This window comes from Quercus lobata, chromosome 5 (genome assembly GCF_001633185.2).
Source record: "Quercus lobata isolate SW786 chromosome 5, ValleyOak3.0 Primary Assembly, whole genome shotgun sequence".
Taxonomy (NCBI): Eukaryota; Viridiplantae; Streptophyta; class Magnoliopsida; order Fagales; family Fagaceae; genus Quercus; species Quercus lobata.
The window spans coordinates 82,075,645-82,136,592 of record NC_044908.1 but is presented as its reverse complement, the minus strand read 5'-3'; the positions used below and the strand labels follow the sequence as shown (position 1 = coordinate 82,136,592).

The window sequence follows — 60,948 nt, the reverse complement described above, 5'->3', positions numbered from 1 at the left end:
AGAGATTAAGAGATATTGATGAGACCAAAAGAGATAAAGAGATAGTGATAAAATTATAGATGCGGGTGATAAAGTGATGAACTTAAAAAAAATGGAGACAAAAATGGAAGAATTTCTACACTAAAAGAGTCAAAATTTGTAATACTAAAATGTTAGAAAGCAATCCTATGGCCTACTCCAACATCTCACAAATGTACACTAAAAGGGTCAAAAATTTTCATACTAAAAAGTTAGAAAGTAATCTTACGGCCTACTCCAACATCTCACAAATGTGTAATCTCTAAGGATTAATGATTATACTAAAATTTTATTTTGAATTTCTATGAGATATGTTGTTTCAAGACTTTGGGATTATATAACTTAGTTATTGGAAGATTTATGTGAATGATGTGTTTTTTTCTTATTCTCTAATTTTATGTCATATGATGTAATTTTTTATTGCTATAATTTATTAATTTACCTAAATGGAGCATTTTTATTTTATTTTAGTTGATTTTTATAATTATAAAATATATAATTTAATTAATTAATAAACCTACAATTCAACCAATAAACCACTAGTTGAACCAATGAACCAATAAATTAATTCTTTAGCCAGGTCAACCTTCAGTATGGTTTTAATAATTATGGCGCAAACAATTTTAACTTAAGAAAGTCCATAAGTTGGCAATAATTTTGAACCTTTTGTCTTTGAAAAAAATTTGTGGATTCCCTAGTATTATTCTTAAGTATAACCTATTGGATGGACTTGTTTTTGGGTTCTTTTTCAATTATAGTTGATATGGAACCTTTTGAATGAATTTGTTTTTGTATTCTGTTTCCAAGAAGTGCTGCATTCACAATATTTTCACAATACTTTCATAGGTGATAAGTTATTATTAGTTATAATTTGAACTCATAACTCAGCCTAATCTAAATATATATATGTGTGAAACTCCCTCTTAGAGACTTGAACATCGGCCCTTGCCCCCCTTCCAAACCCCACAAGCATTTATACTTGTGGAGTTACCATCACACCAAGAGTGTGTGGTGGTAATAGTTTTTGTAACTCTTACAAAGTATTTCTTTGTTTTTCACAATTAATATTTTGTTGCCAATATAAAGAATGCTTGCAATGATTGCAATGTGAAAAAATGTATGTCTGTTATCAGAATTGGAAATGATTGTTATTCAAAACCTAAAACTAATTAATTATGTTCCACGAAGTGAGGTATTATCATGTTAATCTAAGTACCATAAATTACTCCAAAATTTCTCATTTGAGGTATTGTGATTACATGGAATCGAGGAGGTGGGAAACAACCAGAAGACTATTCCTTTTTAAATTTTTTTTGGTTGAAAATGTGGTGTGGACTCCACACCTATTTCAATGGACAAGGGGAACGATCAGTTTTTTTTTTTTTTTTTTTTTTTTTTTTTTTTTTTTTTTTGTAATTAATAATTTGCATGAAATATAAATAATAAATTACTCTCATATCTACATATTTAGTCTTACTTAAGTGCTATTTTGTGATTGATTATAAGTTATCCTTGTCTTATAGATATTAAGGGCGGCTATTTAGGTGGACATGCTACATGATGAGCCAATTTGAGAGATTCAGCTCAGGCATACGTGAAGCAATGTGAACTAGTGAAGCTTGAAGTGAAGTAAAGAAGAAGAAAAAAATCACAAAGGAAAATAATAAGAAGTGAGCTCCAGGATGCATACGAGAAAGCAAAGGAAAGAAAGAAAAAAATAAATAAAAGGAACTAAGGAAGTTTCGTGGGATAAGAAATCTACAGAGCTTGAAGGTCCTAATTTGATGGGCTATACACTCTTTTTTTTTTTTTTTTTTTTTTTTTTAGGAAACAGTAATATTTATTAGAACACATGAACACGAAAGTAGTTTATAGAGGTTTTTAAATAAACTTATAATATATTACAGGCTTTTAAGGTTAGTGTATTGTGTGAATATGAGGAGCAAACAAAGTAATAGTAAACAAGGCCAAAGCCGCCAAACTGACTTGAATTGGGTGTGCGTCTGTCACTGTCAAGCGGTTTGTGGTGATCATAAATAGAAGAGCAAAATAGAAAAGTAAGTGTAGTAGGGCTGGAGCGCAGGCAGCCGCATGTGGCTTCCTTTGTTGCTTTTTTGTAACGCTGTGACTTCTTTCTTTTATTCTAGTTTTATTTTATTTGCCTAGTTTAATGTTTAGTATTTTATTTTTGTGTTTTATTTCAATTACTATGAGTGGCTAAATTTTCAATTAAGGTTGAAGATAAAACCTTGCTAAGTAATATCAGTATTATTTATGTGATTTAATTTTTCCCACTGCCGTTGTTCTTTAATGATTTAATTTGTTCTTGCTTCATATCAGTTGACTAATATATGATTCTAGATATAAGTTCAATCATGTTTTTCTCATGATTTAGGATTTATTTTAATTAATTAAATACTTGGTTTATTGTTTCTTGATTTTAAAATTGGATATATTTTGTGATTTGTTTGTCAATGGATACAATTCGTTAGGGTCATATTTTTTATTAGCTAATCCTTTGTCAAAATGCACTTTACTTGTAACTGAGTAGATCTAAATTGGGTTTAATACATCAAGAAATATGTTGTTCAAATATATCAAGTGTTAGTATTAAAAATATGAAGATTGATTCAAAAAACAAGTGAAGAAAAGCTGTTTTATTAAAGCTCGATAGCTCGACAGATTGTTGCTATCGAGACTAAATGGGAAGCTAGACACACGCTCAATCTATCGAGAATTAGGATTTTAGAATTCCAAATTTGAAATTTGGTCTAGGTTGATGTATTTGTTTAGGGTTTCTTTTCTCACAGCCCTAAGCATATGTAAGGCTTATTTTAAGAGCCATCATACATGGATACAGAGACCAAGAGTTTAATTTTCTTTGTGAGAAGCTACTGTGTTTATATAGGGTTTTGTAACCAAATGCTTCCTGATATTCATTGTTGATGAAGTAAAGAACTTTACAGTCAACAACAATCATTCAAGTTGCTGGAGTTAGTCACATACTGGGATCCGTGCAAAGAAGTTAGTCACAGATTGGAGATTTGTGCATCAAAGGAAAGAAGGCTACTACAAGATCGAGTCCAATTGGGTATTAGAGCGAAAGTTCAACTGTAAGTTGGTATTTTGAAATAGGTCAGGGTAGTGATAAGATTCCTTATACTTGTAATCACTTGATTATTGATGAGTGAATTCTTAAGAGTAATGACCTTAAATTCACTTGGTGGGGTTTTTGCCTTGCGAATGGTTTCCCCCATTTGTCAACAAATCACCGTATCAATTTAATTTCTACTGCATTTAGTTTATTTGGTGATTTATTAGTATCTCCACGATTCGCATGTAATTTGACCTAATTAATCAACTTGGGTAATTGAATTAATTAAATAGGGTCAATCTATCTTAACCCAACACAATTGATGATTTGATTTTTAGAATTGAATATCTCTTGTGATTTGTTTGTCGATGGATATAAGTAATGATTTTAATTTATACCTAAGAAGTGAAGAAGAGCATACTTTAGATTTTTAAAATAGATGATTTAATGAGAATATTTTCCATGATAGCAAGACTGATTTCTAGATTATCATGTAGTCGTTTGGAAAAATTAATGATCATGAATATATATTGATATGAATTAACAATACAGATTCCAAAACCTTAATTCATTTCTCCTTATTGTTTAATCTTTTTACCACTTTATATCACATTTTTGCTTCATTTAATTATTTTCTTATCTTTTTTTAATCTCAAAACAATCAATTTTTATTAAACTAGATTAGGATTAATTTGGTTAAGGTTTAATTAATTCTCTTACGTTCATGCAAGTCCCTGTGGTTTTGACCTTGTTCTTGTCAAACTATATTTAAGTACGGTTCATACACTTACGGTTACTTTAAAATTTCACAACAATTAATGTTTTTCAATTTTTTTTAATTAAGAAATTTGAAATAAATTTTAAAAATCCAAAACGGCATCGTTTTGGTTGTAGACAGCAGCACTTAACAGAAACCAAACGGAGAACTAAATTGACTATATTTGAAACTTAGAGGATAAAAATAACAAAATTGAAACTTAGAGGACTTAAATGACAAAATGTGAAACTTAGTGGGTCAGTTTTACATTTTGGCCTAATTATTAATAACAATAGATTTAAAACATGTAATTAAATAAAAACTATTACAAATTAAATATTTGTGAATTCACTAAAAACTATTTTGAGAATGCTTACACCCAGTTCAGAAAGATTTTATAATGATTACACCCAGTTCCAATTAAAATCACCATTTTCATCATTAATTGTTCATTTAAATTCCGTTTCACTCTTTTTTGATAACTATAAGATATCTTTTTTGTGGGATGTAAGAGAAATTAAGGGCCCGTTTGGTACATGTGTTTAAAAACTGAAAATTGTTGTTTGAAAACATTTGTGGAAATATGTGTGGATGAAAAAGTGTGTGAAAATGCGTGAAATGCTGTTTAAAAACTAAAAATGGTTGTTTGGAAACACAAACAAAACACCCCCCTAATATTCCCCTGAGAACACTTTTTCCTAGAGTGCTCAAGGTCAGTAACAAAGCATATTCTAGCAACCAAGGATTCGTAACTTTGAAAACTAACAAACTGAAAAATTGCTGATATTTTTTATCTTAGCCATATCATTACAGCCTTTTGGTAACTCCTCGAAGACCCATATGCAAAACCGTGTTAACGTGATCACATTTTAATTTTTATTTATCATAAACTCAACCAAGGAAAAGAACAAACCTGCAAGAAGCTATGAAAATTCTCTCAGGTAGGCTTCCAAGTTCCAACTATATAAAGTTTTACTAGATATATACTTGCAAAAAATAAGTTAATTATCTTATGAACAAATTCAATAAAAACAAAAGAGTAGCCCATGAATAAGTTTGAGTTTATTCAACAAAAAAATAAACTAAGTTTGAATATGTAATTTAGTTTGTTGATGTGATCAATTTCGGTTTCTATTCAATAAATAAAAAAAATTAAACACAATCAGAGCATTAGCATTGGAAAATGCTAATGCTACTCTATTTTACCATTCTAAAAACTCACTTTATCATTATACCATCTTATTTTACAATACCTCCACATCCCAAAACTCTATTTTTATTAAAATATTATTTTTTAATCTTTCTATATTATTACTTTCCAACCGTCACTTTTTTCCAGATTCCAACGGCTCCACCATCACCAATCACCACACCACCACCACCACCACACCACACCTCCACCTCTACGGCTCCACCATCATCAATCACCACACCACCACCTCCACGGCTCCACCATCATCAATCACCACACCACCACCACCACACCACCACCAAAATGCTTCAACCTCTCATCATACACATTACACAATTAGAAAACCCAAACCTATTTCAACAGGCCCGCAACCATTGATGAACGCAGAGGAACTCATGAACCCAGACACTGCCAATCGACCCCAATCACAACAGGGAAAAAAAAAAAAAAAAAAAAAAAAAAAAAAAAAAAAAAAAAAAAACCAGATCAACCCCGATCAAAACCCAACACCGCCGCCGCTAGATCAATGTTTCCTCCATCGTTGATCAACCCAGATCAACCACCAAAATCCCACCGGAACAAAAACCTAGACACCGCCATCAACCCCGATCACAACAGGAAAAAAAAAAAAAAAAAAAAAAAAAAAAAAAAAAAAAAAAAAAACCCAGATCAACCCCAATCAAAACCCAGACACCGCCGCCGCTAGATCAATGTTTCCTCCATCGTTGATCAACCCAAATCAACCACCAAAATCCCACCGGAACAAAAACCCAGACACCGCCGATCAACCCCGATCACAACAGGGGAAAAAAAAAAAAAAAAATCCCTAGATCAACCCCGATCAAAACCCAAACACCGCCGCCGCTAGATCAATGTTTCCTCCATTGTTGATCAACCCAGATCAACCACCAAAATCCCACCGGAACAAAAACCCAGACACTGCCAATCAACCCCGATCACAACAGAAGAAGAAAAAAAAAAAAAAAAACCCATATCAAGCCCGATCAAAACCCAAACACCGCCTCCACTGCCGCCACTAGATCAACGTTTCCTCCATCGTTGATCAAACCAGATCAACATTTCCTCCACTGTGATGTGTTATGTTGATGTTGGGAGGAGAGGATGTTTGGGTCTGAAGAGAGGAGAGAGCAAATGAGAAAGAGAGAAGGAAGAGAGAGAAGATAACAAAAATAATGAGGGAGGAGAGAGAAAATGAGGTTAAAATATTATTATTATTTTTACAATAGTGCTACAGTGCAATTCTATTATTATTATTTTTATAATAGTGCTACAGTGCAATTCTAAAAATAGAATTGCACTGTAGCAGTATTGTAAAAAAATTTACAATACTTGCCTTTAGCATTCCGAGATGCAATATGTTTTGGAGAGTAAAATGCTAAATACACCTTTCATATAGCATTAGCATTCTCCAATGCTAATGCTCTCATGAACTTTTAATACTTCAGCTCAGTTCATGTCATTTACAGCCCTAAAGACAAATAGTACCATTACAAAGGAGTACCACGTGCCTTAAGGCTATTGGGGCATCCACCATGGAAGGTTGGTTTACATCCAAAACAAATGAAATATGCTAGGGACACAACTTTTGACACAACTCGCCATGATTGGTAGGAGTGTGTCCCCATGTGACGAGTTGTGGCACAAAGTTGTGTCCCTAGCATAATTCAAAACAAAAGTAGGAGCTTGCAATGCATCTAACTTGGCTAATATATCGGCGCATTTATTTGCTTTGTAATACACATAATCCACCCTGAACATAGTGAATCTCCTCAAGAGGTTAAAAAATATGAAGACTAACAAGAAGTTGAAGAATTGAAACTTAAGGATAATATTTCTCAAGAAATTGATGAAGACAGTGATTCTTTTGTGCATTAATTCTTCTTTATCAATCTAACCTAACAAAAAATTACACCCCTAAGTTTGAATAAATGTCTACATCTTGTAATTTTTTTCAGTCAGTAAACTCTACGTATGGTTGATTGGTTGTTGAATAAGTCAAGAAAGTACTTAGTTTGAAGTCCATTTCACATAAAAAAATAATTAATATCTTGACCTAATGGAAAGAAAATTCATAATGAAATAAACATAATAAATTAAAATCAAATCCTAACTAAAAAGAAAAACATTTTGCAAGCTTGACTTAGGTGGCTGCCATGACAAAATAAATTTTCAAGAGCAATCAATTGGGCCCAGTATAGAAAGGTGAGTTTTATTTTTGGCTAGGACTAGTTTGAACTGTTGAACTAGAAATATGCTCTACTCTGCAACTATTTTAAAGCTGAACAAAGAAATTATATTCTTATTGCATCAAACAAAAATTATTCTTACACAAGAAAAGGAAAAATAATAAAAAAATTCTCAACCAAGTGACAAAATTATTATAATCTTGAAAATTTTTTTGTTGCTGTATTCATGCCAAATTGCCAATTTTGCATGGTTTTGAAATTGCTTAGTGCTCATAAAAATAGGCAGAATAATAGCATGATCAATGAATATGAGAATTCTTTTATTTTATTTTATTTTTTCTATACTGCTATCTCCATTGTGATTTTATTGTGTGTGACTATATTATGAGTTGGGATGAATATTTTGCATGTAGCAAATTTGTTCAACATGCAAACATTGCAGCAACTTCATCCTAATGGCATGATTATTTTTAATAAAATTAAAGAACACAAATCATTATTCTCCACCATATTGCAAACACCAATCTCTCATTTTTCTCCTTGCTACGCAGTATGGACCCTCAGGGTAGCAGTGAGGACCCTCAGGATAGTAGTCCTCAGACTTCTGACTCTTCTGACGCTGATGTTTATCCTCCAGTGGTATTTTTCTACTTCATAACTTCCACGTTAATTGTGAAAATAATCCATGGCAGTTAATTTCCTCTCTTATTTATTTATTTTATTGTTATTATTACTTAGCTTTTTTCATGTTGTAAAGTGTACTTCCACAATCTTATTCTTCTAAATAAGATAATACATAAAATTGAATTGATTGGTGTTTGTCAGAACATGAATATCATCCTTCTCTATGCTGGTAAACCTTATGTCCAAAAAATTCCAACTGATGCAACAGTTGGTTTCGTAAGGGTACTCTTACATGAAAGGTTTGGCATCCCATTGGAGAGGGTGGAGCTGCACCTTAATCGTCTTCCACTACCACCATTGCCGTTACGGGATGAAACGAATATGCTAGATGTTTATCCTCATTTGGAGGGGAAGCATGAATTCCGTATGTACAAGAAAATTGAGATTTGGATTAAGATAATAAGCTCTGGTGAACGATATAGGTTACTTGTGAATGAGAATCTTGCGGTGAGCTTCTTGTATGCAATACTCGTTTCAAATAGGATTGATATTAAGAACAAGTTGCTTTACTTTCCAGAAAATCAACCTGTTGATAATAGTTTGCTTCTTTGGGGTTGCGGAATTCGTGAAGGGTCTGAGCTATATCTAAAATGAGTTCTATTAGGGGTTAACTATGATATTATAATATTATATTATCATAAATAAATGCATCCCTAATCCTTAATTATTAATATAGGAAATAATATTTACTAATATAAATAAATAAAAAATGCATCTGTGCATCGTTTAATTCATTGTAATAAAGACTTGTTTAAATTTACAAGTCCAAGCTTGGGAAATTGAATGTAGTAAAGCAATCCAATCCAATGAATTTTCCATGAATTTTATTTTATGTAGTAGTATATGGAAATCTTGAACAGTATGGTTTCAATCATTACCATATATAGCAACTTTAAGTTTTAAACTCATTTGGGCTCTTCTACTTCATTTTGATTTAATTATTTTTTTATTCTTTTTAGCAACATTGGGTTGGTACATATATATTCGACCCAAACTTATATCAAGTGTCAGCTCTAGAAGAACCAAGAGCTTCTGGTGCTGCTGTTGTTTGTGGAACTTTGCATATGGAATTTCATATGTTCAAAAAGCTTTTATAATGATTACCTCTAGTTCCAACTAAAATAATCACCTTCAACATTTATCAAAATGTGATTTGTTCATTTAAATTCCGTTTCCCTCTTTTTTGGTAAATTAGTGGATATATTTTCGTGGGATTCAAAGGGAAATATTCCCCTAAAGAACACTTTTTCCCAAGTTCTGAAGTCAGTAACAAAGCACATTCTAGAAACAAAGGATTTGTAATTTGAAAACTAACAACATGAAAATTTGCTGAATAGTTTCGATCCTAGCCATATCATGACAACCAGAGTAGTGACAAAGAAAGAAATTGGCCAAAAAAAAAGGAAATGGGTGAAAAACTCGTAGTTATTAATAAATTGATCTAATATGGTTCTAAAATTAAATAAAATAAAAGTTCTCTCCCAAGTAGGAGCTTTCTCTCACACATTCCGTGTGACTCTTCCTCCACCTTGTGTGGTCTTCTCCACCTCCAGTGGGTGGGTTTCTCCTCCACTATGTGAGTCTTCTCTACCCGTTCTCTTCGTGGCCAATCTGTTTTTTCCGAAAATCCCTAAATCTAAATCCCAAAATTCTCAGCTGCATATCAACCATCCACCATCCCATATCTCTCACATTGGTCGCTTATATTGTCATCGGATTCAGTAAGGAAGTGGGTCGGCATTTGCTTAAATAAAATCCGGTCATTTTGGAGCTTCTCTCTCGCCATAGGAGCAAGTTCTTCTGGAGAGTGGGTTTTCTTGTCTGAGTGGGTTTTGAGCTAGTGCTGGTGGCTTTCGGTGGCTTTTCTGCCTGATGCAACTGCTGCTGGACCATTTGTAGGGCAATTCACCGGCATTTAAGGGTAATTTCTGAATTTTTTATTTGTATTTCTCTATTGCTTCTAGGCTCTGAATTTGGGATTATCTCTTGGTTGGTTCTGTTTGGATGTTTTGTTTGTTTCAATGGGCTTTTTTACTCCTGGTTGGATTCGCTTTGTATAGACTAAGATATGAAAAATACAAAATGGCCACACCACTGAAAACAATGAATTCCCTTTGTTGGAATTGTCGGGGAATTGGGAACCCCCGGACAGTTTATGTGCTCCGCGATTATGTGTGGCGCTGGAACCCCAACTTAGTTTTCCTCTCGGAAACTAAATCAAAATGCAGACGTATGGAAAAAATAAAATTCAAACTTGGGTTTACAAATGGGTTATGTGTATCGAGTAGGGGCCGAAGTGGAGGGCTTGCTCTTTTTTGGTCCAGTGACACAAAGCTGGAGATTAAGAGCTATTCTAACCATCACATTGATGCGATAATTACAAAGACAGTCACAGGTCTTGTTTGGAGATTCACCGGGTTTTATGGATACCTGGAGACCCACCTCAGGGAAGAATCATGGAAACTCCTCTCGTATCTACATAGTCAATTTAATTTACCTTGGTTTTGTTGTGGTGATTTTAATGAAATCCTTTCAATGTCTGAAAAAGATGGTGGAGCTCAATGTTCCCAAAATCAAATGGATGGCTTTCGTAGAATTATAAATCACTGTGGTTTTAAGGACCTAGGATATTGTGGCCTAGATTTTACTTGGTGCAACATGAAGGAAGGGAGTAACACGATTTCGCTTCGCCTTGACAGAGCTTTTGCTACTAATGAATGGCTCGGACACTTCAAGGAACCTACTGTTCACCATTTGGCTGATTCCACATCCGACCACTGCATTCTTCCCATCTTTAACTCTCCTCCTCCATCCCGTAGAAATAAACGTCGTTTCCATTTCGAAGCTATGTGGGTCAAAAGGGAGGATTGTCATGATGTGATTGAGGATGCATGGCATTCCGGTACTCTCTTTGCCACTCCTGAAGGGATAGCTTCAAATCTCCAAAGATGTGCAAGCGCATTGGCTAGCTAGAATCAGAATGTAGTAGGCAATATCTCTAAGAAATTAGCCGAGAAAAGAAAAGCTCTTAACTCCATTACAAATGTCGATCGGCAAGGCAGCAAAGGAGCTGAAATTAATCAGCTTAGAAAGGAAATAAATGACCTTCTAGACAGTGAGGAAATCATTTGGAGACAACGTAGCAAAGTCCATTGGTATAAGGTGACAGAAATACGAAATTTTTTCAAGCCCGTGCTTCTGAGAGGAGGAAGAAGAATTCCATTTTGGGGCTTTGGAATGAGGAGGGTGTTTGATGTGAAAGTAAGGAAAGTATCACAGCCACTGCCATAGCTTATTTTGAGAAAATCTATACTACATCTTCTCCCATCGTAATCAATAAAGTCACTAATGCAATCCCTAGGCGTATCACAAATGAAATGAACTCTAAGCTCACCAAAACTTTCACAAGTGAGGAAGTCTTGAAGGCACTTTAGCAACTCCACCCCATCAAAGCACCTGGGCCTGACGGTATGTCCGCGATCTTCTTTCATAATTATTGGGACATTATTGGACCTAGCATTATAAACATGGTTTTAAATGTGCTGAATTCAAATCTTCCCATGACTGAAATAAACAAAACCAACATCTCCCTCATACCAAAAACCAACCAGCCAGCCAGAATGACAAAATTCCGTCCCATTAGTCTCTGTAACACCACCTATAAAATCATTTCAAAGGTCCTTGCCAATAGGTTTAAAGACATTCTCCCAAATATCATATCCGAAAACCAAAGTGCATTTGCCCCTAATCGCTTGATCACAGATAATGTTCTTATTGCCTTCGAGTTCATGCATAATCTAAACCATAAAAAAGAAGGAAAAGAAAATTACATGTCTATTAAATTGGACATGAGCAAAGCTTTTGATAGGGTTGAATGGAGCTTTATTAAAGGTGTGATGGAGAAATTGGGTTTTGCGGAAAAATGGATTGATACTATTATGAATTGTGTCTCTTCTGTTTCTTATTTAGTGCTTATAAATGGGGAAGCTTGTGGGAACATTTCTCCCTCAAGGGGCATTAGACAGAGGGATCCGCTCTCCCCTTGCCTCTTCCTCCTCTGCACCAAGGGCTTTTCAGCTCTTATTCATGAAGCTGCTATGAATCAACAAATTAATGGATTTTCCATTTGTAGAGGATGCCCCTTAATTACTCACATTTTCTTCGCCAATGATAGCCTCTTGTTTTGTAAAGCAAAGGAGCAAGAATGTCATACTCTTGTCAGTATCCTAAACAGATACGAAGAGGCTTCGGGGCAGAAAATTAACACTGACAAATCCTCAGTTTTCTTTAGCCCGAACACTTCCCAAGAATTAAGGGATGGCATCCTAAACATCCTCGGCCCAATGCAAGATTCCAGACATAACAAGTATTTGGGGCTGCCTTCCATAATTGGGAAATCCGAAGCTCAGGTGTTTGCTGAAGTTAAAGACAAAGTGGCAAAAAAGCTTGCCGGTTGGAAGGGTAAACTCCTTTCAATTGGTGGGAAGGAGATCCTAATCAAAGCGGTGGCTCAAGCAGTACCTACATACACTATGGGTTGCTTCCAACTCCCCAAGACTCTTTGCCAAGACTTGGAAAGTATGATGAGGAGCTTTTGGTGGGGGCAAAAGGACAAAGAGAACAAGATTGCGTGGGTTAGTTGGAGGAAGATGTGTCGTTCTAAACTCTATGGAGGTATGGGCTTCAGAAACATTCAAGCCTTTAACCTTGCCATGCTAGCTAAGCAAGGTTGGAGAATTCTCACAAACCCCAACTCTCTAGTGGCCTGGGTTTTCAAAGCAAAATAATTTCCTTTTGATGATGTCCTCAATTCGAAAAAAGGGAGTAACCCCTCATATGCTTGGCGGAGCATCCACAATAGTCTTGAGGTTATTAAAAGGGGCACAAGATGGAGGGTAGGCAATGGCCGGCGAATCCATATTTGGGATGATAGATGGTTGCCAACACCATCAACCCACAAGGTGATTTCCCCCCAAGATGGCTATGGAGACTTTCCTTGGGTGTCTTCCCTCATTGATATTAACACTAGATGGTGGAAGATTGATGTAATTAATGCTACTTTTCTGCCCCATGAAGCCAGCACCATCCTTAAAATCCCATTAAACTATAATTTGCCTGAAGATTGTCTTATTTGGATAGGCAACAAGAGGGGTGAGTTTACAGTTAAAAGTGCTTATCATATAGCTTCAAGTATTGTGGATTCAATGGAGGAAGGTGAAAGCACCTCAAGCAGCTCATGGACCCTTTTTTGGAAGCGGATATGGCAGCAAAAAGCCCCTCTGAAGATCAAAATTTTTGCTTGGAGGGCTTGTGTCAACAGTCTCCCATCTATGAAAAATCTAAACCACAGAGGTGTTCATTGCTCTAACTTCTGCCCCCTATGTGACAAAGCCATTGAGACCACAACCCATGCTCTTCTTCATTGCGATCATGCAAAAATGACTTAGGCTTTTTGGAACAATTATCCTGTGGACCTCTCTTCCTCTTATTGTGACTTGGTGGATATTGCCTTAGATTTTATTGCAAAAGGCTCCCCGAATGATTTAGAGCTTTTCTTTGCCGTTGCCTGGTCAATTTGGTGGAATCGCAATCAAGCAATCCATCATATCCATGAGGACTCGGGTTCCCCTCCAATTCATGCTTGGGAAATGGCAGGTGGAGTCTTGGCCGAATTCAAGGCAGCTTGCTCCTGTCCGAGTCTTTCTCAGTCCATCCCTCAATCCAAGTGGAAAGCTCCACCTACGGGCTTCATTAAAATCAACACTGATGCAACAGCCTTTGAAGATGGGAGGAATTCGTGCATTGGTATAGTCATCCATGATAATATGGGTGAAGTTCTAGCAGCATCAAACAAGATTCTTCCTGCATCATTCTCGGCTGAGGTCTCAGAAGCTCTGGCTTTGCAAGATGGTGTGCTTCTTGTAGCAGATTTGGAAGTCTCCCACGCTATCTTTGAGTCCGACGCCTTATCCATTATTCTAGCAATTAATGATGGAATTCATGGTTGTGAGCTTGGGCACATAATTAGAAACATCAGAGAAATGGCTACTGTGTTTTCCTGGTGTTCTTTTAAACATCTGAAAAGGGAAGGCAACAGAGTTGCCCATGAGCTTGCAAAGGTGGCTGGGATTTCTGGTGTATCACAGGTTTGGAAAAGGTCTTTTCCAAGTTTCCTTGAGCATCTTCTTGTTGAGGATCTCTGTTTGTAATGCTCAAGCTTCTTCTCTTCTTTGTAATTCAATTTCTGTTAAATGAAATTCTCTTATTTCCCATAAAAAAAAATAAAAATAAATAAATAATTGTAACCATTATTGGTTGGTTTTAGTGACGCAGCTCATAATAAACGCTAAGAAAAACCACCAAGAGAAACAGAGAGTGCATGTTTGCTTGTACCGAAACTCATTATCTAGGACCGTAGCATGGGGCTGATATCCCCTGTAGCAGGCCATGAGCCCAGCAGAATAGTTGCCATTGGCAACTCCTCGAAGACCCACATGCAAAACCATGTTTAAGTGATCACATTTTTATTTACATAAACTCATCCATTGAAAATAACAGATCTTGCTATGAAAGATTCCCTGGTAGGCTTCCAATTTCCAACAATGTGACCGTATATGTGAAAAGATTAAGTTAATCAAGTAGTTTAGTGAACAAATTCTCCACAAAAATAATAAAAAAATAACCCCAAATTTTTATCATATAATTTAGTTAATTTAGTCTAGTAATGAGTTCAAAGTCAACTCATGTATAAAATAAAATTAAATGAACAATCCAAACTTTTAATACTCTATTTGGGTCAGGTCATTTACAGCCCTCTAAAGACAAATAGTACAGTTACAAAGGAGCTTTGACAAGAAGGCTATCAGGCATCCACCGCAGAAAGTGGATCCATCAGTATAGAATTTCACCCCGCACAATCTCTAATTGCCCTTGAAAAATCCCTTGGTGTCTTAGAAAGAGCATCTGCCGTTGTTATCAATGAACGCATGAGCTACACACCCAAGTGGGCTTCATGTTAACCTGACATGCATCTCTAGACTCTTGGAGACCGTCCTTAGGTAAAAGGAGTACCTACTTTCTTGGTTTATTTCATTGTCTTCAATGCAGGTTACCACCAGCAGGTTCAATGAATAAACAGAAGGTTCACAGAAAATGTTGATAATTGACTTATGACATGATTTTTAAGTTGTGGAAAGGCAAGCCTGATCAAAATAATTACAAATCTAGAAAAAATTGTCCACCATAAACACTGTACAAATGTCAATTTAGTAAACATAACTAAGCAAAAACAATATCAATACCCTGTAACAGATAATTAGAAGAAGAAGAAGCTGAAGAGTAGTTGATATATTCTTTATAGTACAGCCGTACAGGTGTTTGCAGTTCTAAGGTCATAGCTGGGAGAACTTGTTAATTTCCGATTGGAAATTCATGACATCACTGTACAATATGTAATGTGTCCCTCTTGTGATGTATTGAAATGATTAACAATCAATTTTTTTTTTTTTTGATAAGTAACAAAATTTTATTGAAAGAGAAAATGATTGAAAATCATAGATTAGATTGAAAAAGAAGAATGCACAAAAGAATACAGCCTATGTATAAACATATGTGGATCATGGGCTCGGGCCTGATGGATTGTGAACTTCTATATCGACGTGCCGAATACCAAGAACAAGCTCCTGATCTCCTTTTCTAGCCTATCAACTTCACTTCCTAAAGCTGTGACCACCTCCTCACCTGCAATGAAAACTCAATATTTTAACAGGTGACAACTCAGACAAAAAAAGAAAAAAGAGGTGTTGTGACAACTTTTTAAAAAAGTACATTCCTCGCTACAATGCTTACCATAATTAGCCATGACCTTGAGCAATGCAGTATTATCCCCCTTCGCCGCTTCACGAAACTGTGTATCATCAAGTCCAGTCAGAAATTTTCAAAAAAAAAAAAAAAAGTCCAGTCAGAAATGTACCACACATGCACCAGGGATGGAAATTTCCTGGTGAATTTGTTTATACCCCGGAGAAGAAGAAAAAAAGGGAGGGGGGTGTCCTTGCTCAGAAGTTAGGTAGACAATTTCCACCATTAATGAACAACATATTACTCGTGTAAGGAGAATCTGTTAACATGCATTATTCTTCAAAGTAACTAAAATGAACCACTATGCAATTGATTAGTGCACATAAAAACAGACAGAATAATATTATGGTCCATGAAGACTTAGTTTTTAATTACCACAATTTAAAAAAAAAAATTCAATGGGAATTCTTTTATTTTATTTTATTTTTATATCCCTCTATCTCCATTGTGATTTTTTTGTGTGTGACAATATTATGAGTCATGGGATGAATATTTTGCATGTAACGACTTTGTTCAACATGCTAATGAAATTGCAGCAACTTCATCCTAATGGCACGATTATTTTTAATAAAATTAAAGAACACAAATCATTATTCTCCACCATATTGCAAACACCAATTAATCTCTCACTTTTCTCCTTACCCCACGCAGTATGGACCCTCAGGGTAGCAGTACGGACCCTCAGGGTAGCAGTATGGACTCTAGTAGTCCTGTGGATTCTAACTCTACTGACCCTAACGTTTATCCTCCAGCGGTATTTTTCTACTTCCACGTTACTTGTGAAAATATATATAATCTATGGAAGTTAATTTCCTTTCTTATTTATTTTTTTATTATTATTGTTACTTTGCTTTTTTTAATTTTCATGTTGTAAAGTGTACTTCCACAATCTTATTCTTCTAAATAAGATAATACATAATATTGAAATTATTGGTGTTTTGCAGAACATGAATATCACCCTTCTCCATGCTGGTAAACCTAATGTCCAAAAAATTCCAACTGATGCGACAGTTGGTTTCGTGAGGGAACTCTTACATGAAAGGTTTACCATCCCATTGGAGAGGGTGGAGCTGCACATTAATCTTCTTCCACTACCACTACAGCCATTACCGGATGAAATGAATATGCTAGATGTTTATCCTTTTTTGGAAGAGAAGCATGAATTCCGTTTGTACAGGAAAATTGAGATTTGGATTAAGATAGTAAGCTCTGGTGAACGATATGGGTTACTTGTGAATGAGAATCTTAAAGCGGCCTTCTTGTACGCAATACTCACTTCAAATGGAATTGATATTAAGCACAAGTTGCTTTACTATCCAGAAAATCAACCTGTTGATGATAGTTTGCTTCTTTGGGGTTGCGGAATTCGTGAAGGGTCTGAGCTATATCTAAAATGAGTTCCATTAGGGATTAACTATGATATTATAATACTATATTACCATAAATAAATACACCCTAGTGCATAATTATTAATATAGGAAATAATTTCAAGTTTACAAGTCCAAGTTTGGGAAATTGAATGTAGTGAAGCAAGCAAATCCAATGAATTTTCCATGAATTTTATGGAAATCTTGAACAAGTATGATTTCAATCGTTACCATATATAGAAACTCATTTAGCAATATTGAGTTGGCGCATATAAATTCGAACCAAATTTATATCAGGTGTCATCTCTAGAAGAACAAATATACTTGTCCTCAAAGCATAAAAGAAAGACTGAGATGCAAAATAACTAATAAAACGTATAGATCAAATTATCGGTCCAGTACTCATGTAGCTTTTCTCCTGGGAAAATGACTAACCTATTATTGCACACAATCAGAGTTAGTCTCAAGACTCACCAATCAAACAATGTAACTAAATCGAACAGATCCAAGCACCACATAAAATCTTACTTGATTCAAAAAATTTAGGATACAATGTGCTTTTGCCAAATTAAAAATTATTTAAACATAAATAAGGGATAGAGATAGAGTAATCTCTACTGTAGGTTAATGAAATATACATACATACACAAAAGATTAATACCACTACCATATATAGGTTCATTGAAAATGAAATTTTGTTCATAATTACGAACTTAAATCTCATAACTATGATATGTATACTGCTAATAAACAAGTTGCAATAAAGATTTGAACCTGGTTTTCATCATAAATGAATAGAAAAGTAATCTTACAATTATATATCAATCTCAAATTCTTTTGCCAAAATAGTAGAGAACATAATACACAGAATTGCAATATAAATAAGGTACATAATACAACACATTTACATTGTAAATAAGAGTACATCATATACTTATTCAACATACGAACATAGAGTGCCGTAATAAAATATCATTCTTATCAACTCAAATTTCAAATTAATCTCCTGTTAAATAAAGAGACTACCATGAAATCCATCACCAAATATATGGCAACAAATGTAAGTGCAATAACAACTCAAAACAATAGAAGAGAAAACCTCATTATCAGTGTCCTACATAGCCTTATTAAGTGCATCGCCTTTCAAATGATTTTGTAATAACTTAAGCTCTAGCTTTGTGGCATGCATCTCCTTCCTCCTCCTGATTCAGAGCCCCTCAAGAGAGAACACAAGAAAATGAGGTGATAGCTGCATAGTTTCTGTCCTTTGTTTGGGAACGATGAACACCACGCCTTCATCTGATGACTTGAATTTAGGACATACTTGGAACTGTTGGAGCTGATGCTGAAGACGATAAGATCAAGCTGCTCTAGTCTGAAGTCAAGGATAAAGATAAACTGAGCTTTTTGCATCTGGAAGAGAGAAATTGGCATATTTGCCTTCTTCTGGTGTTGCTGTTGTTTATGGAATTTCATATGTTCAAAAAGCTTTTATAATGACTACCTCTAGTTCTAATTAAAATCATCACCTTCAATATTAATCACAATGTAATTGTTCATTTAAATTTTGTTTTCCTATTTTTTAGTAAATTATTGGATATATTTTTGTGGTATTTAAAGGGAAATATTCTCCTAAAGGGAAATATTCTCCTAAATATATTTTTGTGGGATTTAAAGGGAAATATTTTTTTAATTTCCCAAGTTCTAGAAACCAAGGATTTGTAACTTAAGAAACTAACAAATTGAAAATTTGCTGAATTGCTTCGATCCTAGCCATATCATTACAGCCAGAGTAATGTCAAAGAAAGAAATTGGCAACAATATATATATATATATAAGGATTAATTATAAACAAAAATTTATAAATTCCAAGTCACCGTTATTTGTTAGTTTTAGTGACACAACTCATAATAAAAGCAAAGAAAAACCACCACGAGAGAGAGAGAGAGAGAGAGAGAGAGAGAGAGAGCATGTTTGCTTGTACTGAAACTCAATGATCTAGGACCGAAGCATGGGGCTGATATCCCCTGTAACAGGCCATGAGTCCACATGCAAAACCATGTTTACGTGATCACATTTTTACTTGAACTCAACCATGGAAAATAACAGGTCTTGCTATGAAAGATTCCCTAGTAGGCTTCCAATTTCCAACAATGTGACTTTACATAAAAAGAATAAGTTAATTAAGTAGTTTGCGAACAAATTCAAAAAAATAAAAAATAAAATAAAATAAAACTAACTGATGAACAAGCTTGAGTTTGTTTGACCAAAAAAAAAAAGACAAACAAACTTGAACAAGTAATTTAGTTTAGTAATGAGCTTCACTCAACTCCTATTCAAAATAAAATTAAATGAACAATCCAAGCTTTCACTCAATTCTGTTCAAGTCAGGTTGTTTACAGCCCTCTAAAGACAAATGGTACAGTTACAAAGAACATTTGGCAAGAAGGCTAGGTGGAATGGTGGATCCATCAGTACAGAAGTTTACCCTGCACAATCTCTAATTGCTCTTGAAATGCCCTATAGTGTCTTAGACACAGCATCTGCTGTTGTTATCAATGAACACATGAGCTACATAGCCAAGTGTTAACCTGGCATGCATCTCTAGACTCTTGGACACCGTCCTTCGGTAAATGGAGTGCCTACAGTCTCGGTTTATTTCAGAGTCTTCGATGCAGGTTACCGCAAGCAAGTTCAATGAACAAACAGGAGATTCACAGAAAATGTTGATAATTGACCTATGACTTGATTTTAAGTTGTGGAAAGGCAAGACTTATCAAAATAATTACAAATCTAGCAAAACTTTTCCACCATAAACACTGTACAAATGTCAATTTAGTAAACATAACTAAGCAAAAACAATATCAATACCCCATTATAGATAAAAATAAGAAGAAGACTGGTTGATATATTCTTTATAGTACAGCCGTACAAGTGTTTTGCAGTTCTAACTTCAAAGGTCACAGGCTGGGATAACTTGTTGATTTCCAATTAGAAATTCATGATATCACTGTACAACTTGCAATTTGTCCCTCTTGTGATGCATTAAAATGATAAGCAATCATTTTTTTATAAGTAACAAAATTTTATTGAATGAGAAAATGATTGACAATCATAGGTTAGATTGATAAAAAAGAATGCACAAAAGAATACAGCCTATGTATAAACATATGTGGATCATGGGCTCGGGCCTGATGGATTGTGAGCTTCTATATCGACATGCCGAATACCAGGAACAAGCTCCTGGATCTCCTTTTCTAGCCTATCAACTTCACTTCCTAAAGCTGTGACCACCTCCTCACCTGCAATGAAAACTCAATTTTTTAACAGGTGACAACTCAGGCAAAAAAAAAAAAAAAAGACGTTTAGACAAATTATTAAAATAGCACATTCCTCACTACAAAGCTTACCATAACTCGCCATGACCTTGAGCAGTGCAGTATTTTCCTCCTTTGCCGCTTCACGAAACTGTGTATCATCAAATCCAGTCAGAAATGCACCACACATGCACCAGGGATGGATATTTCCTGGTGAATATGATTATCCCTAGAGAGGGGGAAAAAAAAAAGGGAGGGTGGGGGGGGATCCTTGCTCAAAAGTTAGGTAGACAATTTCCACCATTAAGAACTATGGGATAACATAAGAAGAAGGAATGCTATCTATGATGTATGCCTTTCATGGTCTAGACTTGTGAAGTGGTGTACTCCATTTAGGTAGACATGAAAGACTCTATGAAAAGGAATGCTATCTATGATCTATGATGTACTGCATCAAGACCATGAAAGACTCTTGATGCACTCCATTTAGGTAGACAAAACCGAGACTGTAGGCACTCCATTTAAAGACTCTTGATGCAGCCAGCTTGTTAGGAATGAAAAGTTGAGAATGCAGACTACTTTGATGGAAAACTTATTTTATTTTTATCCACTGTTTTACAGCAAAAGTGCTATGTAAGCATTATTGTGATTTTTCAAAGATGTCACAGTATTCACAGTATGCATGAAGTATCTCCTATACATGCATGTCTAGATATTGCATGAGAACTTGTTCGTTTTGACAATGTTCTAAAGTATCTCCTTGGCAGTTGCAACTTGCAAGTAAGAATCTCTAAGCAACAAAGGTGACAATGGAAGACATCCCTCTACATTTTTTTCTTCTTTTTTGGTTTTGTGTGCACGCTATGGTAGTCCTAATTTCTATTTGATTTAAATGTTACCCTTGCCACTAAAACTCTTGACAGAATTTACTGATGTGCCAAATTGAAATCACCCTCATTATATTTTGATGACCCAAAACAAGTTCTCTCTCTCTCTCTCCTTCTCTCATGGCTATTTAATGCTCAACCCACTACCAATCATAATCATAGCAACCCTCCTCTTAACCACTTGGCACCCACAGCCAAAACCCAGAAAACACCATCAAACAGAAATAGTAAGAAACAAATCAAACCCAAATTTCCCAAAACCCATAAAGTCAAAATTCCCCAAACTTTATTTGTAGTGTAAGAAATCAAGAAAACCACACTACCCAACAAATCTATCAGGCATGGTGGCAATGGCCTTGAAGGCAGAAATGAGCGAGGGATTGGGGTTAGACCCATGGATCTACCACCAGCACAACAAAAAAGTAAAAGTCACGGAGGTCTCATTGGGCCTCAAAATGATGCCAGAGAACCCACCATCGGAAAGTAAGGGGTTGGAGTACCCACCAACAGGGACAGGGTTGTTGTTGCCAGACACGTAGGTGAAGGTACACCACTTCTAGGTCTCTTCAATGGAAGGGACCTCAAGGATGTGGCAACACGTCATCAAATAAAATTGGATTATACTCTCCAAGTCAGCAATTTTAATGTGAGCTGATTTCAGCTGGCCACACCAGCAAGTTTAGTTGCCATTTTAAAAACAAAGAAAACATCAGAATCAATTAAACATAAGGAAAAATAAAGTGACAAAAAAAAAATTTGTATTTATATATGGCATGACAAAATCAATTTATATGCATTTAGAAACATCTAAACATCAAGTAGCTAGCATAGGTTACTATCGCAATGAATTATGCAGTGGTGTCTTTTCTTACATAAAAATCAGTTCAAAGAGTGAACTGAAGATGAAAAAAATCACAGGTTAAGATGATATACCTGTCTGGCCCACTCTTCACGTCCGGTCCTTTTTAGATAATTTTGCACCACCATCAATCCATTGAAATCTTCACATACAGCAACCCACCATCAAATTACATTGTTGTCCCAACAATAATTTCATTTGACCAAATTTATACAAAAAGAATAACTCAAATTGATATGCCAATGTCCAGAAAAAATTTATGCTACAGTAAATTTCATTTTATTTTTGTTGATAAATAGAAGAGCCCCTTGGACTCACCCCTAGCCAGTAAAAACTTACTGGCAATTGACCCCACCCACAAAAACCAGATGCCAGGTAATTCAGGGGCATTAACCCCTTACAGGCTAAGCACTTTGTGCTCATGCCCAGGAGTAAACTGTAATTTTTTTATTTTTTTTTCATATAAATAACAAATTTTACTAAATTAAAAAGGTGTATAGCCCAAGTATACAGGATGTATACTGTAACATTTAATTCTTAGTAAATTTTTTCGCATCCAAAAATAGTGAAACAGAGTTCTGCTGCTGCAGATTAGGATATTGAGGCCTACATGTAAATCTCAAAAATAAAATTCTGCTACATATTTTGACATTCCTCGAGACAAAGTCTACTGCCACAGTTTTAATCCCATGAAATTTGTAATACAATACTCTTTTTGTTGCTAAATAAAAGCTACTTTAAGCAAATCCTTGGTGGAAATTCAGAAGATGCCAAATTTAATGCTCACAGATTTCATTTATAAAAAAAAAAAAAATGCTCACAGATCAACTTGTACTTTGTGCATGCACGTGCGCATGTGTGTAAACAGCCACACATGTGAGGCCTAGTAAATCACTTGCCGAAAAGAAAAGAGAGAGAGGTCTAATAAAATGAGAAATTAAACAACTAACTACCACACTTTTTTTTCTTAACTATGATATATAACACTAGCTTGCTCTGAAAATTTAACTTCCCTAATGCTAACATACGGGTTGTTGAAAAATAAAATTTTCAAGATAAAAATTGAAAATTAGTAATTTGAATTTTTGCCATAAGAAACCCCACCCACCCTGCACCCCAAAAAAAAAGGGTGACAGACCATATGAACAATAAATAAAACAACAATATTATGAATTCTCATTACAGCCATCTAAAATTAGTTAGCATCAATTTAGAGAAAAAGATTTAACAGAGAAACAAATTCTCAAAAAATTAAAAAAAGAATTAGAAAGAGCAAATAATTAACATTTAATATATGTGTTGCATTTGAACAACGAACATAGGGGGGAAAAGGAAAAAAATAAAAAATAATAAAAAAATTATTAACCACACAGAAGTCTAGAGAAGAAAATTATCACCCGCAGAGAGTATAGAGAGGGAAGAATGCCAATAAACTTATATTGACCCAATATACCAAATAAAATCCTTAATCAAATCAACATGCCACCATGTCCATAACATATATCAATTACATCACCGATGTGTTCTTTTTTTTTTTTTTTTTTTTTTTTTGGCTAAAACCTACTCTTAACAAGTTGCTGGATCAATTAAGTGGAGGGACATAGTCACAAAGCCCTGGATCAAATCCAAGCCCAGACATGCCAACAGGCCGTGAGGCTCTTGGCACATCATCAACGTGTTACCGATGATATTTGATAGACATTGACCTTTATATACAACAGTTGTGTTTAAACACTATGGATGCTGGAGATATTGATGAAGATTGATATTATGATCCTAATCACAATAAGAATCAAGAAAGAATAGTAAATGGCAGGAAATTCACCTATTTCAGCCTTAAACCTAAAGAATCCAGGTCCAATAACTTCACTTTTGCAATCATATAGAGCATCTACAACCTACAAGAAGAACTTCATTTTTCAAACTCATGAAATACAAACATAACCCAACTGGATAAAATAAATTCATCACCATGGTTATACCGGGTCATTTTTCAAGAAATGTAGAACCTTCTCCATATCATGATCATCCATTGCTCTACCAATTAAAGCATGACGATTCCTCTGGATGAGAAAGATAGCCACCTGCAAAGCAAATTCAGTTTAATTACACTTACCACAACCTAAAATTAAAATCACAATTGTAATATTTTATTAAATTACAAATCCTTTTCTCTTCTATGCTATATTTTTATCTCCCTAACGCACGCAAGTAGGCACGTATGTGTGTCAAGGCGAAAGGGGAGAGAGAGAGAGAGAGAGAGAGAGAGAGAGAGAGAGGTTGGGGGGGGGGGGGGGGGGACTAAAGCATCAACCATCCATTTTATTCCTAATATCAACCAATAAAATAAAAAAGACCATCTCCATTGTCAGAATAATGGTTAAACATGATTTTTTTTTTTAAATAATTGTATTTTTTTCTTTTTTTTGGGGATAAGTATAATTGTTAAATATTATTAAATTCACCATTCCTAAAGCTTAATCTTTTGGGACAAGTGATAGTTTTACAAAGTATTAGAGCGAGTCGTCTTGAATTAAAACCATATCTCTACTCTATTTCCCATTTAAAAGTTAAAAATCCCACACGTTGGGCCCGACTTATTAAGTGGGAGTTTGAACCTACATGCGAGGGGAAGTATTAGTCATATCTAGTGCACAAAGCTTCCACATCTGCAGGGTCTAAGAGATGTGATGGTAGGTAGCTTAACTCCAATTGTAAGGGGAAGGTCAAGTGTAATAATTGAATTATTAAATTCATCATTTCTAACAGCTTAAGCTTGTAAGACAAAGTGATAATTTATCATGTTAGAATATTGCTTAAATGATTATATTCACTATTTCTTAATAAGTCAAATTTTTGAGAAAATTGATATTTATCATAATATCATAGTAGAAGGTCCTCAGTTCAAATTATGTCTTCACTCTATCTCCCATTAAATATATATATATATATATATATTAATTATCAAAAAAAAAAATAATATATATATATATATATATTAAAAACTACACATGGTTTTGACAAAATTCCTCAGGCCAATGCTTGAATGCTAGGTACTACAATCATGCCACACTCCCAATAAAAGTTTGACAAAATTTAACAAAGAAGGTACTTGTACTGGAGATCAATTCAAGCCGGTAGGTATAGAAATAAGTTGGGGCTTCATGACAAAAACATAGCATTCTTAGAAAAATTATGCATAAAGATTGATGAGACAGAAGAATCATATACCATTCCAAGTAAGTGGCCGACTATTATTGAACCTACGGGATCATATATGGCATTGCCTGTTTTATTAACTGCCACCAACGATGCAGCAGCAATGGCAAGACCTGTAACTGCAGCACCATCCTGCATAATTAAGATCATTTAGTAAGGGACATAATATTGTATTTTTTTTTTAGCAATATTTATAATATAACATTTCTAAAGACCAAATATCAGACAGCCAGACTCCTCTATAGTAATCGCTGCAAGTCATATCAATTTCAAACAATGGTCTCCAAGGTCATGTGCATATCAGCACAAACAGTCAAGGGACAAAAAGAAGGTGGAAAATACAAGAGCGACGTCAGGTGTGGGTAAAATGTGGTTCATATACTTAACCTCCTTTTATTTTGACAGAAAACCCTTTTTTTGGCTCTTATGAAAAATCATTAATATTTTTGTAATTCTAAATAACTATACAAACACAAACTTCCATTTACACAATTAGATCCTAAAAAGGAAAACATTTTTTTGGCCACTTGAAAGTCTCAAACGTCAAAACATACCCCAAATTCGGAATCTATGTGAAAATTTTACTCTAAGGAAAGCGACTGGTTTGAACTAAAAAGTCATTTACAAGGGGAAAAAAAATCAACGGTCAATAGTCAGTCTATGGAGATGGAGGTGAAGAGAGATATGTTACCATTGTGGAGTTTATTTTTAGTGGTTTTTTCAGTATTAAGTTTTGGAAAACGATTTCTGCTTTTATTGTGCTTGTTTTCCACTAGCAATAGTAATTGTTTTCATTGACTTGGCTTTTTTGCCTTTTTTTTTTTTTTTTTTCTGTACCAAACATCAAAAATATGGAAAACATTTTACATAGAAACATAGTGTTAAAGTGGTTTTCTTATCATTTACTTATTGTGGGGAATTAAGAAACAAAAAATAAAATAAAATAAAATAAAACAGGAGACACGAAAACACTAGCATATTAAGATGTAAACTAAAGCTTTTTCCATCTGAATGTACATTACAGACATAAACATACCCTCCACTTCTTGAAAGCCACTCACAAGCTATGCATAACCTTGTCATTTATTTCAAATCTACATGACAAGAATATCCTGGTCTACTATTAGGAATGCTATAAGCATATGGATAATAATTGTTGTATTGAGATTGAGTTAGTTAGTTAGTTACAATTCCAAGCATGTTAATCACATTTAGCACGTGTTGGAATTATTAATGCACATGGGGAATAATAAAACTAATAAGATGAGGCCATGTGGGCCATTGAGATTAGAGCTAGTCTCCTATAAATACATGATTGTAATCCAATATGAGATATCAATTGAAGAATAAACCAACTTCTTAGTGCATTAGTGCATCTCTCTCTCTCTCTCTATGGAGGGTGACTACCTCGAATTAAGTCAATTTCCCTACAATCCCCATCAATTCCTCTATAATTCCCATCAATCTCCATTAGGAACCACCGGGTTCCTAACATCTACAAATCAATGAAGATAAAGTGCTTCAAAAGTTTGGGGTTGAAGCCTCGTCTAAAAACTAAGAGTAAAATAATTTATTAAAGTTTTGCATAGAACAACTCACCTATTAAGCTAACACAAGGTGTACTCACATCCTGTACAGCCATAGCTATGCCTCATGCATGACAACTTATATGAGGCTCCAAAGCCAAGGTCACTTATTCTTTTTCTTACACTTCTTTTCCTTTGGGCTGCAAGGGGAAGGGAGAGGCTATGTCTTGTTGGGGGTGGGGGGTGGTGGGGGGGGGACACTTTACTGATTTTAGTTGTTATGATCGATATTTTAAAGTTGTGAACAAAACTTATTTTTTTTATATCCATTTAATAATTTTCTTTTCCATTTTATGTACAAGTCAAAACACCGAAAAATGATTTCCAAAGCATTTTTAGGAATGCAACCAAATACAGGAAAACATGCAGTTTTCAGTTGAAAACATTTTTCTGTCAAAAAAACATTTTACATTGAAGCAAATGCAGCCTTACCCTCTGTTTGGTTTAGGTGATTTGGGGGAGGATGGAAAAGGGGAGGGGGAAAATAAGGAGAAAATGGGGAGAAAGGGTTGTTTAGTTGGGAGGGGAAAGGAGGGGGGTTAGTGGGGCTAGGTGTTTTCTCCGCTAACCCACAAAAATCCCATCTGCCCAATTGGGGGAGAATATGGGAGGAGGGGGTAGATGGGAAATGACCCATCAACCCCTTTCCATCCCTCCGCTGCTACACGTTTCTTTTTTCTTTTTCTTTTAGCCTAAATCGTAATTTTTTTTTTTTTATTTTATAAACAAATTTTGTTTTATGTAATAGGGAAGTGAGAGTAAATTTATACAAACTACAATTTCCATCTTCTCATTTTCTTCTCAACCAAACATAGGAGATTTCCATCTCTCCACTTTTTTCCATCCTTGCAATTGATTTTACTGATTTTAGTTGTTATGATCGATATTTTAAAGTTGTGAACAAAACTTATCATTTTTATATCCTTATAATAATTTTCTTTTCCATTTTATGTACAAGTCAAACACCGAAAAATGATTTCCAAAGCATTTTCAGGAATGCAACCAAATACAGGAAAACATGCAGTTTTCAGTTGAAAACATTTTTCTGTCAAAAAAACATTTTACATTGAAGCAAATGCAGCCTTACCCTCTGTTTGGTTTGGGTGATTTGGGGGAGGATGGAAAAGGGGAGGGGGAAAATAAGGAGAAAATGGGGAGAAAGGGTTGTTTAGTTGGGAGGGGAAAGGAGGGGGGTTAGTGGGGCCAAGTGTTTTCTCCGCTAGCCCACAAAAATCCCATCTGCCCAATTTGGGGAGAATATGGGAGGAGGGGGTAGATGGGAAATGACCCATCAACCCCTTTCCATCCCTCCGCTGCTACGCGTTTCTTTTTTCTTTTTCTTTTAGCCTAAATCGTAATTTTTTTTTTTTTTTAATTTTATAAACAAATTTTGTTTTATGTAATAGGGAAGTGAGAGTAAATTTATACAAACTACAATTTCCATCTTCTCATTTTCTTCTCAACCAAACATAGGAGATTTCCATCTCTCCACTTTTTTCCATCCTCCCAATCAAACACACATGAGGGAAAGCTATAATTTTTCTATTCCCCCACTTTTCCATCTTCCCACCATTTTCCATCTCTCTACTTTTTCAACCCCCAACCAGACAGAGCATTAGTGTAGCACTGCCGCTGCTAGCAGATAACTTTATGGCTAAATATTGTACATTTGTACTATAAACATGTGGCACTGCAAGAGATGTGTGATATACTCATGCTTTATGGCTCTTTTTTATTGGGGGGGAGGGGGGGAGTTTGGGGGGGTGTTCTCTTGGTAAAGGCCAAATCAATTAAGGTCACATCTTTAGGTTAAGAGTTTATTCTTTTGTTTGGTGAGTGTTTGATTTAGATCCTTGCCCTAAAATCAAATGGAGGGGCATAACCATCATATTTTGGGATGTGTAGGATCATGTAGGAACCCAACAAGTTCACAAAAATCAGCCAATTTTCAACAATAAAATAATTAAGGGAAAATAATTATTATAGTCCTTGAAAAATTCATATCATTTCAATCTGGTCATTAAATCTAGAAAACTGCAACCACATTCTTCAATAAGACATGATAGTTTTTTTTTTTTTTTTTTTTTTTTTTTTTTTTGACATAGGTATGCCACGTTGATAACAATCAAAGTGGCATATCCCATGTCCTCCAAAATTGCCTTGTTGATACTGTTCAAATCTGACTGATGGAAAGAGCAAAATGGCAACTTTCTAAACTTAAGGGACCAAATAGGAATTTCATGTAAATCTCTTATACTTTTTGCTAGTTTATCTTTAGTTGTTATGTTTTTCTCTTACTTCACATTTATTCTTTAAAAGGAAAAAATATGTAATTAGTTACAGGAACTGTTGGTGAACAAAGGCAGGATAAATAACCTCTGTCATGACTGCAACAGATGTAGGATCATGACCACGCCATACATAGTCTCGCACGGTCATTCCCTCAGCCGCTGCACCTTTCTTCACAGCTTGTATGGCAACAATCAGAGAAGCACCTAAAAAAAAAAATCTTTATTTTAAGGAAGGATAAGTTGAAGACAAAATTTAAACTGCACATATGCTTGGGTCAACCAATTAGCATAAAATCGTGAAGCAATGAGCTATACCTTCAATGATAAATGAACCACCGATCACAAGAGCTGCATACTTAATATTTTCAGGAGGCTGAAGAAAATTATACTTATTCATTATTAAATTGCAAATGCATTTACTAAAGCAACACCTAAAAATCAGGAATTAATTACAGCAAAGATATAGGATTTCAGGTAGTAAAATTTGCCAAGTAAAGGTTCTCTTGGACAAGTACCTGTGATGTCCACAAATTTTGAAACCCATGAACAATTGTAGCACCAGAACCAAGACAAAAGATACCAACAGCAGATATCAAAGACCAAACAAATCTTTCCTTGGAATAGCCATAACTGTAATACAATCAAATAAAATTTTCAGCACATACATTAAACAAAAAGAATTAGAATCCGAATTTGTGTTTTCACTCTACACATAAATGTGAATCTGTGTGCATATGAGTGTAACTTTGAAACAGAAAAACAAAAGTCACTGGCCACTCCATGCGATAATGTTTGAGGCTGTGTTAATAAACAAGCCATTGGAATTAATAACGTAAAAGATGTTCATTACTGTGTTCACTATTCTAGTCTCTACAGAATTCTATCCAATTTGATCAATTGTTGAACTCAAGTATTCTAGTTAAGTTTTTTTTTTTTTTTTTTTTTTTAAGTGATGACTAACCTAGATGGAGATCTAAAGAAATAAATGTAAAATTTTCATGTAACATCGCAAAACTTTCAGAAAATGACCCCAAATCAAATCAATCAGATGTCCAAGTTAAGCCTATATGACATGACAAAATGACCATTAATTTTATTCATATCAATGTAGTACTTCTAAAAAAAAGCATGCAAATATAAATCTAAGACTAAAAGACTATTTTATACGTGTTATTGAATGTTGAAAATGGTGAAAATTTAAGAAGTTGTTAATGGTGGGCAAAGCTCACTCATTTATGATATACTCACGGATGTAAAGCATCAGGTGCACGCCTTGAGCTACTCAGACCATAAGCAAGAAGTGCCTACAAAGTGAACACAAATTAGTTTCTCTGCATCTGATGATAAATAAAACTGAGTTAAATTCAATGTAACAAATCAGAAATGAGAATATTCTATAGAGCACAGTCAGGAACAATAACTTAGAAGAAAAACCTGATTTGCAAAATCTGCAATTGAGTGCACAGCTTCGGCAAACATAACATGGCTAGAGGTTGTAAACCATACTCCAAACTTGAGAGAGAAGACAAGGAAGTTGCACCACAATGCAGTCGTGACTGCTCTTTGACTAGAAAAAACACAAGACAGAAAATAAAAACAAAAGGATTAGATTGCAGAAGAAGGAGGCCAAACTTATTGGCACTCTCTGTGTCACAAGAAAGCATTCAAAAAAAAAAAAAGTATGTCAAGCATAGCAGTCGAGTCACTTATAACTCATAACTATGAGCCTGTCAAGAAGTACACTTCTGCTTTCAAATATTGAGATGGCACACAGAATTCTTTTTCTTTAAACATATGAGTAACAGTATAAATATTAAATTCATTTTCTAGCTGAAATCTCTCTATACCAATTCCAAAAATTACCTACCTTTTCACCCACTTATCTTGAAGCCCTAACACTCTTGGTAAAAGAACAATTTAACCTCATAAGGTCTGCTAGACTGCTACTACTGAATAAGCAAAGAGCCATATAGATGTCAAATACATACAGCATAAATCAGCAATGACTGCAATGAAGCATTATCCAGGCATCTAAAACACTTAAGGTCCTCCAATTTTAATCTCAGAGCAGAGGCTGCAGTTTGACTCAACATCCCAAGTAATATGATAATTTTTCCTTAATTCTTTTCAAGTGTAAAAATCTCAAATTTTCTTCCTTTGCTTTATTGGAACAGTTAAAATATATATATTAGAAAAGAAAGGAATAGGTATAAAGTGGGAGGTCACTAAATCCTCTTAACATGTGTCAAACACAAGTGTACAAAATAAAGAATTTTCTCTTAGCCTTCTTAGAGCATTAGCATATGCATAGCAAACTTTTTAGTTGAATATTAACTTAAGAAGCTGTATTTTTTATTTTACCTACTCATATTCAAAACACTCCACATCCAACTCTAGTTTTTTCTTCATTCTATTAAAATAATATTCTGTATTTTTTTTTTTTTTTAAATCTCTCCCTCTCGTTTCCTTTGTCTTCCCTACACCGCAAAACGAAGAGACCAAAACAGCACTGAGACCGAAATCCCCACCCTTGAAATTGTCATTCTCATCAAACAAGAGGTGGACAGAAATCCCTACGGTGGAGATCGGCCATTCAGGTTTAAGGTCGCAATGGAAGGTGCCACAGAATGGAGATCACACCACCCAAGCACCAACACCTCACTATAGATTCCCAACATACTAATCAAGAATGACCACATGTATTCTTCCATGTCATTCTATCCTAACCAACATCTATCTTTGTTGCCTTCTTAATTAACATGTCCTTTTTTATTACTTCTACTAGAGTTATTTTAAGTCTTCATCAACCTCATTTTTTATTGGTAAGTTGCACACACCCAATAGGTTTTGAATGCCCTTACCCTCCACCTAGACTTTATAAGGGGCCGACGTGCCACCTGAGCTATGTTTATCAACTTTTCCTCTACCTCTTTTTTTTTCCTTGAATCAAATCAAATCACTATTTCTCACGGGTGCATTGCAATAAAAATCCCCCCCTCCCCCCAAAAAAAGGGAGCTTTTGGACTAGAAGTAAAGCTGCCTACCATGTCCTCTCCCAGACTCCACAAAAGTGGGAGCTTTGTGCATTCTGGGAATGATCAAAATCATGCCTCGGTAACTTTCAACATTATCCTAAAAATTCCTATTGAAATTCACAAAAAATTCGAAAGTACATAACACAATTCCTTGCCACATTCATTTTCCATACAAAAACAACAAACCCCACCTTCACAAAATTAAAATTAAAATAAAAAATAAAAAATAAAAATCATTAACATTTCCAATCCTCACCTAATACTCAAGACCCAAATGCAAAGGTAAAAACAGAAACAAACAATACAAAAACAGATATCTTTACCTGTGTTCATCCCTGAAGTCAATCTTCTGCACTTGCTTTGCCCTCGTAAAAAAATCTGCCACCACCACCACCAAAAATCAACAAAATTTTCAAAAACAATAAAATTTTCAACAAACACACAGAAAAAGAGAGTAAAGAACTTTACTGCGATGAGAGGAATAGTGGTGACGGCGAAGCTTGTTGTTGTCGTCCAAGGAAACCAAGCCCAACAAAACGAACCGTTTCGATGATTGAAAATGAGGACCAAAGAATGAAGAAGAACCCAGTTTAGAGCTACCAGTGCTGTAACTTTGACATTGAGTGTGATGATCGGAGGAAGGGTTTAACAGTAAAAACTGTGAGAGCTTTACAAGAGGAAAGGAGTGAAAATATGAGTATTGTTGATCGGAGGAGCAACGGCGGAGATGAGAGAGGAGGAGATTAAAGCACGGCTGCGATTTTCTCCGCATACTATGTTTTGTATTTGAGACGACAACTGCTGCCTAGTATTATTGGCTAGAGACAGAGTCTACTGTGTTTTTATTTTACAAGTGTTTTTTTTCCAACTATTGTTTTTCATTTTTTTTTTTTTTTTTTTTGAAGGGTCAAAAATAAAATTGAAAAAGCTTGAGAATTTTGGGGTTTTGGAATAAAATGAGGTAATGAAGAGAGGTTTTGAGTTTGATTCTTTATTTGGCAAAGAGGAAAAGTGAAGAAGGAAGGAGGAGGAGGAAAAGAGCTCCTACAGAATGAAAGAGAGAGATTCCTGTTTCCCTCCTGGTATATCCCTACTCTTACCCACGCATTCTCTCTCCTTTTTTCTTTTTTTTTCTTTTTTTTTTAAGAATGAATAGGCTGATTTAACATTTTTATAAAATGAATTATAAGTAGAAGGAGAAATTGCACTATTCATTTTAAATTATGACTACAAATACAATTTAACTTTACCTACTAAATTATTAATTGACTCTCTAATTTCAATAATGCCTCATGTCCTCTGTTTTGATGTTAATTCTAACGGCATTTAACATTGGAAGATTAATTTACCCACAACTGTATGTTTTGTATAGAGTGATAAATTGGTATTTAAATGCAAAATTCTGTCACACTTAACATCAAAACAAACTGTAAGAGAAACATTGAAATAGAGTTATAATTTTGGGAAATTAATTGTGCATTTTAATAGTTTAAGGAGTTAAATGTAATCGAAGTGATAGTTTAGGATGAAAAAATATAATTTGCACTAAATATGTTCCAATTGTGTGTGTGTATAGCTTATGTGTGTTCTCTCTGCAGTGATTGCTCTTTAATCATGAGGTTAAGATAGGATTTAAACCTAAATTCCTTAGTCAATAATACACAACTTTACCAATTAACCTGTAGAAACTCAAAAAATAAAGGCCCAAGCCCATTTAGATCAATGGTACCTTATTCCTCAAATCAAGCACAAACAATATAATTTTTAAAAGAGTGGGTAACTGACTCAAATGCAATACAAGGTTAAGTCCAAGTCTAGGACAGAAGAATCCTAAGTAGCAGATAAGTGCAAATGGAATATCAATTAAGGATAATATTCTCCTCAGGCAAATCCAAGAATCAACTTCTTATGTATAAATTTAGTTCTGGTTCTTTACAAGGTAATCTTGAATTCTCCTTACTGTTCTCTTATTACATAGAAATTGTTCATCCCTATTTTATGGGGCATTCCCTTCCTTTTATAGCCCTTTACCATGTATCACAGCCCTCCACCTATATGTCTCAGGGCAAGTTTTAGAATATTTGTCCCATTAAGACCATTCTGAAGGTGGTAGAAGGGACTACTAGCAGTAAAGTTACTATTCATCATTTTCACATTAGTGCAACTGATAAGGTTGGTGTAGGGTATTGAATGCGAAGGTGGGAGGTATATCCTTCAAGAAACTTACTCCCACCATTCTTGCCCTCGTTGCTATCTCTTCTCCTTTCCTTAGGCCTTTAAGGGATATCAATTATCCTAATTCTTTTACTCTCCTCAAGTAGGCAGAGTCCTCATAGTTTGCTTACCCTTCGTGGCCTAGATTGAGCAAATTAATCCTCGGTTGGGACTCCTAGGTCCTCGGACCCCACACATAACCTAACTGAAATCTACAATAGAAAAATATTGTGAAGAGACTAATTAAGGATGTTTGAAAATATAAAACTGGGGTTGAAGTTGTTCGCTTAAGGTTAGGGATGGCTTGTGTTGAAAAACATAAAAGAGAGGTTAATATGGTTTACTATGTACAAAGGAAGTCATTGGTTTGGTAGATTTAGCTTGTATTTTTGAAAATATGAAAGAAATTTAAGATGGTTTAGTCATGTGCAATGGAAATTGATCAATGTACTAAAAAAAATGATTCAATTCAAGTTGGAGAATGAAAAGAAACATGACGAGAGGCCTAAAATAACGTGGGTAAAAGTGACAACAAATGATATGTTAATTGAGAAATTGATAAAGAGTGCATATGAGTCAACCAATTAAATAATGAGCTTTTATAATTCAGCACAATCAATCTTCAAGGAAGGAAGAATAAGAGATTCAATTGTTGATTGAGGAAATTAATAAATAATGCATAGAAGTGACTCAATTAGTTGGTGCTTACATGGAGGAAGAAGAAAAGTACCCAACTATCAGGATGATCTCCACTCAATTGTCCTACCCTTCGACCTAATTGACCATAATTTTAATTTAGATTAAGACTAATTAAGTTGAATAAATTAGTATAGCTAGCAAGCCAAGCATGTCTTTTTTTTGCTACTATGCCTAATATATTACTAATCAAGTTCAATAAGTGTATTTGATGACTCCAGCCTATTAATTAAAAACATTTATTTGTTTTGACCAATCCAACGTTAACTAGAATATTCATTAATATTTTTTTCCAATAATAAAATAATATTCATTAATTTTAAATGTCTATACTTTACTTTTTATGTGAAATATATTCAATCCCCATTTAAATTTCAAGTATGATCTCATACATCCATAAATCACAAACCTTTTTATTAAAAGAAATTCATTAAACCACAATATCATTGGTCGAACCAAGTTGATATCATTACAAATAGAGATAAAGTATACCAATTTCCATGTAAAAATTTTCTTAGTTCTTTTTTATTCTAATTATACAAATTGATATTCTTATCCTTTTTGATATATTAATTGTAAGAACCAAGTATAAGACTTCTGGGCCTCAGATCATTTGGGCTCACAATTTATTTGTAGTGGGTTTAAGAATTTCCTACTATGGGTCGTTCTCGGCAGAGAGACTCAAAGCAACGCCCAGTTGATGTTCACCCACTTGACTGTTTTCTCTTAATTTTTCTGAACCCCTTCTTCTCCCAACTTTCTTCTATTTATAGCCAAGGTTAGTGGGGAGATTATGATTACAGCCACCGTTAGTGCTACTGAAGGTCCAATATTATCTGATTAAAGTGGATGTTTAGGTGAGAGGGCGGTGCAGCATTTATGATCTTGGAACTTGGTTCCATCTTGACCGATTATGTTCGGCAACTCAGTTTCCTGTGCATATCATATTTTCCTGGGAACAGTTCATATACTTGACCGGGAACGTTTGACCGATCACCTCTTGGAATTCAATACCCTACACTTGTCTGTACATTAAGGAAGCTTCAAGAAGAGCGCAGGATAACTGGACCTTTCTGCTGGGCCTGTGCCCAAAGTCGGTTATGGGATTGGACCCAGGGCCTGTATGGGCCTGCGCCCAAGGCCGGTATGGAACTAGGCCCAGGGCCTGTATGGGCCTGGGATCTCGGTGCCGTACAATAGCCCCCCCTTGATTCATATTCGGTCGCCGAGAGGAATCAAGGAGCTGTCTGGGCCTTTTGACCTCGGGGATCTTCTAGCCTAGGACTTATGACTGTCACGTCTTATTAATATCCATCTCAAAAGACGCGCCGTTTCGCGATGCCAGGCGCAGTCGTCATTATTGCCTGACGGTTCGCGAACCGAAGCGGCGCGCGAATCGGTTACGTTTGGCATTCGCTGGATCGCTTGTAAACTGTGCCCATTTATTGCTTGATTAAGCGTTTCTTCTTCCCTCATTTCTTTTTGGCTCTATAAATAGTCCCCCTCTGAACACCATTCCATTTTTCCTTCGCCTCTGATCTTTAGTGCTTACTCTCTGCCGACCACATTTCTGTGCGCTTGCTTGCTCAGTGTTCTTTTCCTCCTTAGAACCCAAAGTAAGTTTTTCTTCCCCTTCCTGTTCCTTCAGCTTTATTTCTTTGAGTTCACTTTTGTAGTTTTAGGCGTTATAGATGGGTTACTCTTACCTTCTAGAATCCCCGGCTGCTTTGGCCACCTTTAGGAGTAAATTTAATATTCCCGATGACGTGGATGTGGCTTACTGCCATGAGAGTGATATTGAACTCCACCGAGGGCGGGGTACAACCTTCTTTCCTTTGATATCCATTTTAGAAGGTGGGGTCAGGTTCCCCGTAGATCCCCTCTTGATAAACACACTCACTTACTATGGGTTGTGCCCTGACCAGCTTCCCCCCAATTTTTACTGGGTAGTTAGTTGTGTCAGTAAGTTGAACCACACCTTTAACTTACAGTTAGACCACCATGACATTAACCAAATGTATAGCTTCTGTGGGAGCAAAGTCACCAATTATTACCTAAAGACAAGAGATGCTCGGGTACGGCTGATATCATGCCTACCTGATTCGAACAGGAACTCCGCCGGGAGTTCGTTAGGGTGCGCGGCAATTGGTTTGCTAGGAAGATCCATTGCCCCCTTACACGGCGTGAAGTGGGTTCGTACCATCCCCTTCATATAATTGCTTCCCTCCACCTCTTCTTTTCTTCTTATTGAAGTACAATTTTTTATTGTTAGAGACTAATGCGTCACTTGTTCTTTTGCAGACGGCAAAGTGTTTGTTCAGGACCTCAGAGCCGTCCACGCCAAGGATTTAAACTTCGTCCTCCGTTCCGAGATATACGTGCATTGGGACGGACAACTCTGGGCCTCGCACTTAATCCTTGGAGTGGAGCGGGTTTATTCTACCTGGCAGCCTTTCAAGCAGGCACTGATAGTTGACAGCCCCCTGCTATCATATATAGACGTCTGGTACGTAAACTTTTTGCCGCCGAAGCTTACAACCAGGGAAGCGAGGGAATTTGGTCGGCGGTTTACTTGCTCGGACGAGCTAGCCCCTTTGCGAGACGAGTCCGCGGAACGGGTATCTCGGCGCCTCAGGGAGAGAGCCCACAAAGCCATACAGCAAGAAGACCAAGTCCCAGAGCAACCCGACCCCGAGAATCCGGCCGCCGAGCCTCCACAACAAGCGATAGAAGTGGCTGCCCTGCTAGCTAAAGCAATCCAACCTGGTGGAAGGATTGTATCCAGGAAGGTCATGACAATAGATCGGTTCGTGCCTAGTGCCCGGCAACCCAATCAGCCCCCACCTTCTCAGGGTCGGGGTCAAGCGCCTCAGCCTCCACCCTCTTCGCAGGCCGGACGGGCCCGTAAGAAACAGAAAGTCACCGATCAACCTTCCACGGGCCCAGGAGATGCCGCTGTCCAGACTACTCCCCGACCAACAGGGGGAATCGTCATCCGTGAGCCGCCAACCGAAGCTGGCACGGGAGGTGCGTCCTCCTCTCAGGTGGCTCTAGCGTGGAAGCCAAAGTTCCTGTTGGACGGCAAGCCATTGCCCTCAACTGCCTGTGTTCGTATGTGGGAGAAGGGCGAGGGCGGCCGTATTGCCCAAACTTTGGCTGAAGCTCTTCTTCTTCCCGAGGACGTGCACGCCTTTGAGGAGGGGTCCGAGGAGTCTGTGGGGCGCCAGTTAGAGTGGCACGCCATAGCGGTAATTCTTTCGTCTATCTATTCCTTCATACAGATTCCCTTTTGCTTCTTTTCTAACCTTTGTGCTTGCTAGGCCGCTCAAATGGCTCACATTGTGGCTGCCCGGGCACGGGATCTTGCCGAGGAAAACGAGCGCGAGAAGGAGGCGCGGGAGTCAGCGGTGAAAACGGCTAAGGAAAAGCTGAAGGCTGCTGAGTCTGCTGAGAAAAAGGCTGCTGCTGCGGAGAAGAACCGGGCATTGGCCGAAAAGAGGTATGCGGAGCTCCTGACCAAGCAGAATGAGACGGAGGTCAAGCTAGCCGAAGCCATCAGCCTTAACACTTTCAACGCCGAGGAGATAGCCGACCTCAGGGCAGGCTTGGCGGCCGCGGAGCAAAAATGGTACGACGTCGGCTTCGCTGATGCCGAAAATTCCGCAGAGCCGGTGGTGGCTCGGGCTCGGAATATGGGTTTTGAGGCCGGGTGGTTTGCCGCTCTCTAAGTAATGGGAGTTCCCGAAGATTCGCATCTGAGAGACCACGGCCAAATTCCATTTCCGAGCCCTGCACCTGCCGCCCAGAATGCCCCAGTTGCTATTGACGAGGAGGAGACGGCCAGTATGAGGGAGCTGGTTGAACAAATCGATGCTCATGCCGAGCCCGGGGAAATGGAAGCCACCAGTATCCCGACTGTGCAGGAGCTTCTCGGTGAGGACCCGCCTTTCCCCCTGACCGTCCAGCAGGAAGTGACCCCGCCGACCCAACCTCCCAGCTGATTTCACTTTTATTTTCTATCTTACTTTTAATTTGTTGGTTTTTATTTGCCTATGTCACCGGGATGTGGTGACCGAACAATTGCCTTTATCTATTTAATTGGTAGAGTTTTCTTTTTCCGTTTCAATCTGTTGAATGTGTTTATATCTATTGCTGTGTTTTGCTTGAATCATGCCAGTGCTATGGCCGCTTGATGGAATGGTACCCCCAAAACCTGTTGTGCGGTGCCTTGGGTAATTTGAGAGCGCTAATGGACTTAGTATTTGTAAAAGGGTTAGGTTTTCATCATGCTTTAGTTCAACCGAGAATCATGCTTTCGTCCTTAGAGTATTCACTTGTAAGGTTTCCACCCGTTCGGCGATTTTAGTTTAGTCGAGAATCAAGTTTTCGTCCTTAGAGCATTATTTGTAAGGTTTCAACCTGCTCGGCGATTTTAGTTTAGCCGAGAATCAGGTTTTCGTCCTTAGATCATTATTTGTAAGGTTTCCACCTGCTCGGCGATTTTGATCAAGCCGAGGGTCAAGTTTCTGTCCTTAGAGATTTATTTGTAAGGTTTCCACCTGCTTGGCGATTTTGATCGAGCCGAGGGTCAGGTTTCTGTCCTTAGAGATTTATTTGTAAGGTTTCCACCTGCTCGGCGATTTTGATCGAGCCGAGGGTCAGGTTTCTGTCCTTAGAGATTTATTTGTAAGGTTTTCACCTGCTCGGCGATTGTGATCGAGCTGAGGGTCAGGTTTCTGTCCTTAGAGATTTGTTTGTAATTCTCTTGGTGTGCGGTTACGGAGCCAAAAACAGCATATACAAAAAAAAGTTCATCATGCTCTTAATTTCAATTGAATACAAGCTCTGGCTTACACGGGTGATCATGCGTAGAATTTCTTCAAGTTGTTGGCGTTCCATGGTCGGGGGAGCGGCCTCTCGTCAAGGTCTTCCAAGTAGTAGGCCCCTGCACCCGCGATGGCTGTGACTCTGTATGGCCCCTCCCAGGTTTGAGCAAGCTTCCCTGCAACCATGTCTCGCATGTTCCCCACTACCTTCCTTAACACTAGTTCCCCGGCATTGAATTCCCTCCCCTTTACATTTCAGTCGTATCTTTGGGCCAGCTTCTGTTGATACTCGGCAAGCCGTACGGTCGCGGCCTCCCTGCATTCTTCTAGCCAATCCAAATGCTCCATCATCAGGTCGGCGTTCTGGACGGGGTCAAACCCGGCGACTCGTGCGCTGCATAAGCTCACCTCGGTTGGTATCACTGCTTCTGCTCCGTATGTCAGAGAAAACGGGGTTTCCCCCGTGGATCTCCTGGGGGTCGTGCGGTAGGCCCACAATACACTGGGTAGCTCTTCCGCCCATCTTCCTTTCGCTCCATCCAACCTTCTCTTGAGCCCGTTCAAAATAGTCTTGTTTACTACTTCAGCTTGGCCGTTGCTTTGTGGGTATGCCGGGGTTGAATACTTGTTCCTAATGCCGAGCTCGCTGCAGAAGGTCCAAAAAGCGTTGCTGTCGAACTGTAGCCTATTGTCTGTTACTAGCGAATTCGACACCCCAAACCTTGTAACTATGTTTTTCCATACAAATTTTTTCACGTCAGTATCCCGGATATTAGCCAAGGCTTCAGCTTCAGCCCACTTCGTGAAGTAATCTACAGCCACTAATACAAAACGGCGGTTCCCCGTTGCTCGGGGGAATGGCCCGAGGATGTCAAGCCCCCATTGTGCAAATGGCCACGGGCTGCTGACAGGATTTAGACGTCCTGCAAGCTGATGGATCATTAGGGCGTGCTTTTGACACTGTTCGCAACTCCGAACGTATTCGGCGGCATCCTTCTGCATCTGTGGCCACCAAAACCCCTGTGTCATCGCTCTGTGTGCTAAAGATCGTCCCCCAGCATGCCCGCCACACACTCCCTCATGCAGCTCGGTCAGAAGCTCTTTGACTTTTTCGGGATGTAGGCACAAGAGGTAAGGGCCTGCGAAGGACCTTCGGTACAACTTTCGGTCCGAAGACAGCCAGTACCTGGAAGCCATCCGTCGAATCTTGTTGGCCTCGGCCTCATCCTCTGGAACTTTATCTTCGGCAAGGAAGTCTATGATCGGGTTCATCCAACATGGACCAGTCACTGCCACCTGCGCAACCTCTACTCCGGCCTGGTCAGTAACACTCTTCACACAGATGCTTGGCTCCCTTATAAGTTCTATCGTGATAAGCCTCGGCGTGTCCTCGGTGGCCGATGAGGCTAACGTGGCAAGAGAGTCAGCGTGCTTGTTTTGTGACCGGGCTACCTGGGATATCTTTACCGTTCCAAACTGACCGATAATCTGCTTTGCCGTACTTAGATAAGCTTTCATTCGAGGGTCCCGAGCCTCGAAGTCCCCAGTGATCTGATAAACAACCAGCCGAGAGTCCGAGTAGATCTCTACATCCTTTGCGCCCAGATGCAATACTGCCCTCAACCCGGCCAGTAGGGCTTCATACTCGGCTTCGTTGTTCGAGGCTTTGAACCCCAATCTGAAGGAGTGTTCCAGTCGTATACCCTCAGGGGTGATTATGACAATACCAGCCCCGGCCCCCATAGCATTTGATGCGCCGTCCACAAATACCCTCCACGGGCGAATCTCCACACTACAGATTACCTTGCCTTCATTCTTGGGTGTGAATTCTGCGATGAAATCAGCGAGAACCTGTCCCTTTACCGAGCTTCTAGGTCGGGATCTTATGTCAAACGATCCCAACCGAGTCCCCCATTTGGCAATCCGCCCTGTGATTAGAAATTGAGAGATTTAAACCTTAGATATCTTTATTGAAAACTTGAGGAAATGCACTAATATCCCAAACATGACAAACATGACGGTCAAAACAACAAAACAAAAACAAATACTTTGAGCCCAAAGGCCAGGTGGCTAAAGACTTCTGAGATATTGATGGACCGAGGTACTCACTAGGTTACTGATGTAGCTGATTGGGCCTCCTAAAAAACCTCGTACTCCAATTTTTCATATGCTTTTCAATAAGCCTAGACCCATTAGCTTATTCTCAAAATATATATTAATCATATCCCACCCATCCTGATGGGTCCAACCCAAATCAAAACCCATACAGAGGGTCCAAATTTGAATCCATTTATTACAAAATTCTTCAATCTAGATCTTTTTGAATTGATACTTCCAAATCCAGGTTGAGTGGAGTTCCAATTCCATGATATCGTCTATCGTATTTGCAATTTTGCATGGCTTATGAGGTATTTCTTATAATTATGTTCAATTATGAATCTATTTGGTATCAGTTTCAATTTTTTAACTTTTAGTTTTTAGTTTTTTAACTTCACTTTTTCCCGCCTTTTTTTTTTTTTTTTTTTTTACTTTTTCAATGTACAAGTATATTTTAAAACACTTTCAACAGAAATTTTTTAGTAGAAAATTAGATAAGTTGTTCCCAAATGAACATTACATATACTTCTTAGGGCCAGAGTTGGGTCTATTGCTCCTGTGCATTGAACCCGTTGAGATATGGACACGTGACAGTTATTTAACATGTATCAAAATCCTAACAGGTTCAATGCACAAGAGTACTAGACCCAACCCGATTCTTATTTCTTAACTTATGCACAATTTTTTTCATTTTCTTTCTCTTTCTTTGCTTTAAGTTTATGTACATAAATACTTGAGCCAAATATATATATATATATATATATATATGTATATTATATCATAACAAATTGTTTAAGGCTTTCCATTTCTTTAAATACAAGCACAACTAGGGTTTGTTTCAATTATTTCACTTTTTTCCCCCTAGATACAACTTTTCAAACGACTCATTTTTAATTGTTCTTGGGAAAGATAATATTGTCCTTATGTCTAATTAGAGAATATAAAATGTAGCACTAAAGGAACTATGCCTAAATTTTAATTTTACCAAATGTGTGTGTGTGTGTGTGTGTGTGTTTTTTCAAAGCTATACCAGCCAAGCACAATAACTAAACCAATTCTTGTTGACAAGATTTGCAAAGCAAAGTAATACACAAAGCTTTGTAAATCAATCCACATCTCTTGCTGTTTACAATAGAGACATTCATTGATCAAATTCCTTTCCCCAATTATTGAATTATAAAAAAAAAATAAAAAAAAAATTACACAAAACTGCTCAGATAAGGGCAAATATCCAGCAACTCCAAAGCTCAAGTGCAGTGTCTTGTGAAGCAAAACAATACAGCAAAAGCACTAAGATAAGGCCATAAGGGCGCACACATCCAGCAACTCCAAAGCTTAAGTGCAGTGTCAATGCAAGTAAATTGATTATAGAGAGGGCATCAACACTCCAAAGCTAAAATTCAATGTTAGCTTAAGTAAATTGATTATAGAAAGGGCATTGTGGTCTTGAAGGTTGAAATGTGATCAAATGGGTCACGCATTCCATCATACGAATCCAACGAAGGCATCTTAAACTTGGAAGGCCGGGGATGACTATTGATGGAAGTTATGAAAAGGGAATCGGTTCAATGAACTAAATCATCTACGTGATTTGTCCTTCTCATATTTTCCCTCATCTCATCCATGGCCTTCCTCATTTGATCCATCTCCTTTTCCAAGTGTGTCACCCCACGCAAAGCTATGCCCCTTGAATGATTCTTGCGCTCAAAATTTTCTCATTCTTTAACTTCTTGACTTTGAGCTTGCCTTTCCACACACCATTCATGACATTGCCTTCTTTGGTTGATCTCCCGAGTCAACTCTTGATTCTGATGAGCTAGCTCTGCCAAGGCGGTTGCCATGGATTGTATCTGTTGGATGAAAGGTGGTTGCATAACAGGTGCTGACTGGTGAGCACAGTTGGGATGGCTGGAAGCATTTCCACTCTCCTGGTGGCCTGGACTAGTGGCCATTGACCTTGTCCGGATCATACAGCCTTTTGTCAAAGAAAGATAAATTGCAAAACAGAAATTTAATCTTCCCCACAGATGGCGCCAACTGATGATGCATAGAAAATCAGTAGGTTGAATGCTCCGGACTTTAATAGGCTAGCAGTTGCTTGGAAGGCCTGAAAGAAAGAAACACAAGATCAAAAATGACCAGAGTGGACCGGCCTGATAGGCCAAGAATGTATTGACCCCTTGTGATAAATTAACCAATTAATTAGCCAAGTGAATTAATTGAGTTAATTAACATGCAATACGCGTAGTAGCACAAACAAATCACCAACTAAGTTAATATGCAGCAGAAAATAAATTGACATGGTGATTTGTTTACGAATAGGGAAAACTTACATGGCAAAAACCCTACCGGGTGATTTTAAGGTCACCACTCCCAAGAATTCACTATTATAACAACAAGCAATGACAATCTCTTCTTTCAATGCACGGCTCCCAGTATGTGACTAATCAATTCAATGCGCGGATCCCAGTATGCAACTTACACACCAACTTGAGAAGGATGTTGGCTGCAAAGTTCTTCAGTTCATCAACATGATAAAGATCACAAAGCTCTTTGGTTACAAAACCCTACGATGTACAAACACAGCAGCTTCTTGAAGAGAAAGATGAACTAGGGCATATGTCTCCGGTTCACAATATGCTTGTGAAAAACATTTGCATCAAGTTGCACTCATTTGCATCATCTGTGACAGCCCTTAAAAAAATCCTTATATATGTTTAGGATTGTGAGAAAAGAAAACCCAAACATCTATATACGGATTTGATGAAAATCAGAACTGAAAATATGATTTTCTTAAATCTCGATAGATACCATATCTATCGAGCGGCTATCGAGCATCAAGCTTAAACAACCTTTTAAACCTCGATAGATACTAGCTGTCGAGCTAACTGTTGAATTTTAAAATCCAGCACTTCTTCACTTGATTCTTGGACAGACTTGCATGGCTTTAACACTTGAACTTGAAACCTTGTTCCTTGAAGCATTATACACATCCTAGATCTACCCAATTACAAGTAAAGTGCGTTTTATCAAAGGATTAGCCAATTCTATATTAACATATGTCCCTAACATGATTCACATATATCCTAACAATCTCCCCCTTTGGAAATCCATGACAAAATCACAACAAACAAATGAACATATAAGAGAAGTTATAAATCACTCAACTCATACTTACTTGTTGAATACAATTAAATCTATCCTAACACAAACTCTTGAAAAACTTTGCAAGAAGAGAGTTTATGACAAGAAGACTTTGACAACCTGTATTTCTAAAACACTTTAAACAAAACTCATCGAGGCATCTTAGTGTGAAACAAAAATAAATGATTGCATACAATAAATAAGAAGCATGTGCATAAAGAAAGAAAAGAAATAACACATGTAGAGATAGGTGAAAGAACTGTAATAACAACTTCATCATATATAGATAATATCATAAGTACAAGGTTTGCTATCACAAAGTAAGAACAATGTATCTATAAAAGAAGAAAAGAAAAAAATACATAAGTCCTCACTACATCCCCCAAAATAAAAAAATAAAAAACACACTCCCTCTAACAAAAATCTCATATACTAACTCTCCCCCTATGTATATGATTACTCTCATATCCAAAACCACTCCTCATTTTTGTCACGAATGACAAAGGGTAAGTAACTCAAGTAGTCATCTCATCGTCACTAGGCAAGCTAGCATCATCATCGTCGTTGGAGTCACCATCATCATCCTTGTCCTTGAATGCCTCTGGAGAAGGAGAGGAAGACTCTACAAAGCCACCAAGGTGAGCCTGCCGTCGAGCAATACGGCCGACATGGGTCTTCACTTGACACAACTCATCACTGAGTGTGTCAAGGCGAGCATTCATGCACTGCAGCTACGCCATGACCGCCTCAAGGGTCACACAACCCACCGATGAAGAAGGTGCGAATGTTGAAGAAGTGAAAGAAGCTGGAAGAGTCACTGTCGCTATCCATGGCCACTTTGGTCGAAGCTGGTCCTCACTCTGTTTGACGGTAGCAACGTCTATGGCACACATAACTGCAAAATGAGGAGACTCAGGATAGGAGACAAAAAAATGGTGAAGAAGCCTTGTGATAGATGAAGGAAAAATAAGTTTATCACAAATCGTCGTATCCTTATAGACATCTATGAGGGAAAGAATGAAGTGAGAGGGAAAATCTATGGTAAGCCTCTCAAGGAGGGATAACAAAAATCGAGCACGAGGCTCTGTAATAGAGTTATAGTGTGACAAAGGATAAAGAACGAATGTCATCACCATGTTAAGGAACCTCGGACCTTTGGCAAAGCCTGAGCAGGGGGTGTTTTGACGATCACCCCAAGAAGAAGGTGTTTCATAGAAAAGAGACAAGAGTTCGTCTTTGGACACAGTCCTCAGACAATCGCAACTAGTATAGTCAAGATGCACTATCCTAGGAACATGTAGCACCTCGGATACAATATCCAAAGTGACTACGATGTGCATACCTTGAACGTGAGTGGCAAAATGAGGTACTGAATAATCGAATCCGTGCATATTGGAGTAAAACTCCTATATGATCACAAAGGAACAAGCGACCGGGATGCCACATAGTGACTGCCAACCCCTACTGTAGATGAAAGTGGGAATGTCAGTATTTGAAATATCTGATAGAATGACTTGGCATTTCAAATGAATGCCTCATCATGAAAAGTTCTCCAAAAAGTCATTACTGGCTTTATCATCACAGAACTAGACGTGGGAAGGAGTAGAATCAGAAGGGGAAGCAAAAGAAGATGCCCCGGAATGAAGAGGTTTCAGGGATGGAGTAGATTTTCATTTAGGTGCTATAGAGCAACTAATGAAAGAAAGAGAGAGAGACACGCAAAAAAGCACCAAAAGTTTAGTATCAAATGATAGAAACAAAAATTGGTACGTATGCATGGAAAAATGCATGAACATGTGACATGCAACATTAAAAGCATCATAAGAATAGAGAGAATAAGATCATACCAAATGAAGAAATGATTTTGAGGCCGAAAAACTTATGGGTTTGAGATTTGGAGTGAGAGAGAAAAGTTTGGGGAGGTGAAGAGACAAAAACTGTCGAGAGACATCGGGGAGAAATGAAGAAAAAATCACACTGTCACTATATATAGACATATTCACAGCACGATGGATCGGTAGGTGTCGAGAGGTGTCGAGAATTAAAATTTGCTAGAAGGAGCTATCAAGAAGCTATCGAGAGGTTCCATAACAAAAGGGATCGATGGATCGAGAAGCTATCGAGTATACAGAAACTTCCTCGATGGATCAAGAAGTTGTCGAGAAGCTATTGAGATTGAATCTCAAGAATCTCAATGGATTGAGATTACGATAACAACTATCAAGAAAAGAAGCTCAAGAGGCTCGATAGTTAGCCAGCTGTCGAGAGGTATCGAGAAGCTGTTGAGATTGCTTAAAAACAGTTTTTCAAGGAAAAAAAAAACACAAACATGAATACAATCAAACATGCTACTCAACCAAAGATCCAAACAACATTTTGAGCTCCTAAAATCATCTCTCAACAAAAAAAATGTCAAGCATTTAGATCCAAAACACACACACACACACACACACAACAAGTCTAACCAATTTTATATTTCAAAAACAAGTTAAGACAGTTTAGTGAGCATACATTAACATATATATTCCTTGTGATGACCAAATCATATTATATCTGCACATGTATTAAGAGTAGTAAAGAATATTGTGTGTTGTGTGTGAAGAACATCGTGAGATTGCATAAGTGTCTACATGTTATAACGATTTGAGATATGAGAAAATCACTTTAACTCACACACACAATTATAACTATTTAATGGAGACTATCACCTTCGAGGTACATCCTATAACTCCCACATCTCCTAGAAGACATGGTTGTAATCATATATAAAACATTTTGATTTTTTTTGCTTTTATTTATTTATTTTTTTGGGCATATTTTCTTTTAAGCAAACCATGCATTGGCATATAAGAGAGAAAAAAGAAATACCCAATGATGTTAAGCTTTTGACATTGCACTTTTGCTATGCCGAAGCATACATATGTCATTTCATGATTGCCAGGCAACAGTGGTGAGATGGTTATTTATGCATTTTTTCTTAAGATTTTCTAGTCCTTCCTATAAAAAAAAAAGTGATATGAGTGTTGAGTACAAGAGATTACTTAATCTTACTCATCACAAATACAAGTCACAAAACTCACTTGCTTAGTTGTGCATAGAAATGCTCATCTAAACTACAAAAGATACAAAGTTTAGAAAACTCTGTTTCAATGATCATCCAAGGTACACAAATACCAATGTACACAAATACACACTGTTTTTGAATTTTTCTGATTTTTCAATTTTATTTAATTTTTATGTAAAAAAAAAAAAAAAAAAAAAAAAAACCAAACAAACAAACAAAAACATGGTAAACAAAGCAATGCACAAAACTAGACTAACTCAAAACAAGAAAGCAAAATACACAAGTAATGCAAAAACAAAAACAAGAAGGGGAGAGAGAGAAAAAGTGACTAAATCACTTGGAGCCTTTTTCCTTCCACACCTTGGAAGAAATGCTGAGAGAGAAGAATTGAAACCATTTAAGTTCGAAAGGAACATGAAGGCTTTGAGTAGATCTCCAATAGGAGCAAAAAAGGATGGAAACTGATTCTGGTTTTCCGATGAAATCATACTGTTACTCTATCGAGTGGCTAACCACTTATAGCAATTAAGTCGAGTATGTCCAGCTACTCCATAGTGATGACAGAGATACTGCTTCTTCTACTTAGGCTTTTGAGTGTTTCCGTTCTTAGCCTTAGGGTTTTTAGTCTATTTCTTATCCAGCTTAGGGCGTGCTTCTAAGATAGATTTACCCTTATCTATATTCTCACTAGCTTACACATTTTTCACATCATTGTTTTCAAATTCAACATTATTAGTAGGAGAAACAAAAACAGTAATACTAATAGAAGCAATACTAGGAGAAGAGAAACCATACCCTAAACCGGTTTGATCAGAAGCAGATTTTTAAATGCTGGGCATCTCATCAAGTTTTGCACTTGAAGTCCTTTCCAACTAAGCTCTGACTTGGAACAACTTTGCCTTAAGCTTTTTGGTTTTTCCAGCTAAGAAATTATTCTCAAATCACAGTACTCTAATGGTCTAATTGGCTTCATCAAATTTTGTGGAAAGCTCTTCTCGATCAGGTTCCAAAGCACTCAGCTTCTTGGTGGCCAGCCTATATAGTTTTTCATGCTTTTCAGACACCTTATACAATTTTTCATAGGCTATATGGATATCATCTTGATCATCCATTTTCTTGAACTTAGAATTCACCAAGTCCTCTTTATCATCCACATCTTCAACAATCCACTAAGAAGGATTTACAATGGCAGTGAAGGCATTTAAGATTCCATCATCCTCATTATCAGAATCATCCTCAGGCTCAGTGTTGCTCAAAGTAGCAGCAAGTGCCTTGCTCTTCCCAATGGTCTTGAGATATGTAGGGCACTCTTGTTTCATGTGACCAAAACCTTGACACCCAAAGCATTTTGGTCTTGAGGGAATAGTGTACTGACCGCCATCCCTAACATCCTTCTTTCCTTTGTCTTGGTTCTTGAACTGAAACGAGCTGGACTGCTTGCGGTCTTTGTCAAATCCTTTAGCATTGACATTCTTTATAAAATTTTTAAATTGCCAAGTGATATAGGATTTCATTTTAGAATCTTCATCATTTGAAGACTCATCAATGTCACTGCTCTTAGCCTTCAATGTCATGCTCTTGCCCTTACTAGATTTCTCAATCCTTGTCAAACCTAACTTAAAGGTCTGCAGATTGCCAACCAGCTCTGTCAAAGGAATTTTGTCAATAAACTTCGATTCCTTAATCGCGGTGATCTTAGCATGAAATCTCTCAAGCAGAGATCGAAGCACATTTCTAACAATCTTGGGTTCGGGAATGGTTTCCTTAAGATTAAAGGCTGAGTTCATTATGTCCTTGAGCTTGGCATAGAACTCATCAAATGACCCATCCTCCTCCATCTTAATCTCTTCAAAGCTCGTGGTAAGTCTCTGAAGCTTTGAATCCTTGACAACCTTGGTTCCTTCATAGGTAGTTTGGAGGATAGTCCATGCTTCCTTTGCAGTTTCAATAGAGGATATCTTATTGAACTCCTCATTCGTGACCGCACTAAATAAAGCATTCAATGCTCTGCTGTTGATGTTTGCCACCTTGATCTTAGTATCATCCCAATCGACTGGCGCTTTCTTTGGCTTGGTCCAGCCTATCTCCACAGCTTGCCACACTTTTTCATCTAAAGATTACAAGAAAGCTTTCATGCATACTTTCTAGTAAGCATAGTTAGTGTCATCAAATAAAGGAGGTATAATAAGAGACTATCCTCTATCCATGACAAACAGGGGTCAATGGATCACAGAACAAAGATTAACCCTAATTAGAGTGTGCCTACTCTGATAACACTTGATAGGCCAAAAATGTATTGACCCATTATGATAAATTATCAATTAATTAGCCAAGTGAATTAATTGAGTTAATTAACATGCAATATGCATGGTAGTACAAATAAATCACCAACTAAGTTAATATCTAGCGAAAAATAAATTGAAATGGTGATTTGTTTACAAATGGGGAAAACCTACACGGTAAAAACCCTATTGGGTGATTTTAAGGTCACCACTCCCGAGAATTCACTATTATCATAACAAGCGGTTACAGATAAAGGAATCCCAATACCTTATATCAACCTACAGTTGAATCTTTACCCCAATACCTAATTAGACTTGTTCTGTAGTGACAATATCTCATTTCAATAAACGGCTCCCAATACGTGACTAACCAATGTGATGTACGAATCCCAATACACGACTTACACACCAACTTAAGAAGGATGTTGGCTGCAAAGTTCTTTACTTCATTAACACGATGAAGATCACAAAACTCATTTGTTACAAAACACTACTGTGTACAAACACAATAGCTTCTTGAAGAGAAAGATGAACTAGGGCATATATCTTTGGTTCATAATATGCTTGTGAAAAAAATTTGTATCAAGTTGCACTCACTTGCATCATCTATGATGACCCTTAAAACAATCCTTATATATGTTTAAGGTTGTGAGAAAAGAAAGCCCAAACATCTATACACAGATTGAATGAAAATCAGAACTAAAAATTTGATTTTCTTAAATCTCGATAGATACCCTATCTATCGAGTAGCTGTTGAGCATCGGGCTTAAACAACCTTTTAAATCTTGATAGATACTAGCTATTGAGCTAGTTGTCAAATCCAGCACTTCTTCACTTGATTCTTGGACAGACTTGTATGGTTTTAACACTTGAATTTGAAACCTTGTTCCTTGAAGCATTAAATACATCCTAAATCTACCAAATTACAAGTAAGTGCGTTTTGTTTTTGTCAAAGGATTAGCCAATTCTATATTGACATATGTTCCTAACATGATTCACCTATGTCCTAACTCGGCCAAGAACCCTCCGATGCTTAAGTTAGTTTTCTCTTTAGAACTCAAGAATTCCAACTTTAGGAGTGATGGAAACTTACCTTCATTTGATATGGTTGAGTCCTTTTATAGAGAACTTTGGAGTGGTTACTTGTTTAGTAACTTCCACAACGTGGATGGAAGTTAGAAGGTTTAGACTTAACTTCCACAACTGCTATCAAAAGTTAAGAAACTAGTGGGAAGTTATAGCAATGAACAAGGATTTTGCTCATACTTCAAAATAGTAGAACGTGGTCTGAATTGTAAGCTCTTGAACACAAATTTACTTTGATAATTTCTAAGTATTACTTGGACAACACTATGGACAAACTAGAGATAGTCCAAGTTTTGGTTCACCATCAAATTCTATTTTGTTTTAAAATGAGGGAAATTTAAGAAAATTATATTTAATTTTTTGACAAGAAATACTCATATTCCTTATATTGAATGAGCATATTTATCGAAGAAATAGAGAGGAGTAATTAGACTACTTATGTTATTTAAAGTAAATACTAACACATGTCAACATGTCACTGGCTTTATGGTATTCATCATCATTTTTATTTAATGACACTTGAAATATTTTCATTAATTTCTAAATAATGATAGTGAGATCTGCTGAGTAGTACATGGAAACTTGTGATTGGTTGAAAATTTTCCACTTCTACAATCACCAACCACACTTTAGAAAATCCAATGACTAGAGTCAACCCCTAATCAATCAATCAATATATATTATATATAAAAGCAGTGACCTCATGTGAGAGTACATGAGACCTTGCCATGTGGCACTTTGCCTTTCAAGCTATAGATACACTCTTCAGCTTCTTTAAAAAGAAAGGTTTGCAGTCTAGATTTATTGATCACGTGAAGAAGTAAATGTAGAAGACTAAGAGACTTATGTTTGGTTTTTTGGGCTCACTTTCCCATATTATTTCAACCATTTATACAATGAACTTAACACTAGGTAACTGCCACATCATTGTTCCTCTCCTTTTTCAAACTTCTTGGACTCTTGCATTTGTAATTTTTGTTAATTCTAAAATTGAAGAGTTAGTTCATTAAATTTTTGCTTTGCATATTGTAAAACATGTTCTTTTATATATACCCGTTTCTTGTGGCCTTAAAAATTAAAACTTCCATAAATTTTCTCATATACTTGTGCCAAAACCATGTGGTCCTCTAACCGTTTGAGATCATGCACAAGAAAAGGATGGTGAAGATGTGTTCTATACACATGGAATTGTCAAAGAAATTTAAAGGTGGAAGTCATAGGAGTGAAAAAGCCTAGTGAAATGGCAATGATCCATGATATGGATAGTTGTAAGAGACCAAGACTTAACAGGTGAATGGTACTTAACCGATCTTGGGAAAGTAGTTCAATTGATCAGTGTTTACAGTGAGCAACCCCTCCATTTATAAATTTTTTCCTCACTCAGTTGTTGGGGTTAATGGTGATGTTGCTACTACAACTACCTTGCAAGAAGTTGGGGGTCATCTGCCTATAAATGTTAATGACTTGGATTGAGCTTGCAGGTACTAATTTAATAATTGTACTAATTCAATAATTAGCTTTAGTATTTGTATGGCTGTGCCCTACCTAAAAGTGTATTGAATCTTAGCTTAGGCTTTTCCTTTGGGTCTTATCGTTTTGTGTCTTAGTGGCAAATTATCGAGTGATTTTCTAGGGTCCTTCTAATCATACATATTTGCCTTCTAATGTACGGCTCCAAAAATCAAATGCTAGCATTGCCATTGTGCTTAAACTGGACCAGTGTTATAGGTTCCACCATAATGGTCATTCATAACGGTCATTCTATCATTTCTTATTCTAAAACTCAAAGCACTATCCACGCATTGTGCGGATTACTTACAAGTTATAACGAATCACCAAGATAGGGTTTTAGGGTTTAGGGTTTAGTGTTAAGGGTTTGGGTTTTCGGGTTTGGGTTAGGGTTAAGGGTTTAGGGTTTAAAGTTTAGAGTTTAGGGTTTTAAGGCTTCAAGGTTTAAGGTTTTAGGGTTTAGGGTTCTATGACCCTTTATCTTTCGAGGCACCCTTAGTGTGCGTAGGGCCAGGCCGACACAAACTTAGGGTGCGCAAGGCCTATAGCTAGGCTGATGTCATCAGTCTTGTCATTTCCTTTAGCTTTTCGATTCTAACTTTGGTCACTCATTTAAAGGCATTTCCTGAAATTTGATTGAGTTGGACTTGGTACCAATGGGAAGGTATGGGTGTCTAGTTTTCAAAACACTTGACATTTAGAAAATCCAACGATCGGACCAAAAGTTATGGCCTAGGGAAGTTAGCCGACACACCAAGCATGGTTTTCAAGATATCTCAATCATTTAAACTCCAATTTCAACCCATGAACAATCGTTGGAAAGGAAATTCAAGAATCTTCATAATGACATTGGTTCCAACCTCTTTTGATGGTCAGATCAAAATTATGTTTTCGATTGCGCTCAAGGTTGATAAGAATCTCTGATAACCTCAGGTTTGATGCAAAAACTTGAAAAATGTTGTTTTGGGGTAGTGTTGACCAATTTTGAAATTTGGTCAACCTTGGGTTGACTAATGGCAGTTTGGTCAATTTGACCTAAAAAGGCATTTTGAGTGCTCTAATGCCTGAACGGGTTATATCATGTTAATTTAGATGTTCCCACAATCCCCTGGTGAAAAATTGATATCTGTAGAATTTTCGAGGTCCGGCACATAAATTTAGGACATACAAAATATGGTATTTGCAATAACTTTATTATTTTTAATTTTTTTGGTTTTTAATTTTATAAAAAATTTATTTTATATTTATTCACTAATATTTTTAAGCTATATTGGTTAAAATTTAGGAGGCTTAGGTGATTACCTAAGTTGTCTAGTGGTTGGGTTGAGCTTTATGTTTATGTTGAAATAAGATAAGCATGCAAAAATTGTCGAGGACTTTTTTACAGGTTGTAAAAAATAGCTATGCATGGTGGACCTTTGTAAGCAACAAATGCCAGTACGTGTAAACATATAAGAAAGTTGTATAGAAAATTCAAAAAGGAGCCAGATAGTCCATTATCGTACAATTACGAAGTCCATTATTTATGAGCAAACTCTCTTAATCAGATATGGACTATTCACGACTTGGGCATATTTTGCAAGAAATAAAGACGTTGGTGGCTGGTCTTTGTAAAGGCTCACTCTAACCTGGCCCAAACAAAATTTTTATATATAATTTTTGTTTTTTTTTTCATTTTGACCCAAAAATAAAAATTTGAATACCCTAGTCCTAAATTTTGTTTGAACCCAATTGAAATAAGCTTGAAACTTGAATATGATCATCTTAATTTTAATTTCACAATATTTTTACAATAATATGAGGCAAATTGTAATTGCTTTTTATTTGGACTCACAACAAACAATATTTTTTTTTTATCTACCTTTAACAATTGGCCACCTAGATTTTGTTGTGGAATTTTTTTGAAAGTATTGGGTCAGTTCCAAAAATTTTGCTTATTCATTAAAATATATATATATATATATATATATGAATATTCTTTCCATGATTCTGGCTTACTTTGCAGTTGACAATAAAGTGAAATTGTTTTTCCTTACACTTTTCTTCTTCATTAATAAAAAAAAATTATATCACTGTTACAACCAACACATCTGTACAAATTTGTATCTATATCTGTAATTTTTTCCTCATTCTCAGTATCTCATTTTCTCCCTTCTATTTTTTTTTTTAGTTTTTCTTTTTATCTCCAATTCAAAGAGAGTGACTATGTCTATGTGTATGTTTAAGAAGTCATCCACTTCAAACACAAAAACTTATATCAATTACTATTTTATTTTCTTAGTTTCACATTTACTCCTAGTCCTACTCCTAAGTGTGTTACTAGTCTTCTCCTTCTTTATCATATATTTTTATATAATTGATATTACATATAAATATAATAAGTTATTATTAACTTGACAAAAATGTATGATTAGTAATTTAATTATATTAGTTTATGCATTCAATAGTTGTTGTCTTACCTATTTTATAACAGTTTTAGACTATTGTATAATATAGTTATATTGTATACTAAATTATATTTAGAATATTATTTTAAATTATTGTATATAATATGGAAGTTTATCTATACAAAAAAAGATTAATCATTTAATTTTTTACTCACTCCTCATGACAAATGACAAATTCCTAACTTTGCCATTGCTGACCCCCCTAGAAAAAAATCCTGGAGCCGCCACTGCTCATGTGTTAGAAGATCTGGCAACTCAGTGACGCATTCCTTAGCTAAGTTTACAAACTCTATCTCCAATATTGTAATTTGGATTGAAGATCCTCCTCCTGCCTTAGAAGCTTTGTTCTTTGATGTAAATACTTTCTCTTCTATGAATGAAAGTTTGTTTCCTGAGGGAAAAAAAAAAAAAAGGTTTGTAATTGTGGTAGATATCTAGTTAGTCTATTATTACTAACTTTCACCTTCCACCAACTTTTATATAGCGATTAATTTATAATTAATTAAAAGGACGCAAATGGTCCCCTAATAGAAGTTTGCTAATCTTGTCTTATTGCATCTCTATTCAACCCCCTCTATCGTGGATGGCGGTGAGTTTTACCGCATGTCATGCTATGGCAACTGTACGGCACCGAGATCCCAGGCCCATACAGGCCCTGGGCCCAGTTCCATACCGGCCTTGGGCGCAGGCCCATACAGGCCCTGGGTCCAATCCCATACCGACTTTGGGCACAGGCCCAGCAGAAAGGTCCAGTTATCCTGCGCCCTTCTTGAAGCTTCCTTAATGTACAGACAAGTGTAGGGTATTGAATTCCAAGAGGTGATCGGTCAAACGTTCCTGGTCAAGTATATGAACCGTTCCCGGGAAAATGTGATATGCACAGGAAACTGAGTTGCCGAACATAATCGGTCAAGATGGAACCAAGTTCCAAGATCATAAATGCTGCACCGCCCTCTCACCTAAACATCCACTTTAATCAGATAATATTGGACCTTCAGTAGCACTAACGGTGGCTGTAATCATAATCTCCCCACTAACATTGGCTATAAATAGAAGAAAGTTGGGAGAAGAAGGGGTTCAGAAAAATTGAGAGAAAACAGTCAAGTGGGTGAACATCAACTGGGCGTTGCTTTGAGTCTCTCTGCCGAGAATGACCCATAGTAGGAAATCCTTAAACCCACTACAAATAAATTGTGAGCCCAAGTGATCTGAGGCCCAGAAGTCTTATACTTGGTTCTTACAATTGGCGCCCACCGTGGGGCCCTCCTACAAAGCTGTGGTTCGACTGAGACTCAAACGACAGGAATGTCTGAGGAGCGTTCAGGAGAGCGTGCACCGAGCGGCTCCATAGGATCTTCTCGGGGGTCAACGTGGAGGGAGAGAAGGCAGAAACGGCGGGAAGATAGGGAGCACCCAAGAGGGGAGGAAAGGTCCGGATTGGGAGAAGGGTCGGCTCAGACACACTGGACAGTTTCAGACGTCTCGGCGCATCGGCAGTATGATGATAGAGACCGAGAGCTGGAGCGGTTACGCAGACTGGTAATGGATTTAGAGCTGGAAGCAAGGGGTCGGCGACATGAAAGGAATCGTAACCCCCAGCAACGGAGAAACCAGGGCGAGGGCTCCAGCCGATCTAGTACGCAACGATCCCGAGACCGATCGCGTTCCCAAGAGTCACACTGGCAACCACGGGAACCACATCATCGGCGGAACTGTTCACGGTCGCATGGATACGATCATCAAGGATCAGAATCGCCGGAGGAACGACTGCACCACAATGCCGCCATGGACGCCATGAGCCGAGCCTTACGAATGGCGGCCCGGTCACCATTCTCCGATGAAATTGAACGGGCCCCAATGCCGAGCAGATTCACACGACCGCCATTCAATTCGTATGAGGGGAGGACAGACCCCGTGGAGCATGTTAGCCATTACATCCACATGATGTCTTTGCATGCGCACAACGATGCATTGATGTGTAAAGTATTCCCCTCTAGTCTCGAATCTACTGCACTGAGATGGTTCAATGGGTTGCGGAAAGGTTCTATACACAGCTTCGTCGAGTTGATTCAAGAATTCGACAGCAGGTTTGTGACATGCAGCCGAGTGCAACAGTCGGTTGACGCACTACTTTCCATGAAAATGAGGGCCGGGGAAACCCTTCGAAGTTATGCCAGCCGATACTGGGAACTCTACAACGAGATTGGTGGAGGAAACGAGAAAATTGCAGCAAGCACCTTCAGGATGGGGCTCCCTGAAGATTCTGAATTACGGGAGTCACTGACGAGAAGACCCCCCGAGGATATGAGGCAACTGATGAGACGCATAGAGGAGTACAAACGCCTGGAGGATGACCGGCTGCAAAGCAGGGGGAAAGCTCCTTTAGTGGGGAGATCTCGGCAAAGCATTTTGCCGACGAAACCGAAAAGAGACTTCAGAATGCAGGAACCAGAGGTGCAAATCGAAGGGGTTAATGTGGTGTTTAAAGAGCCCGTGCACAAAATCTTGGAACGGATCAAAAACGAGCCATTCTTCAGGTGGCCGAACAAAATGGGGGGCGACCCATCTTGGAGGAACCAAAACCTATACTGCACCTATCACAGAGACAAGGGGCACACCACCGAGCAGTGTCGGGTATTAAAAGATCATCTCGAACAGCTAGTGAGGGCAGGGTACCTGAAGGAGTTTGTAGCAGATTCCATTGACCGAGAAACCGGGCAGGGCGCCCAACAGAAAAGGAACCCCCTTTCGCCACCCCTGGGGGTAATCGAAGTCATCCATGCCGCACCAAGAAGGGCAGCCGCGGCAAAAAGGGTATTGACAGTGGCTTGCGCGGAGGGAGAATTATCCAAGAAGAAAAAGAAAGTTGGACGGCTGTCCATCTCGTTCGGAGAAGACGATTTGGAAGGAACGGTCCAACCCCACGACGATGCTTTGGTGGTGACAGCCCGGATAGGCGGATTCCTGGTGAAGAGGGTGATGATTGATCAGGGTAGCGGGGCTGACGTCATGTACCCGGACCTCTTTGAAGGGCTCGGGTTAAAGACCCAGGATTTGACAAAGTATGACACGCTGTTGGTCTCGTTTGACGGGAGAATTGTAATTCCCGAGGGGCAAATCTCTCTCCCAGTGGACATGGAAGGCAAGGGAGTTATAGTTACATTCATAGTAGTCCGATCATTCGCACCGTACACTGCAATCCTGGGAAGACCGTGGATTCACGCCATGGGGGCTGTTCCGTCCACCCTTCATGTGAAAGTAAAATTTCCTACTGAGAATGGAGTTGCCGAGGTAAGGGGGAACCAACAGGTGGCGAGGCAGTGCCTTGTCGCCGCGGTCAGATGGGAGAAGGAACAGCTCGGTCAAACTGAGGATACCGAGAAAGAGACTTCATAGCAATTACAGAAACCCCAGGGGGAAACTGAGGCGGACGTTGCCGAGGAGGTGCTGAAGGTAAGAATTCTTCCAGATACTGACAGATATTTCCAGATAGGTACAAGCATGGATGACCGGGAAAGGGTAGAGATGTTGTTGTTCCTATTGCAGAACATAGATGTTTTTGCATGGAGCCCGTATGAAGTGCCCGGCGTAGATCCCGAGTTCATTGTCCACAGACTCAACGTGGATCCATTATTCCCCTCGAAGAAGCAGAAACCGAGAAGGGCGTCGAAAGAACACGTCGATGCAGTAAACCTGGAGGTTCAGCGGCTGAAGGAGTCCGGAGTCATAAAGGAGATATTCTTCCCGAAGTGGTTGGCAAACACTGTCGTGGTGAAGAAGAAGAACGGGAAATGGAGAGTTTGTGTGGATTTCACAGACTTGAACAAGGCATGTCCCAAGGACCCATTCCCGATGCCCAAGATTGACCAGCTAGTAGATGCAATATACGGGCACCCGAGGATGAGCTTCCTAGATGCCTTCCAGGGCTACCACCAGATTGCCTTGGCGCCCGAAGACTGAGAAAAGACAGCATTTATCTCCCCGAATGCAAACTATCACTACGAGGTCATGCCGTTTGGATTGAAGAACGCCGGGGCTACGTATCAGCGAATGATGACGAGAATGTTCCGAGAAAAAATTGGATGCACGGTTGAAGTTTATATCGACGATATGGTGGTAAAAAGCAAAATTGAGTCACAGCATACCGAAGACCTCCGGGGAGTATTCGAGATATTACGTCGGCACAAATTGCGCCTGAATGCCGAGAAGTGCACTTTCGGAGTGGGGGCTGGTAAGTTCCTGGGATATCTGATCTCTACTCGGGGAATAGAAGCTAACCCCGACCAAATAGAGGCCGTGAACCGCCTCAAGCCACCAAGCAATCCCAAAGAGGTGCAAGTGCTCACTGGAATGTTAACCGCCCTGAACCGATTTATCTCTAAGTTTGCCGATCGCTGCCGGCCGTTTTATCAACTTCTGAAAAAGTGGAAGGGGTTTCAATGGGACGAGAGCTGTGATGAAGCTTTTCGAGAACTAAAGGAATATTTGGCAAAGGCGCTGAGGTTGACGGCCCCGGAGCCCGGGGAGGATCTGTTTATGTACCTTACAGTCACCGATCATGCTGTAAGTGCTGTGTTGCTAAGGGACCGGGGAGTGCAAATGCCAGTGTATTACGTGAGCAAAACCTTGGTCGATGCCGAGACAAGGTACCTGCCCCTTGAGAAGTTAGTTTTGGCCCTGGTGCACGCCACGAGGAAGTTACCACATTACTTCCAGGCACACACGGTGTTCGTCCTCACCGAGTATCCATTGCAGTCACTGTTAAAGAGATCTGACTTTACAGGGCAGATTGCCAAATGGGGGACTCGGTTGGGATCGTTTGACATAAGGTCCCGACCTAGAAGCTCGGTAAAGGGACAGGTTCTCGCTGATTTCATCGCAGAATTCACACCCAAGAATGAAGGCAAGGTAATCTGTAGTGTGGAGATTCGCCCGTGGAGGGTATTTGTGGACGGCGCATCAAATGCTATGGGGGCCGGGCCTGGTATTGTCATAATCACCCCTGAGGGTATACGACTGGAACACTCCTTCAGATTGGGGTTCAAAGCCTCGAACAACGAAGCCGAGTATGAAGCCCTACTGGCCAGGTTGAGGGCAGTATTGCATCTGGGCGCAAAGGATGTAGAGATCTACTCGGACTCTCGGCTGGTTGTTTATCAGATCACTGGGGACTTCGAGGCTTGGGACCCTCGAATGAAAGCTTATCTAAG

At 37.7% G+C, this 60,948-nt stretch overlaps 2 protein-coding genes across 3 annotated transcripts; one reads left to right on the top strand and one right to left on the bottom strand.

Moving 5' to 3' along the window:
- Window positions 1-7,789: 7,789 nt before the first annotated feature.
- Window positions 7,790-17,394, top strand: LOC115989500. Of its 2 annotated transcripts, XM_031113192.1 has the most exons (3): window positions 7,790-7,907; window positions 16,464-16,566; window positions 16,757-17,394. In XM_031113192.1, the coding sequence occupies exons 1-3, from the start codon at window positions 7,891-7,893 to the stop codon at window positions 17,207-17,209; spliced, it is 573 nt and encodes a 190-aa protein (XP_030969052.1). In that variant the 5' UTR covers window positions 7,790-7,890; the 3' UTR covers window positions 17,210-17,394. The 2 variants fall into 2 exon arrangements, with proteins under 2 accessions (XP_030969052.1, XP_030969053.1); XM_031113193.1 differs by lacking the exons at window positions 16,464-16,566; window positions 16,757-17,394 and adding an exon at window positions 8,094-8,784.
- Window positions 17,395-20,028: 2,634 nt separating this feature from the next.
- LOC115991824 (metal tolerance protein C4) lies at window positions 20,029-33,494 on the bottom strand. The gene is made up of 13 exons (XM_031115768.1): window positions 32,842-33,494; window positions 32,697-32,751; window positions 30,773-30,905; window positions 30,587-30,642; window positions 29,854-29,968; window positions 29,654-29,711; window positions 29,424-29,542; window positions 25,474-25,593; window positions 24,225-24,326; window positions 24,068-24,140; window positions 22,317-22,384; window positions 20,590-20,647; window positions 20,029-20,481 (listed from the first exon to the last, which is right to left on the bottom strand). Exons 1-13 carry the CDS (start codon window positions 33,143-33,145, stop codon window positions 20,357-20,359), a joined length of 1,386 nt encoding a protein of 461 aa, XP_030971628.1. The 5' UTR covers window positions 33,146-33,494; the 3' UTR covers window positions 20,029-20,356.
- Window positions 33,495-60,948: the final 27,454 nt, after the last annotated feature.

What these genes read in the sequence shown, in the direction of transcription:
- LOC115989500 (XM_031113192.1), top strand. An exon ending in CTAACGTTTATCCTCCAGCG is followed by an intron (nt 16,567 to 16,756) that starts GTATTTTTCTAC and finishes GGTGTTTTGCAG; the next exon opens with AACATGAATATCACCCTTCT.
- LOC115991824 (XM_031115768.1), bottom strand. Translation starts at nt 33,145, where the DNA reads ATGCGGAGAAAATCGCAGCCGTGCTTTAATCTCCTCCTCTCTCATCTC. An exon ending in GCACCTGATGCTTTACATCC is followed by an intron (nt 29,969 to 30,586) that starts GTGAGTATATCA and finishes ATTGTATTACAG; the next exon opens with TTATGGCTATTCCAAGGAAA. An exon ending in GTGAAGAGTGGGCCAGACAG is followed by an intron (nt 20,648 to 22,316) that starts GTATATCATCTT and finishes GATGATACACAG; the next exon opens with TTTCGTGAAGCGGCAAAGGA.